Source organism: Nicotiana tabacum, chromosome 10 (assembly GCF_000715075.1).
Source record: "Nicotiana tabacum cultivar K326 chromosome 10, ASM71507v2, whole genome shotgun sequence".
NCBI lineage: Eukaryota > Viridiplantae > Streptophyta > Magnoliopsida > Solanales > Solanaceae > Nicotiana > Nicotiana tabacum.
The window spans coordinates 109,594,264-109,666,352 of NC_134089.1; the positions used below are offsets into that span (position 1 = coordinate 109,594,264).

At 39.7% G+C, this 72,089-nt stretch overlaps 1 long non-coding RNA gene across 1 annotated transcript; it reads left to right on the top strand.

The window, feature by feature from the left end:
- The first annotated feature begins 17,305 nt into the window (after window positions 1-17,305).
- LOC142164731 (uncharacterized) lies at window positions 17,306-50,130 on the top strand. The gene is made up of 3 exons (XR_012695687.1): window positions 17,306-17,874; window positions 48,007-48,074; window positions 49,625-50,130. It is a non-coding gene; the product is annotated as an uncharacterized LOC142164731 (long non-coding RNA).
- The last annotated feature ends 21,959 nt before the right edge of the window (window positions 50,131-72,089 follow it).

Sequence of the window (72,089 nt, forward strand, 5' to 3'; positions counted from 1 at the left end):
CAGTCTTTGATAATTACAACCAGTGGAGGCCTAATTCGGACTTCTCATCTGAGAAATATGTGATAAATCAGCCTTCCCTAATGCTTTAAATTTAATTCAGACCATAACCAGTATTTGTAAGTCATGCTAAACAACTTGTTTCTTTAAATGAGGAGGCCCGTTTCAGCCCTTTAAACTGTTATGTGTTCTCCCATACCTGCCTTATATGTTTTGATCGTCGCCCTAGAATTTTATCCTTTTAAAACTCTGAAAAGCCAAATCTCCCTTCCCTTTAGGACTAATAGTCCCAAATGCCTCCAGGACTGATAGGATTGGGGCGTGTACTAGCATGCAATAAGTAACGACACTATTCCACGCTTAATACCTTAACGGGGTGGGAAAGGGTAGATATGGATATGATGACCGGTATGCTAATACCACGTGTAACCCCTCTTCTGAGGAGTGATTATCGGATATTGCATTAATATGATCCATATTATTTGTAAACCTAGGACCCCCTTTCCTTTATTTGTTTATTTTATTCTCAAACTATTTCTTTAAAATTTCTGCTTTCTTTACTTTCGTCAAACTCTCAACTTGCTTGCAATATTATGTGAAAACCCCCTTCTACTTGAGACTTCTATTTGCCTACTTGTTATTCAAAGTCACAATTGTATCATGGCCGGGAACCACACTAGTGGATCTTGGGGGGTGCCTAACACCTTCCCCTCGATATAATTTCTAGCCCTTATCCGAACTCTGATTTTCCAACTCGAACTCTTCTTTAGTGTTCTAATGCACTTTAATCATTAGGTGGCGACTCTTAAAAAAACCCAATTCCCAAGAGGGAACGAGTTGTCCTCCCAAATGTCATGAATCCGATTTTGCTTTCTTAGAAAAAGGGGGCACGACACTAAACACCATCTACTTAGAAAGAACATTCATACAAGAATAAGAAATCACAAGTATAACTCAAAACTTTAAACGATCACCACATTATCAAATAAAAGAATCATACAACTTTCAAATCATTTTCCTAGAGTTTTTAGTTTGGGGCATTTCACACTATTCATTATTTGTTCACAATACCACCGCTATCTTGAGCGGAGTCCGATCTCAACCCGATCGGCTAGGTTGCCTCATTTGAGACATATACTTCAATCACAATCTCATTTTCCTTCTTTTCCAGAATTCATTCACAATACCTTTCTAATACCACCGCTATCTTGAGCGGAGTCCGATCTCGACCGATCGTCTAGGCCGCCTTATCAAGGCATTGTTCCCTTCTCATAAATCAATTCATTTCACATATATCATTTCATAGGCACTCGGGGGCTACGACTTATCAAATCATTCTTGGCGCTAGGCCGCATTTTACATCGTTCCCAATTTTCAATATTAGCTTTGCCAGTTAGGACAGTAGGTGCACACAAGAGCAATTTAAATTACAAACGTAGATAAGATTTCATGTAGATAGCACAATATATTCAGCTGCAATCTCAAGTTAAGGTCTAAACATTTCCAATACATAATTCATACCTTTGCCCCTTTCAAGCTGTCAAGATAGCACGTTGATTATGTTGGGACATATTTTTCACACACATAAGGTTACAACACCAACTCATGTAAAACAACAAGCAATGCAACAATTCAACTTTAATCTTGCCATGCCCACACAATCACCAATGAAGCTCAATTTCTAAAAGATGGGGTTTTAGCCATACATACCTCAACCGAGCTTTCCTTAATCCTATAATGTTCCGGAATGTTCGCATCTCAATCTATTTAAGCAATATAGCACAATTTAACTCATAATCAAGAAAAGATCATAATCTAAGCTCTCTTGAGCATTTTACCGAGCAATTAGTGTTCATTAAGGCCTTAGGGTTCTTTTTATGCAAGATTACACTAGCCCATTACTCATGCCTCCTCTTATATAATTCCTCATACTCTTCAAGAACACATGCATGCAATGCAAACCCTCTTATCCCCATGAATTACCTCACTAATGATCCTTTGTAGTTATGTGTAAAAATGAGAGCTGAGGTGATGAAGCCTTACCTCTTGGGATGAAGGTTTAGGTCCCTCACTTGATTATCTTCAATGATTCAACAAGGATTTTTGGATCAATATTGATGAAAGTCACTTCCCCTCTCTAAGACCCTCTCTCTCTCTCTCTCTCTCTCTAAAAGCATCACAAAAATAAGCTCAAATGAGCTATTACACCGTATATAACGATAGGGGGTCGGGTTTAAAATTTAGAAAATTGGAGCCCCGAGTCGGATCTGCGATCACAAAGCTGACATGCGGTCCGTATAATAGACCGCAAAAATGCTCCCCAAGACCTGAACACACTGCCTGGGTATGCGGCAGAAATGTGGTCCGCATACCCGTTCTGCGGTCGCATAATGCACCGCAGAACTTCCCCTCACAAAATCCCAAGGGATATATGCGACGACTATGCGGTCTGCATATCGGTTATGCGATCGCATACTTGACCGCATAGTTGACCTCAAATTTGACCAACACACTGACTTACTTTGCGGCGATTATGCAGTCCGCATACCTGATATGCGACCGCATTCTCGACCGCAGAATCGCCTTTTCTGGAAAATATTATTTCTTGACTTTTGGGTTTAGGGTGGAAATTCTTCACGGGGACTCACAATAAAACCCTTATCAAGAAATTCCTGTAGCTGATCCTTAAACTACTTCAACTTAGGAGGGGCCATACGATATGGAGGAATACAAATGAGCTGAGTGCCCGACAACAAATCAATGCCAAAATCAATATCTCTATCGGGCGAAATGCTTGGAAGATCAGCTGGAAACACATTAGAGAAATCTCGTACTAGTAGGACTGAATCAACTATAGGGGTATCAATACTGACATCTCTCACATAAGCTAGATACGCGTCACACCCCTTCTCAAACATACACTGAGCCTTAAGGAATAAAATAACTCTACTGGAAGTATGATCTAAGGTACCTCTCCACTCTACTCACGGTACACCTGACATTGCCAGTGTCACAGTTTTGGCATGACAATCAAGAATAGCATAATGAGGCGACAACTAATCCATGCCCAAGATAACATCAAAGTCTACTAGGGCTGCTTATCGGGAGAATTGGGCAGTTATGTACACTTAACGGTTTGGCTTATCGGTTATCGGCTTTTAAATATATTAATCCGCTAGCCACCCGATAAGATATCAGGCGGATTGGTATCGGTTTAGCTCTTATCGGGCAGTTTATCAGCCTAATTCAATCTATATTGCGTACATTAATTGTTTGTTGTTCTTCTGCATTTCTTCTGCATTGTTAGCGCCACCTTCTGCATTTCTTCTGCATTGTTAGCGCCACCTTCTGCATTTCTTCTACATTGTTAGCGCCACCTTCTGCATTTCTTCTTCGATGAAAACTAAGAAGCCATAATAAAAAAAAGGAAACAGTAAACACTCAAGAGCGGACAACAGTAACATTTTACAACTTCCTAGTATCCAATCACGTTGGCAAAATTTGTGTTAAAAATCAAATAAAGTGATATAGAGTACTGGAAATGGAAGAAAGGTTTTTGATTATTTAATATATATGGATAAACATAAATTATATATATATATATATATATATATATATATATATATATAAATATATATATATATATATATTTTCTTAACGGGTCAACAAATTATCCGTTAAGAAAATTAAATAATCCACCCTCAAACCGATAAGCCGTTAATAAAAAAATTCAATACCTTCCCCGTCCGTTAAACCGTTAATCCGATATCAATAAGCCATTAAGCTTCAGTTTCGGTTCGGTTTTGAACACCCCTAAAATCTATCATGCTGAGCAATAATAAAATCAGCTCTGGTCTCAAAACCACTAAGAGCAATCAAACACAACCAATAAATGCGGTTCACAACAAGAGAGTCTCCCACATAAGTAGAAACATAAATAGGGGAACTCAAAGAATCCCGAGATATGCCCAAATGCGGGGCAAAATAAGAAAACACATAAGAACAGTGGACCTGGATCGAATAGAACCAATGCATCTCTATGGCAAACTAGGACAATACTTGTGATGACAGAATCGGAGGCGACAGCCTCGGTACGGGCAAGAAGGGCATAATATCTGGCCTGGCCTCCCCCTCTAGGGCGACCTCTACCTCCCCAACCTCCACCTCTACCTGGCTGAGCAGGTGGGGTAGCAACTGGAGCTGTAACCATAGCCTGGGAACTCTGCGGGGCACGCTGTGGCTGAAACGTCTGTGGAGGTGCACCCCTCCTAAGTCTGGGGAAATCCCTCACCATATGGCGTGTGTCACCACACTCAAAACAAGCTCTAGGAGGATGTGGCAGTTGTGACTGGCTCGGGCCAGGTCTGCTAGACTGACCACTAAAAGCACCCCGCGCAGGAGGCGCACTAGATACTGGAGGTGCATAATAAGGCTCCTGAGGCCTAGGAGGAGATGGAATACCACTGGCTGCTGGAAGAGATGAATGAACGGGACGACTCATATAGCCCCTACTATGACAAACTGCAGCTGGAGCACGGGTACCAGAATAATGGCGCGACTCTCGAGACCTCTTGGCCTCCCTCTCCTCTCTATCCCTAGCATGCATACCCTCCACTCTCCTAGCAATGCTTACCACCTGCTGATAAGAAATATCATCCAACTTACGAGCCATGCTAGACCTGATGCTGGGAATAAGCCCCTCAATAAACCGGTGAACCCTCTCGCGAACAGTAGAAACCAAAGCTGGTGCATGTCTAGCCAAGCTAGTGTAACGGACAGCATATGTGAGCATGTGATTTTTGCCCTACATGAAAATAAATCCTAAAATAAGCCAAAAATAATTTTAATTGATTTTTAGAAGTTTTTCTTTATTTAGTTGTATTTCATGCATTTTTAATATTTTTAAATCATAGGAAAATCATAAAAATTGTCACGTTTAATTTCATGTTATCTTAGGTTTATTTGCATTTAGGAATTAATTATATTATATGCATCTTTTAAATAACTAAAAAAAATGCATTCTTAGGTTAGTTAATTAATTAGGTAAAATAGATAAATAATTTTACCATACAAATTAGATTAAACTAAATTAGAGTTTAAAATGATTAACATTGCAAAAATCAAAAAAAAAAGAAAAGAAAGAAAGGTTTGGATTTGGTCTTGTTTTAAATCTGCGCTAAAATCATTTTTATGGCCCAATTCCCTCAAAATCCACCCAAATCCCTTCAAGCGCAAAGCCCAATACCCATTTTCCTTCCCTTAAATCCCTAAAACCTAGACACAAAATGGGGCATCAGATTTTTCCATACAATTAGAGACCCCTAGACAAAAATGGCGCATCAAAAATTTCCTGCTCCATTTTTCGTCCTCACACTAAAAAGCAGACTATCTCCTTCAAGAATGGAGAATAATGAAATCAGACCCCCCTCCATTCGGTCATTTGGATTGAGAACAGAGGAGAGAGAAATTCTTCTCTAAATCAAGCTTCCATCCATTCTTCTTCTCTCATCTCCTCTCACATTGAAATCAGAAGTTTTCAAGAAATTCAAAAACCAAAAAAAGGGTAAAGTAAAAAAAGAGGGGAACAAGGAAGAATTAAGTCTAGCTCTATTTTTTTGTATGTGTTCTTATGCTGCATCATCTATACAATTTCTGAGTGTTCAAGTTTGATTTCCGAAAATCTAGGCTCCAAAGAATTGATTGCCGAACCTTTGTTGTTGATTGCTGAAATTTCTGCTGAGTTTCATCTTTGAAAGATTTCATCCTTCATTTGGTTCTTTAGAATTTTGTTCTCTGTTTTGCTCACAGGTATGTCGAGATTTTTTTTGTAATTCCCTTTAATTGAAAGATTGTTTGTATGAGCTGAAGCGGCATTTTTCTTCTGTTTACATTTCTTGGTTCATGGTTTGCTTGTTGAAATTATAATTCTGGAGAAGTTGTTGCTCATAGTACTATTTTGTGCTTTATTTACTTGCGAATAGTATTATAAATAACCAACTTTTTCATTATTGGTTGGGCTAATAGTGTAGATTTTAGACTTGAGTCATTAGAGAAGAGTAGTTCAATGGTGTTGGGATGTCATAAACAAAATTCTTCAGTTGGCAAGTCAAGCATCTCTTCATGAAATCGGAATTCACTGGGATCTTGATGTCTTTTTAGCCATTTTCGGAGATTGATTTTGTCGATTTCTTTAACAGCCAGCTATTAATTTGACATTCATATGCCATGTTTGTTTCTCTTTGCCAGACAAATAGTTTAAAAAAATGGGATTGTTTTTGTTGTGAATTTCATTTTAGTAGTAGGATGAATGAATCATGTATTGGTAATGGAAATTATTCAAAGCTTCTGTATGTAATATCACTATACTTTTGAGTTTGCTAAGAACTTTGAGCTTGTTGGATTTAATTCGGCCCAGCTCTGTGAGTAAGGCCTAATAGAGCCTCACTTTAGAATATTGACATAACCCAGTTGTTTTATTATTTTTACCACATAACTAGACTAATTTGTTTGGGAGGCATCACATGACTAGATTATCCCTACTTATTTAATTTGAACATGTTTGGAATTCCTTCAACCTGAAAGCTTTAACTTAATCATGCCCCATTGTTGGCTAGTGAATGTCCTAAGTCTTTAAATAATCATGCAAGTTAAAGTCTGGACCACTATAATCCTACCAACGAAATCCATACTTCTTCAACCTTAACCATTAATCTCAAACATAGGAATTGAATGATTCAAACATCGTAGTTTGCTTTAGGCGTGTAATTAAATCATCACGGTTATGGGTACGGTTCCCGTGATATAGTCATGATACCTAATTCCTAACTTCGGGTGTGCATTTCATGTAACCCGATTATAACAACTTCTAATAATAAAGCCCTTTGAAATAAATTGAGACGTACCATGCCAAACAAAATTTATAATCAATGGCCCTCATAAGATTAGATTCAAGAACTAACACTTATAGAAAGGTTTGAGGTATGCCATAAATAAATTAAATCACCCATGGCCCTCACAAATGTTGCTATTGAAAATTGAATCTTCGTAGTTGCTTTGGACGCGTTATTTAAATAATTCATCATAGCTACGGGTACGGTTCCCGTGACGTAGTTGTGATTTTTAATTACTAAAATTCGGGTGTGCATTTCATGTGACCCGACCATAACAACTTTGAACTTTAATAAAATACACATGTCGTGAATTGCGGGTGCATTTCATGTAGCGTGGTTCGCGACGTGTTCCAAAACAAACAAGTGTACGACAATCATCACTTGTTCAAGAAATAATTCCATACATCCTAAAAGCAGGTAAAATAATTAAAAGGCGGTTATAAAGCTAAAAATGCACAATAGTTTAAAACATGTAATAAAACGGATAATAGGCCAATTTTAACAGTTTAAACAATCGTGCTAGAACCACGGAACCCGGGAATGCCTAACACCTTCTCCTGGGTTAACATAATTCCTTATCTAGAATTTCTGGTTCGTATACTTATAAAGTAAAGTCAAAATTTTCTCGATTTAGGATTTTAAAATAAGCCGGTGACTTGGGACACCAAATAAACTATTCTAAGTGGTTACTCTGATAAAATAAATATATAATCCCATTTCGAATAATGTCACTTAAATTGGAAAAACTCCCTTATATCACCCCTCGGGTGGTAAAAAAGGAGGTGTGACAGCTCTGACGACTCTACTGGGGAAAATGTAACCCAGAATCTCGGGTTCAGGATTCAAGAATTCGAGCTTAGAATAACTGTTATACTTGGCTTTATTTATTATCTGATTTTTATATGTTTGAGCCTAATGTGTTAAATGCCGTTTTTTATTGCTTTGATATTGTTTGGACTGTATATAAATTGTTACGAATCCTTCTTCTCTCCGAGTCTTCTAAATCATCTGGGAAGTGTGCACTTCGTGTGACTTGTTGTCTTTTAGAGTCATATCCCAATTTTAGAACGAGGTTCGGACAAGTTGCAAAGCCGGTGTACGCTACCCCCCTCGGCTCGAGCTGTCCGCTCGGGTAAGCCAGGTCTCGAACAAATACATCCAGATTTTAAACCAAGAATAACATAGCCTAATGCCAGATTCCTAGTAGGAATGCTTGTTTGCATCACATGCATCTGACTTTGGGGACTCAACACAGGGGTTGGGTCTGTCTAGGACAGGTGTACCCAAATTAAAAAGACCATCCTGATGCATCTTACGTGCTACTTGCGCATCTGTTTGTTTCGGCTTGCATGTTGACTGACTTCTAGAATAGGGAAAGAAAATAAAAGAAAAAAAAGAAAAAATAAACTCAAAAAAAAAGTGAGAGGTAGGTATTTAGAAAATTCTGAAACTCTGCCGAAATTCTGAAAAAAGAAAGGTCATTTCAAAATGAGCCAAAATTTTCAAGTGTCATGTTTCCCTGTTCCGTCAAAACTGACCTAACTACGCGGGTTTGATTCACACCGGATGTGAGATACGTAGGCAAACCTCATCGATTCCGGCCCACAATTTTCAGAAAATCCAAAAAAATACTTTCCTTTACTTACTTCTTTAGAAAAGTCTTTCTCTAAGACCCCAATTTTCAAAAATCCAAAAATATTTTCTTTTAGAAATCTTTCCTTAGAAAATTCAAAAAGGGGGGGGGGGGGAGTTTTTTTAAAACTCAAAAAAAAGTAGTTTCCTTCTTTCTGGAGTATTTCAGACGGGTTTTCTTTGTTTTGAAGTATTTTTTTTCCTTCTTTAAAAGTATTTCTTTCGTAAATGTCAAAAAACAAAAATTGAAAATTGAAGTCCAAAAATATTTTGCTTTTCTTTAGAAGTACTTTTTGTAAATACTTAAAAAAACTCAGAAATTGAAAACATTTTCTTAAAAGTCTCTCTTTCGAAAAGAAATATTTCCTTTCTTCTTTTAAAGAATTTCTTTCAAAAATTCCAAAAAAAAGAGTTTGTTTATTTACTCTATTCTTGATCTTCCCGAACTACGCAAGATTTCATTCATGCGGCGTCATGATACGTAGGAAATCTCCATCGGATTCGATCATAGCTATAAAATAAACTGAGTGACAAAATAAACTAAACAAAGAGAGAAAGAAAAATTGAGTAAAAAAGAAAGAAAAAGTGGAGCGACATAAATTAAAAAGTGAAAAAGGGAGAAAAAGAGAGTGCCAAAATAAAAGAGCGGCAAAAAAATGATGAACATAAAATAAAATCAAGAGTGATTAAAAAGAAGCAGAAATAAAAGAGATATTGAGTGAAAAGAGAGTTAGTTAAGGCCGGTATGAAACATGCAACCGTTCAAACACATGGCAGAAACGCTTAACTATTTAGGTGCATTGCATCCAAACGTGCGATTTCCTATCTGTTAAGCGTCTCAAAACTAACAAGGTTGTTGGGTGTGCAAACTAGCCAGATTTTGGTGGTTGGTTTTGTTGGTAGTGTAGCCTCCCCTCCCTCACAAGATCTAAAGGCACAGATGGCCTCCGCAAGCAATCTACCAATCATCGGTCCTGAGGATAGTCCGACATTGGCTATTCTGCAGCTAGAATCAACAGCTGTGAAGAGAATAAGATGTTGTGTTTCCGCATATTAGAAATGTGGGACGCCTGGTCTAATGGTAGGGAACCACCAAGTGCAATCCCTAGGTTCCCTGAGTTGATCCCCAAGTCAAGTGAGGTTACCAACGCCCCTGTTCCCAACCCGCTCCTCCCATGCGGGCACCCTACAATCCCGTTCAATGATCTTGGCATGCCTTCTGTGGTTCGCCCACAGGCCCCAGTTTCTTGGGCACCTCCAATATTGTTCTCTACCGCACCAGTCTGCACCAGAACATAACCAACTTTACCACGGTCGTATGTTGAGCCTCCAATGTTCACCTTTCAGGGTCCACAGATTCAATCAGAAATAACTTATGTGACCCCATACTCTTTCACTCAACCTCCGTAATATGATCTCTCGGGAGAGTGAGAAAAGGTTGTTAAAAATCTCGAGCAAGAGGAAATGGATCGGAAGATCAAAAGCCTAGAACATAGCCTGAAAAACATGCAAGGTCTGAGTGACCAAAAGAGTGTCTCATACTCTGACCTCTATATGTTTCCCATGTCCACTTGCCAGTTGGATTCAAGATGCCAAAATTTGAAAAGTACAATGGGCACGGAGATCCGGTCGCTCATCTGAAACAATACTGTAACCAGTTGAGGGGTGTTGGTGGAAAAGAGGAGCTGCTAATGGCCTATTTTGGGGGAAGCCTTAACGGAATTGCTTCTAATTGGTATACAGATCAAGAAATTACCCATTGGCACATGTAGGACGATATGGCCGAGATTTTGTTCGCCATTTCCAGTATAATGTGGACATCGCTCCCGAAAGAAACTCTTTGTCCAATTTGAAAAGAAAATCACGGAAAGATTCCGTGAATATGTTGTCAAATGGCGTGCGCAAGCTGCCAGTGTAAAGCCTCCAATGGATGAAATTGAAATGGTAACAGTCTTTCTACAGGCCCAAGAGGCAGACTACTTCCAGAACATGATGTCCGCTATGGGTAAGCCGTTTGCTGAGGCTATCAAAATTGGTGAAATGGTTGAAAATGGTTTAAAAACAGGTCGATTGAGTCATGCTGCTTTTAAAGCCATATCACGGGCTGCTCATAATGGTTCGGAGGGTTTGATGAACAACAATGGGAGTAAAGACGGAGCCATGATGGCTTCACGCTCGAGGGAGGCCCGCATGTCACTCAGCCAATCATATGTGCCTCCTATATTCTCTCCACACTATTGTCCCTTTCAAGATGGTGCTTATGTTGTGGCACCACCTCCTTATGCGGTGATGAACGCGCAACCTTACACCGTACCGCAACATTATACACAGAATCGAGCTCCACCTCCTACAAATGCCTATCCTTACCAAGCTCCATATAATCGCCAACCAAATGTTTCCCAGTACAATCCTCGCCCAAGAGAGACTTTCAGGAAGAATTAGTTCACCCTTATTGGTCAATCGTATTCAAGCTTGTTTCAGAAGCTAATCAAGCTAGATCTATTGTAGCCAGTGGCCCCGAACCGGCCGAACCCTGAGTCCGTTCACACTGAGCTGATGCTATATGTGAATACCACTCTGGAGCAGTGGGACAGAGTACAGAGGACTGTTGGACCCTCAAAAGGGCAGTTGAAGATTTGATTGAAGTTGAAAGAATCATTTTTCGGGATGAAGAAGCTTCTGATGTGATGAACAATTTTTTGCCTACCACAATATCGGGCCAATAGTCGGAATTATTTATGAAGTTGAGGAATTTGATTCGGCACTGAAGGTCGTTGCAGCCATTGCCGAGACAGAAGAAAAGCCAAAAAATGGTCGCCAAGCATGAAAGTTCCCCATCAGACGGGAGTCTTAGTAGCCAGTCTTGCTATCCTTTTTGCGTCCGGATTATCTCAGCGTGTGATCCGGATGTTTTACCTTATTGCCTTACTTTTTGATGTAAACCCTTCTATCTTAAAAAATTGAAAAAAAAGAAAAAAAATCAAAAGTAAAAAATCAAATGAAATTAATATTTCATTGTCCAGGAATGTCTCTTTTCTTAATCTTGTCATTTTTCTTATTCTCTTTTTAGTTCTGTTAAATGCAGATTTCAATAACATGACATGCTTGCGGACTTCATGCCCAGATCCTAAAACGATGTCAGACTTCGAAATAATGAATCAAGAATCAGAATGCAATGAATATAAGTTTAAAGAAATAAAACAAAGAGTTGGAACAACTGAAGGAAAATTGGTTCCTGAATTGGAAAGGTCCATACATTGCAACAAGAGTACTGCCAAAAGAATGCGTTGTACTTGGGACACGTCAAAGGAAATGTCCCTGAAATAACTGTCAATGCAAATGCAGTCAAAAGGTACTATGTTGGATCCTACATATAATACTAATATTCTCCAGTTGGGATGACGAAGGCTTTCATTCTCGCAACCCAAACACTATCAAACCTTTGCAAACCCTTTGAGCCGACTCCCATTCTTTGATTACCCTCTTTGGAATGTGAAAGTGTTATTGAAAAATGAAATGAAAAAAGAAAAACAGAAAAAAATAATACAGAAAAAAGAAGGAAGAAAAGACAAAGAAAATGAAATGAAAAAAAAAATGAAAAAAGAGAGGAAAAAGGAAAGGAAAAATAAAGATAACAAAACAAAAGAAAATCAAAATTAATGTTCCCTGAACTACGTTCTACTTGATTCTAAAAGGATATGTAGGTAGTCTCTCTCTGGTGTTCAGTCACACCAAAAATAAAAATTCAAAGTCCCCCAAAAAAGTGAAACTGGGGCAGATATTATAATGGTTCGGCGATGATCTCGCCCAAAAGGTTCCAAAGTTGTAACTTAATCCAAATTCCTTTATACCCAAACCCTGTTCAAGTCCTTCCGATCAATTGGTGAGAATGTTCAAGGATAGAAGAATACAGTTACTTGGATCCAATACAACCAATATGAGAGAAATAAAATGAGAGAGTCTTATTGGTAAAACCCACATGGGCACCGTGAGGCGACAGTAAGCAGAGAAATTGAATGAGAGAGTCTTGTTAGTGAAAACTCGCAAAGAGCACTATAAGGCGATTGTGAGAAGAGAAATGAGAGAGGTTAGATCGTGAAAACCCGCAAAGGGCGCCCCTGATCGAAAAGAGGATTCTCACAGCCATCGGCATCAATAGAGTATTGGCTAGGTTTCTCAATTTTGAGGCAAAAGTTGTGATGAATTTCTGAGAGTCAGACGGTTTACACAGATCAGGCATCCAGTACAAAAGGCATGTCATGTTCATTGAAGTCCTCATGTACTCCAGATAAGTCCTTCTTTCCTTTCCCCAACAGGGACACTTTTTGTTCAAATTCATTGTCCATTCCGTTGTTTGTATTTCTTTGAATCCCTTTCGGTCTAATTCTATTCTGAAATTGATACAAAGAAGGAATAGCAAGACTAATTTACAGGGTTCTCATTTGACATGAGCTAATGTGCAATAAGGCACCCATCCTCGTCACAGGCGTCAATTCGACTTCGACAAGCCCTGGTGGTTAATGTTTTGAAATTGAAAACTCTTGGAAGTTGAAAAGGTTGAGTCCCACGTGACTAACCGTCTCAACAAAGATTTGAAAAAGCCAATATACCCCAAATGCTCTGAAATTGAAGTTGGAAGAAAGAAGCCAGAAAAGAAATGCCTACAAAGGCGAAATAAAGTTGGAAAAGGTTAAGTCCCACGCGACTAGCCGTTGCAGCAAGTTTGAGGAGCCAAAAGTTTCCCAATGCTTCGAAGCATAAAAAAGGAAGGAAAAAGAAAAAAAGAGAAAAAAAAAACAACAAGTCAGATGGGAAGGGCCTATAGAGGCAAAATCAAGTCGAAAAGATTAAGTTCCACATGACCGACCATCATGGCAAAATCTGGCAAAGCTAGAGGTTTCTTCAGGGTCAGAAATGAAATCGGTCCTCAGGGAACAAGCAGTTGCGATTGAAATCTTCATCAAAGAAGCCGGGTCAAGATCAAGTGGTTGAAATTATCAAGGCCACAAAACCAACCACCGTTTCAAACTGACAAATTGTTCTTTGTTTGAAAAACAGAAAACATGTGTAATTCAAAGCAACCTTACAAGAAGCAAGTGCAACCAAAAATAAAATGTGCAAGGGCTAGAAATAGCTTTGCAACAACAATCCAAAAAAGGAAGTCCCTTCCAAAATTATTTTCCACATTTACTCATTCTAAGAAAATTAAAAAAAATAAAAAGAAGAAGAAGAAGAAAAAATCAAAAAAAACATCATGGTAGCCTAGGGTCCCCAATCTCTAGCTATGTTTTCCCAACATAGGGTCTCTTTCCGTAGTCGCTGCCAGCATAACCTAGTAGTCTTTTCCAGTATACGGTTCCACTCCCTAGTTGATTCCCGGCATAACCCGTGGACCTTCCCGGCATAACCCGAGGACATTTTCTGGCATAACTCGATGACCTTCCCCGGCATAACCCGTGGACCTCCCCGGCATAACCTGATGACCTTTTTTCCTTTAAGGCATAACCTGATGACCTTTTCCGGTGTAATCCGTGGACCTCCCCGGTATAACCCGAGGACCCTTTTCTTTTCTAGCATAACTCAATAACTTTCCTGGCATAACCCGTGGACCTCCCAGGCATAACCCGATGACCTTTTCTTTCCCGGCATAACCTGTCGACCTCCCCGGCATAACCCAAGGACTTTTTTCTTTTCTGACATAACCCGATGACTTTCCCGGCATAACCCATAGAACTCCCCGGCATAACCCAAGGACCTTTTCTTTCTGGCATAACTCGAGGACCTTTTCCAGTATAACCCGATGACCTTTCCCGACATAACCCGTGGACCTCCGCAGCATAACCCGAGGACTTTTTTTCTTTTCCGGCATAACCCGATGATCTTTCCCGGCATAACCTATGGACCTCCCCGGCATAACCCGAGGACCCTTTTCTTTTCCAGCATAACCCGCTGACTTTCCCAGCATAACCTGTGGACCTCCCCGGCATAACCTGATGATCTTTTTCTTTTCCAGCATAACCCGATATCTTTCTCGGCATAACCCGTGGACCTCCCCACCATAACCCGTGGACCCCCCCGGCATAACCCGAGGACCTTTTCTGGCATAACCCGATGACTTTCCCGGCATATACCGTGGACCTCCCCAGCATAACCCGAGGACCTTTTCCAGCATAACCCGATGAATTTCCCGGAATAACCCGTGGACCTCCCTGGCATAACCCGATGACTTTCCCGGCATAACACGTGGACTTCCCCGACATAACCCGGGGACCTTTTTCTTTTCCGGCATAACCCGATGACTTTCCCGGCATAACCCGCGGACCTCCCCAGCATAACCTGAGGACCTTTTCTTTCCCGACATAACCCGATGACTTTCCCGGCATAACCCGTAGACCTCCCCGGCATAACCCAAGGACCTTTTATTTCTGGCATAACCCGTGGACCTCCCCGGCATAACCCGAGGACCTTTACCGGCATACCCGATGACCTTTCCCGATATAACCTGTGGATCTCCCCGGCATAACCCTGGGACCTTTTTTCTTTTCCGGCATAACCCGATGATCTTTCTCGGCATAACCTGTGGGCCTCCCCGGCATAACCCGAGGACCCTTTTTTTTCGGCATAACCCGCTGACTTTCCCTGCATAACCCGTGGACCTCCTCGGCATAACCCGTGGACCTTTTTATTTTCCGGCATAGCCCGATGCCTTTCCGGGCATAACCCATGGACCTCCCCAGCATAACCTGAGGACCTTTTCCGGCATAACCCGTGGACCTCCCCGGCATAACCCGAGGATATTTTTCTTTTCCGGCATAACACGATGACTTTTCCGGCATAACCCGTGGACCTCCCCGACATAACTCGAGGACCCTTTTCTTTTCCAGTATACCCGATGACTTTCCCGACATAACCCAGGGACCTTTTTCTTTTCCGGCATAACCCGATGACTTTTCCTGCATAACTCGTGGATCTCCCCGACATAACCCGAGGACCTTTTTATTTTCCGGCATAACCCGATGACTTTTCTGGCATAACCCGTGGACCTCCCCGGCATAACCCGATGACTTTTCCGGTATAACCCGTGGACCTCCCCGGCATAACCCGAGGATCTTTTTCTTTTCCGGCATAACCCGTGGACCTCCCCGACATAACTCGAGGACCTTTTTCTTTTTTGGCTTAACCCGATCACTTTCCTGGCATAACCCGTGGACCCTCCCCGGCATAACCCGAGGACCTTTTTCTTTTCCGGCATAACCCGATGAACTTTCCCGACATAACCCGTGGACCTCCCCGGCATAACCCGAGGACCTTTTTCTTTTTTGGCATAACTCGATGAACTTTCCCGGCATAACCCGAGGACCTTTCCGGCATAACCCGGTCATTTTCCAGCATAACCTGGTAATCTTCCCAATATAAGGTCTCCACTCCCTAGTTGATTTTATTTTAGACATAGGGTCTCCAATCCCTAGTTGCTTTGCCAACAAAGAGTCTCCACTCCCTAGTTGATTTTATCTTAGACAAAGGGTTTCCACTCCCTAGTCACTTTTCCAACGTAGGGTCTCCTCTCCCTGGTTGATTTTAGTATAGATATAGGGCTCCACTCCCTAATCTGTTTTTCCAAGGATACACAATACTGATTTTATTGCTTTCAATAATGAACTAGTTTAAATTTTCGTTACAATAACTCAAGAAATTTTTCCTAGTGAAAACTGGGACAGAAAAATTTCGTTAGTTTGTTTGATTTGGTGCCTGAACAGGTTTTTACTTTGAGGCACAAGGTTGAGATGACCAAAAGAAGAAGTCTCAACCCAAATAAAAGAAAAGAAGAAACAAGAAAAGAAGTTCAACTCTGAGTGTAGAAGCGGAGAAAAGATGCGGATTTCCCAAGCTATGGTTGAAGTCACAAGCTTTGCATGTCCCGACTTGATCCGAGAAGCTGAAGAAGATGGAACCAGTGTTTGTAGCTAACGAACATCAAGATTCAGATCAGAGTCTGCAGGAAGAACCAGTCAAGACTCAATATCAAGCTTCAGAAGATTTATAGATAGGAATCTTGTAACTCGTAGTTGATAGGCTTAGCTAGTTTAGCTTTTTATTTTGCATTTTGGTGTAATAAGGAGTTCAGCAAGCAGAAACAGTAGCAACACTGATCTGATTCCTTTATAGCCAAGGATTTGTAGGCAACCTCAAAAGCAAAGTTCGGTGTGACTTTTTCAAAAAATGCTTCCAAATGGAGTTTCAAACGGGTAAAAAATTGCTCGTAATTGCTCACTTTATCTTTGCCCGAAAGTTCTTCATGTTTCCGAGGAAAGAGGGGCAGCTGTGAGCACGTGATTTTTGCCCTACATGAAAATAACTCCTAAAATAAGCCAAAAATAATTTTAATTGATTTTTAGAAGTTTTTCTTTATTTAGTTGCATTTCATGCATTTATAATATTTTTAAATCATAGAAAAATCATAAAAATTTTTACGTTTAATTTCATGTTATCTTAGGTTTATTTGCATTTACGAATTAATTATATTGCCATATGCATCTTTTAAATAATTAAAAATCAAAAAAATGCATTCTTAGCTTAGTTAATTAATTAGGCAAAATAGATAAATAATTTGGCGATATAAATGAGATTAAACTAAATTAGAGTTTAAAATGGCTAACATTGCAAAAAAAAAAAAAAAGAGTTTTGGATTTGTTCTTGTTTTAAATCTGGGCTAAAATCATTTTTTATGGCCCAATTCCCTCAAAATCCACCCAAATCCCTTCAAGACCAAAGCTCAATACCCATTTCCCTTCCCTTAAATCCCTAAAACCTAGACACAAAATGGGGCATCAGATTTTTTTCATACAATTAGAGACCCCTAGACAAAAACGGCGCATCAAAAAGCTCCTGCTCCATTTTTCGTCCTCACACTAAAAAGCAGACGGTCTCCTTCAAAAACGGAGAATAACGAAATCATACCCCCCCCCTCTATTCGGTCATTTGGATTGAGAGCAGAGGAGAGCGAAATTCTTCTCTAAATCAAGCTTCCATCCATTCTTCTTCTCTCATCTCCTCTCACATTGAAATCAAAAGTTTTCAAGAGATTCAAAAACAAAAACAAAAAAGGTATAGTAAAAAAAGAGGGGAACAAGGAAGAATTTCTAAGTCTAGCTCCATTTTTTGTGTGTGTGTTCTTATGCTTCATCATCTCTACAATTTCTGGGGTGTTCAGGTTTGATTTCCGAAAATCTGGGCTCCCAAGAATTGATTGTCGAACCTCTGATGTTGATTGCTGAAACTTCTGCTGAGTTTCAACTTTGAAAGATTTCATCATTCATTTGGTTATTTGAAATTTTGTTCTCTGTTTTGCTCCCAGGTATGTCGAAATTTTTGTTTGTAATTCCCTTTAATTGAAAGATTGTTTGTATGAGCTGAAGCGGCATTTCTCTTCTGTTTACATTTCTTGGTTCATGGTTTGCTTGTGGAAATTATAATTCTGGAGAAGTTGTTGCTCATAGTACTATTTTGTGCTTTATTTACTTGCGAATATTATTATAAATAACCAACTTTTTCATTATTGGTCGGGCTAATAGTGTAGATTTTAGACTTGAGTCATTAGAGAAGAGTAGTTCAATGGTGTTAGGATGTAATAAACAAAATGCTTCAATTGGAAAGTCAAGCATCTCTTCATGAAATCGGAATTCACTGGGATCCTGATGTCTTTTTAGCCATTTTCGGAGATTGATTTTGTCGATTTCTTTAACAGCCAGCTATTAATTTGACATTCATATGCCATGTTTGCTGCTCTTTGCTAGACAAACAGTTTGAAAAAATGGGATTATTTTTGTTGTAAATTTCATTTTAGTAGTAGGATGAATGATTCATGTATTGGTAATGGAAATTATTCAAAGCTTTTGTATGTAATATGGCTAAGCTTTTGAGTTTGCTAAGATCTTTGAGCTTGTTGGATTTAATTCGGCCCAGCTCTGTGAGTAAGGCCTAATAGAGCCTCACTTTAGAATATTGACATAACCCAGTTGTTTTATTATTTTTACCACATAACTGAACTAATTTGTTTGGGAGGCATCACATGACTAGCTTATTCCTACTTATTTAATTTGAACATGTTTGGAATTCTTTCAACCTGAAGGCTTTAACTTAATCACGCCCCATTGTAGGCTAGTGAATGTCCCATGCAAGTTAAAGTCTGGACCACTGTAATCCTATCAACGAAATCCATACTCTTCAACCTTAACCATTAATCTCAAACATAGAAATTGAATGATTCAAACAACGTAGTTTACTTTAGGCGCGTAATTAAATCATCACAGCTATGGGTACGGTTCCCGTGACATAGTCATGATACCTAATTCCCAAATTCGGGGGTGCATTTTATGTAACCCGATTATAACACTCATCCATGGCCCTCACAAATGTTGCTATTAAAAATTGAATCTTCGTAGTTGCTTTGGGCGCGTTATTTAAATAATTCATCATAGCTACATGTACGGTTCCCGTGACGTAGTTGTGATTTTTAATTATTAAAATCCGGGTGTGCATTTCATGTGACCCGACCATAACAACTTTAAACATTATTAAAATACACATGTCGTGAATTGTGGGTGCATTTAATATAGTGTGTTTCGCGCCGTGTTCCAAAACAAATAAGTGTACGACAATCGTCACTTGTTCAAGAAATAATTAAGTACATCCTAAAAGCAGGTAAAATAATTAAAAGGCGGTTATAAAGCTAAAAATGCACAATAGTTTAAAACATGTAATAAATCGGATAATAGGCCAATTTTAATAGTTTAAGCGACCGTACTAGAACCGCGGAACCCTGGAATGCCTAACACCTTCTCCCAGATTAATAGAATTCCTTATCTAGAATTTCTAGTTCGCAGACTTATAAAGTAAAATCGAAATTTCCTCGATTTGAGATTTTAAAATAAACCGGTGACTTGGGACACCAAATAAACTATTTCAAGTGGCAACTCTAATAAAATAAATAAATAATCTCATTTCGAATAATGTCACTTAAATTGGAAAACTCCCTTATATCACCCCTCGGGTGGTAGAAAAGGAGGTGTGACAGCATACTCTGAGACAGTCATAGCACCCTAGCGCAAATGCTCAATCTCTGTGTGTCATGTGTCCCTTAGGCTCTATTTCTTTGTTTTCTTCTCTAATTGTGAGTAACTAGACCCACTAGCTAGGGTTGTGGCTCAACCCTAGTATGGGTAATTGATAGGTCTTGTGATTTGATGCTTGATTGTCTATGCGTGTTTCATATTTGGGCTAATTTAGGGTTTTAATTGTGAATTAGTGGTTGCAAACACTAGTTTATGCCTAGTAGATTTTGGCTCTTCTTGAGAAAGAGAGCCTAAGTCCATGAAATTAGTCCAACAAGGAATTGGGGCGTACTCAAGAGATTGATAGCCCCAATTAAAGGGTTAAACCTAGAGATAGTAATACCCGACTTGAACCTTGATTGCTTGCACAAATTTTCATACCCAATTGGTCTTGAGAAAGTCAATTCGGGCAAAATCACTCGAACTACCGAGAGGTGTAGAGTGAGTAGAATCGTACAATGGTTATATCATACTCCCCAAAAATCCGTCAATCTAGCTAGACTCAAGAATCCGTCAATTGATTACCTAGATGAAAGTCACTACCCTAGTGCCTTTTAATCATTTGAACAACTCGCAATAGTTTAACCTTATCTTTATTTAGTTTAATTGAGCATTGTAGTTTTATAATATTAGAATTATAAATCAAACCAAAAATGTGTAGAAGTGCAATTAAGAGCAAATACACAACTCTCATCTAGATAGACACTCAACTCCAATATATAGCTCCCTGTGGAAATCGATCCCGACCTTAATCGGGTAAAAACTGCTTCGACCTCTCTCGCTACTCAATAGTAGTGCAGGGTTGGCCTCGGTCATTAACTCCGATGAACCTGCCACCAAGCTCAGAAATACCAGAATCTGCACACATGGTGCGTGGATTAATGTGAGTACACCAACTCAGTAAGTAATAAAAGTAAATAAAGACTGAGTAGTAGGAAACGATAAAACCACATCATGATAAACTCAGTAAGCACAACAAGCTTTCAAATCAGAATACGAGTCAATCGTCTCATTTAAAATCCAGCTTTTGGTAAAAATCATTTGAAGAGGCTTTCCAACAGTTTCAATAGAGGTTCAATACAGTTTATAGTAAAAGTGATAAAAATAATAATCAGCCCCTCGGGCAAAACATAGTTCGTATACAGCCCCTCGGGCAAACATAAATCGTATACATCTCATACCATAAAAATCTCAGTGGAAATAACGAAGCCAAATCAGTGATTAAATTCCGAACATCTCGTAAAAACTCCAGTTTCAATGAAAGTTGTTTAAAAGTATTTTTTCAACATTTTCAATAGAGGCTCATTATAAAGAGGAGTGAAAACAGTAATTTCATAAAAATAAGCCCCTCAGGAAAAGTATCGCAAATCATCACTCATATATATATATATAGCCCCTCGGGCAAGCCTCTCAGTCACTCGAGACTCAACTCTCATCAATCAGCGCTCACACTCAGCACTCACGCTCAATAGGTACCTTATAATAACCGCTGTAACGTGCAGCCCAATCCATAAATATATATAGTCGACTGCGCTCACTGGGGGTGTGTAGACTCCGGAAGGGCTCTTACAACCCAAGTGCTATATCGATGCGGCGTGCAGCTCGATCCAACATATCGTTGCGGCATGCAGCCTGATCCATATACATTGCTGCGGAGTGCAGCCCGATCCATAAATATATAATCCTCACAACCAGGCCCTCGACCTCTCTCATTCATCAATCTCACAATCAAGCCCTTGGCCTCTCTCATTCATCAACCTCATAGTCAGGCCCTCGGCCTCTCTCATCCATCAACCTCACAAGCAACTCGAACTATCAGTAAAATAGGGTGTTCATCCTAAAATATCATTTATAGCATCAAACCTGGGTAAATAAGGTTGAGTTATGAAATCAGTAAAACACAGCTTGAGTGAGTACAAATATTAAGTCAAAACAGTGAGGAATAGTAGTAAAAAGCCCCTAAGGGTCCAAATAGTTGGCACGCGGTCCAAATATGGCATTCAACTCAAAACATAATAGTACTTTCCAAAACACAATAGTATCAAATAGTTTTCAATCAAATACGCGACTTAATAGTTGTACCGGACGAACCAAGTCACAATTTCCATCGTTGCACACCCCCATGCTCGTCATCTAGCGTGTGTGTCACCTCAAAGTAGTGAAACGATGTGAAATACTAGGTTTCATACCCTTAGGACTAGATTTACAATCATTACTTACCTCAAACCGGTCTAACCTCTAGCCCGGAATTCCCTTGCCTCTTGACTCAGCCTACAAAAGTGCCAAGTTTAACCAAAATCAGTATATTATCATCAATATACGCTAAAGGAACAAAGCACAAGCGAAAATAATCAAATTAACTCAAAAATCCCGAAATTAGCTCAAACCCGACCTCGGTCCCACATCTCCCAATCTGATAAAAATTACAAAACTGGAAAACCCATTCACTTACGAGTCTACCCATATTAAATTCACCAAAATCCGACATCAAATGGCCATCCAAATCCCTAAAATCAACTCTCAAAATTTTCTTTTATTTTTTCCAATTTTTACCCCAAATTCCCAAATTAAATGATAATAATCAAGACATAATCATGGAATTTAACCAAATTTGAGTGAAGAACACTTACCCCAATTAATCCTTTGAAAATCCCTTCAAAAATCGCCTTAATACGAGCTCCAAAGCTCCAAAAATGCAAAAATGGCCCAAACCCTCGAAATAGAGTACTTTATAATCTACCCAGGCATTTACCCTATGCTATCATGGACAAACTAATGCTATAGAGAAGCACAAAATTTTCCATCCCTTCTTTTACCCTATGCGATCACGGCCATTCCTCCGCGATCGCGTAGAACAAATTTTTCCAATAGCCTTCTCCAACTCTTCCGGACAGCCTCTAGTATAATGGTCATAATTTTTTGTACAAAATTCCAAATTAAAATTGGTTTAACTTTCTAAAAACTAGTCATCAAGGGCTACAACTTGCATTAGATCATCTTCAAATTCCTTATAGATTGTGAGATATAAGCTTCCAAAGTTGGGTCAGTGCAACAAAGATTTTACTATATGCGATCGCAGGAAGACTTACACAATCGCATAGCACAACTCCATTTTTCCAAATTTTCTCTATGCTAACGCGGCCAGATCTATGCTAACACACTGTACAACCATGTAGCCAAAAAGCAGCAACTAGAAATGGCTTAGAAATGGTCCGAAACCTCCCCGAAACTCTCCCGAGCCCCTCGGGACCCCGCCGAACATACCAACAAGTCTCAAAACAAATCACGGACTAAGTAGAGGCCTCAAATCACATCAAACAACGCTAAAAACACAAATCATACCTCAATTCAAAATCAATGAACTTTGAAACTTTAACTTCCACAACTGATGCTGAAACCTATCAAATCGCGTTCAATTCACCTCAACTTTTGCACACAAGTCACATTTGACATTACGGACTTGCTCCAACTTTCGGAATCAAAATTCGACCCCGATATCAAAAAGTCCACTCCCAGTCAAACTTTTCAAAATTCTCACTTTCGCCATTTCAAGCCAAATTCTACTACGGACCTCCAAACCACAATCCGAATGCGCTCCTAAGTCCAAAATCACCCAACGGATCTAACTAAATCATAAAAATCCAAATCCGACATCGAATACTAAAAAGTCAAAACTTGGTCAAACCTTTCAAATTTAAAGCTTCAAACTGAGAATTGTTCTTCCAAATCTATTCTGATTATCCTGAAAACCAAAACTGACGATTTACATAAGTCATAATACATCACACGGGGCTAGTCATGCCCGAGAACTGGCGAGCGAAGTGCAAATGCTCAAAACGACCGGTCGGGTCGTTACATGGATGTCTTTGCACAGTGTATAAACTATTGTAAACTAGTAGACCTAGGGTTTAAGGGTCACCGGTAGACATGGACAAATAAAAGAAGGAATGGACATACTATACTAGAAAGGTTGGACACACTCCTAGCAAACTATGATTGGATTCAAATATTTCATGAAACAATAGTGCAACACCTTCCCCGTAGACATAATATATTTCGATTTGAAAAAATATGGACAACAAACCCTACACTCATAAATGTAATTCATTAGTCATGGCAAAATAGTTCTTCAAAAGTTGAAGCTATGACAAATTTTCAGGATAATGTAACTTATTGGAATATGCACACTTTTGGAAATATTTTCGCGAAAAAAAAGAGAAGAAAATATTAGCTAGAATTAATGTTATTCAACGATCCATGCACTATACTACTAGCAATTTCCTACAAAGCTTAGAAATCCAACTACATCATGAATTTAGTGCTTTACTAAGGCAGGAGGAAGATTTTTGGAAATTAAAGTCAAGAGTACAATAGCTAAACGATGGTTATTCTAATACTAAATTTTTCACATGTCTACCTTACAGAGAATTAGACGTAACTGTATAAATGCTTTAAAAAATAGTGTAGGTAATTGGACTTATGATCCAACAGAAATCCACGAACAAATCTATCAATACTACACTACCCTATTCAAAATACGACATTCATTAACTAATAAAATAAACAATAAATCGACCATAGTTAATTCTTCGAACTATGCTAATCAACAACAACTGGCACAACCATTAAAGTTGGTTGAAATAAAGCAAGCCCTATTCTACTTTCAACCTTTTAAGGCACCGGTGCCAGATGGACATCATCCGTACTTCTTTCAAAAGTATTGGAGAGAAGTGAGACACTCAATTATAAATTGTTGTTACAATGCATTCAAAGAAAGTAAAATTCCATAAGATATTAATAAAACTTATTTGTTCCTAATTCCTAAGGTAAAAAATGCCGTAGTAATTACTCAATATTGTCCTATAAGCCTTTGCAACACAATCTACAAACTAATTACGAAAATCATTGTAAATAGACTAAAACCTTTCCAACAAAAATAATTGGTCCAACACAATCAAGTTTCCAACAGGGAAAAAGAGCTTAAGACAATGCAATAATTGTGCAGGAAATTCTTAACCATTTAAAAAAATAAAAAAAAAGGACGAACATGTCACATGTTGCTAAAATTAGATATGGAAACGGCTTTTGATAAGCTTGAATGGTCCTTCATAAAAAACACACTCCACTATTTCAATATACCACACAGTCTCATTTCACTCATCATGTCCTGCATTACAACATCTTCCATTTCTATATTAATCAATGGATCACGTACTAACTTTTTTAAACCATCTAGGGGTATACGTCAAGGAGATCCCTTATCTCCTTATATATTTATTATGAGCTTAGAACGCCTCTCATAGAATATATTCCAATCAGTAGATTACCTATTATAGAAACCTATACAAATTTCACAAAATGGACCTCAATTATCACATCTTTTCTTTGCAGACGACATCATCCTTCTGTCTAAAGTAAATGATACTAGCTGCAACACCATCATTGACACTCTTAATACCTTTACTAAACTATCCAACCAAACTATTAATTTCCAAAAATCAATTATTTTTTTCTCAAATAACTGTGCTACTGAAGCTAAACAAAATATACTATCTTGCTTTAGTATGCATGAAGGAAAACAATTTGGAAAATACTTAGGTTTCCCCATGTTTCAACATAGACCTAATAAGTCAGATTTTCAATTTTTATTAGATAACTTCAAGGCTAGACTTGCAGGCTGGAAGACTAACTTCCTATCACTACCAGATAGAATTACTCTCATTAAATCAACACTTCTAGTTTAGCAAACCACATAATGTATACACTACAATTCCTAAAAATATTATCGACAAAATGGAGAAATACATGTGCAATTTCCTATGGGGAACTACTCAACAACAAAGAAAGATTCACTTAGTAAATTGAAAAAAAATTTACCATGCCCAAAATTTAGGAGGTCTAGGTAAACAGAGGCTTGATTTAAAAAATAAGACATTACTGGCAGGATTAGCATGTCGCCTATTTCATTCACCTAAATAACTATGGGCAAACACTCTTATTTTAACGACCCGGCCGGTCATTTTAAGAATTAACGCCCCGATCCCTTATTAACTGCATTCTCCGTATTTGTTTCCGCTATTTTGAGTTGCCCGGAGGATTTATTTGGAGTTTCGGAGAGCTTTGGTATACTTAGTCCCTAAACGAGAGTTTAAGTTTTAGAATTTGGACCGTCATCGAAGCAGCGTGAAGACGGCCTCAGAACGAAATTTTGTTGGTTCCTTTGGCTCCGTTAGGTGAATTTGAGCTTAGGAACGTGTTCGGATTGCATTTTGGAGGTCCGTAGCTTAATTAGGCTTGAAATGCCGAAAGTTAAATTTTTGAAGTTTCCGGTTTGATAGTTAGATTTTGATATCAGGGTCGGAATGGAATTCCAGAAGTTGGTGTAGCTCCGTAGTGTTGAAGGTGACATGTGTGCAAAATTTCAGGTCATTCGTATGAGGTTTCATAGACTTTTTGATCGAAAGCATAATTTGAGAGTTTTTGAAGTTCTTATGCTTGAATCCGATGTTAATTGGTTGATTCGATGTTGTTTGAGGTTTTTTGAAGATTTGTATAAGTTTTGATAGTGGTATATGACTTGTTCTTGCTTTTGGTTGAGGTCCCGGGGGCCTCAGGGTGATTTTGGATGGGGGAAGTTTGGAGTTGGGAATTTGCAGCTGAAGCTGCTGAGTTTGCTGTCATAACCGCACCTTCAGCTTGGGGACCGCGGGTGAGAGCCTGCAGAAGCGAAAGGGAAGCCGCAGATGCGGCCAAGGGGAAGAAAGGCTGGAACCGCAGATGCAGAAGTTTTGTTGCATCTGCGAGCCCACAGATGCGGAGCCTGGGGCGCTGGTGCGGATAAGGAGGATTAATGGGAAACCACAGAAGCGGTTGATTATGCGCAGGAGCAGTCCTGCAGGTGCGGAAATTTGGACCGCAGATGCGGTATCGCTGGGCATAACATATAAATAGATGCCTTCGCGAATTTGAGTTATTTTTCATATCTTTTCAAACGGAAAGAAGTTTTGGGGAGCATTTTCAAGGGATATTTTTAGAGGGATTCATTGAGATAAAGTCCTTGGTCCTTAAGCTCATTATTATAGTAATTTTTATCATTGTAAGCATGAAATTTGAAGGAAAATCAGTGGTAAATCGAGGGTTAGGGCTTGGTTAATTGGAGAGTTTTGATTGGTGATATGAGGGGCCATTTGAGGTTCGATTTTGGTACTTTTGGTATGAATTAACTCGTGAGAGTATGAGGATTCCGAATTTATAAATTTTACCCGCTTCTGAGATGTGGGCCCGGGGGTATTTTGGTCATTTTTCCTAATTTGCGTATTAGCTTAGAATTAATTAGTTGAATTAGTTACTTGAAGTTATATTTACATTATGCAATTACTTTAAATAGATTTGGGCCATTTGGAGTTGGATACTCATAGCAAGAACGTGGTTTTGAGGTAAATGGCTTACCTAACCTTATGTGGGGGAACTCCCCTTAGGACTTGGTATTGTTGATATTTAAAATGCCTTGTACGTGAGGTGACGAGTGTGTACTTGTGCTAGTTATTAAAAATTGTTTTCATTAAGTAACTATAACTGTGCTATTTTTCTTGTTTATACTACTTACAATTTAAGCATATTGTTAGCTTAGGAAAGCATGTCTAATTGACTTAATTGCTCTACTTGCTCAAACTGCCTTATTTGAATTATTTGCAGCATGCTAGGTTAGAAATACCTGTTTTACCTTGGTATGAAATTTGAATTGAATTGAGTATTCTTCATGTTGCTACTATATGTTTATATTTGGGACTACGGAACAGTATCCCGGGAGATCCCCTTGCATGTTTACTTTGGGACTACGGATTTGTATTCGGGGAGATCCCCCTGCACTTTTATATTGGAACTACGGGACTACACGGTAGATTCTCCCAGTATTGGGAATTTACATTTGGGACTACGGATCGGTATTCCGGGAGATCCCCGCGCACTATGAGTTGGACTACGGGATGACACCCGGGAGATTCACTGCATATTTATATTTGGGACTACAGGACGGTATCCTAGGAGATCCCCGGTTGTTACATCTATGTTGAGCTGTATTCCTTCTGTGATTATTTTTGTCTCTGTTTTAGTTGTTGTTGTTCTTACTATCCTGTGTTACTTCTTACTGGTTGCACTTAATTATTTTGTCTTATTCTATATTGTTATACCTTGTTTTTTCATCTAAACTCAGTAGGGCCCTAACTTTCCTCGTCACTACCCGATCGAGGTTGGGCTTGGAACTTACTAAGTACCGTTGTGATGTACTCATACCCTTTCTGCGTTGGATTTTCATGTTCAAATCCATGTACTTCGACTCAGCCTTACTACCCTTAAGGCGAGGCGATTCTCCAGAGACTTTGAGGTATATCTGTTGCGTCCGCAGACCGAGGAGTCCCTTTCCATTCTCTCTTATACTATTAGCCCTTCTGTATTTACTTTGTTTAGACATTCCGGAGTTAGAAACTTGTAGTTATTCAACAACTTGTGATTTCATGAGATTTCGGATTTTGGGAAGTTTTTCAGTTTGAGAGTTATATTATATATGCCAAGCGGCATCTTTAAACCTTCACTATGTTTATTCTGTAAGTTTTTATTTGTTTTATCTGTTGTTTTCCCTGTTTTCTACAATTATTAGGCTTACCTAGTCGTAGAGACTAGGTGTCGCCACGATAGTTCGCGGAGGGCGAATTGGGGTCGTAACAAGTTGGTATCAAAGCTCTAGGTTCATAAGAGTAATGAATCACAAGCCGGTTTATTAAAGTCTCGCGGATCGGTACGGAGAGGTCTGTACTTATCTACGAGAGGCTATGTTACTGTTAGGAAAATTCCACTTCATTTGATTTTCTTGTCGTGCGAGATTTTTGATATAACAATTCTAAACTTTTGTCTTCTATTCTCTCACATATGGCGAGGACACGTGCTACCTAAGATGATCAGCACCCGTGCCCCCTACTAGAGCCGTTAGACGCCGGGCTGGGGTAGGGGTCGAGGACGCGTACGCGGTGCAGCTAGAGCACCCGCTTGAGCTGCCGCCGAGGAGCCACCAGCAGTTTCAGCTAGAGACCAGCCACCTGATACGCCTACTGCTACTACTACTCCAGCACTTCAGGAGACTCTTGCACAGTTCATGAGCATGTACACCACTTTGGCTCAGGCAGGGTTGTTTCCCCTTGCTGCAGCTACGTCTCAGACCGGGGGAGGAGAACAGACTCTCGCCACCCACACTCTTGAGCAGCAAGTGCATGTTGATCAGGTTCCAAAGTTTATTCCTGTACAGCCCATAGCTCCAGATCAGCCCGAGGACAGGGCAGCGGCTTTCAAGGATGAGCAGCGGAGGCTTGAGAGGTTCAAGAAGTATAAGCCTCCTATATTCAGTGGTCTAGCATCTGATGATGCTCTAGGATTTCTAGATGTGCTACCGTATTCTCTGCACCATGGGTATATCAGGATCGAGCGGGGTTTCCTTCACTACCTTCTAGCTTCGAGGAGCCGCCTATGAGTGGTGGCGTACTTATGAGTTAGACAGTCCGGATGGGGAACTTCCCCGACTTGGACTCAGTTTTAAGATATGTTCCTGAGAGAGTAGGAACGAAGTCACGAGCGCAATTCTCAGTACAAAACTATCTGATGACCTAAAAATGGGAAAAGAATCTATTTATATTAGGCTGAAAATCTTGGACAAAAATACCCCTGCGGGGCTAGTGCGGACCGACAAAATCGAGTGCGGCTGCTCTAAAGCTCTGGGCTTGAATAATTAGCTCTCTGAACTTGGGCAATGCAGACCGCACGAAATTTAGTGCGGCCGCGGTGGCTTCCATTGCGGTCTGCACAAAAAGAACCGCGGACCGCATTGATCTTCAACCTCCAAAACACCACCTCTCTGAACCTTGGCTCCGCGGACCGCATAAAATTGAGTGTGGCCGCGGTGAACTCAATGTGGACCGCACAAAACCCTTTGCGGCCGCATTCCCTGTTGGCCTGAAAAGCAACCTCTCTGAACTTCACTTGTGCGGACCGCACAAAATGGTGTGCGGTCGCACTGGTCCTGTTTGACTGAGCTTTGTCTTGTCTTGGTACTTGTGCAAGTTTCACTCCTTTTTGAGCTGGTTTTTAACACCTTGTCACTTTGTTGATCAAACCTGCAATCAAGCACAACTTGTGAGCCTTTGAGATTTATTTGTACACATTTCTAATCAAAATTTAAGCAAGAAGGAGTGTAAAATGCATCATATTCCCTAGTTATCAACTCCCCCAAACTTAAGCTTTTGCTTGTCCTCAGGCAAACAAAATAAGACCCGCCCCTTAAGAGAAAATCTAAGAAAATTCAGTTGTCCTAAAGTGACCTCATCTAGCATCAATTGGGACTAACAATTGCCCTCAATACAAATGAATCATTATCAACCTTTACTCTTTTAAATACCATGGATTAAGTGCGACACAAGAGCATTAAGAGTTGACTCAACACATCAAAGAACTCTTTCTATTACTTTGGTCATTGTGGAACCCAAACTCACACATCCTCAACTCTCCCTAAGCGAACCTCACCTTTAGGATAGTGGCAATCAGAACGAGGTTAATGGAAATACACTCATCTCTCCAAAGGAAAAGTCACAAGTTCGGATTTAAGTACCATATTCTTACCCCTTATGTGAGTCACCACTAATGTAAGCTTCATTCAACTCAAGATCATATCGGACTTTTGTGGAGACATAGTGAAGGCTTTTGGTTCAGGGTAGGAAATGTTTGGTCTAAGTAGGTTCCATCTTCCCTTAAGCACTTCTTTTGCTTCATTTTGGCATGCATTCACTTGACTTTTTAAGTCATTTCACTTCTTTCTAAGGGGTTAGAGAGACACACTATCACTCTTTCTTGTTCATTTTAAATCTTCCCTCCTTTCTCAACTTTTCACACCTCTCATTCTTTACTTTTCTTGAATCCCTTTATTCATTTACACATTGAATATTCTTTTTGTCTTTTTGCTTTTCTTTCTTTTTCATTGACTTTCCTTTTCTTCATTTTGTACCTTTTTACCACTTTATTGCAATCCTCGTCTCTCCCCCCAAACGTATACTTTTTCCATATGCTAAGGAAAGATCGGGTGCCAAGAGAGGGTATCTTTTAGAACGGGTAAAGGCTTGTATTATGGTTTTTGAAGGAAAAAGTTCTAAGGCTCAAAAGGGTTGACAAGGCATTTTATCATTGGTAGGCTTTGGAAGTGTTCAGGCTAGCATTTGGATCAAGGAGAGCCTATAATCATGTCTCTAGTCAAATTACACTTACGATTTCGCCTCGACAAACATTCAGGGCAAGTTCTTGACCAATGGCTTGGGACTTGGATTTGCTAAGCAATTTCTCACCACAAAATCTATGGGATCGCTAAAGACACAGAGTCGGGGGACCACAACAACCTTAGATAGGATTTGAGCATACAATGGTCCCAAAAAATCACTTGATGATTATCGGCCAACACAAGAGTCTCAAGGTCACAACTTTCACCATCCTATACACAACGATTTGTTTTTGACCATAAGGTCAAAGGCAAATGTGCTAGGACCAAGTGAGGCTTTGCTTGAGGCACCCTTACCACTAACTACTAGAAAGAAAAAAGAAAGGAAAAACAGACTCAAACCCTTAAGAAGGTAGTCATGCCATCCATCATCAGGAAGAGCCATCCAGTTCACACATATTCCACCTTTGAAAAGAACCATGGCATTAAGAAAAACATAAGCTTATTGCAAAAATCCAAAACAAGAAGCTACGAACACAAATAAGAAGCTAAGAAAGAAAAATGTTGGAAAGTAAAATGAATATTTACAAGAGGGGGGTTTAATCTAATATACAATAAGGGAGATGAATATATACAATATAACATAACTTTTATATACAAACCCAAAGTAAAAAGTACGAAAAATATAATGAATTGCTAAAATTATATACATACCAAAGATGAAGAAAGAAAGAAAGAAACAATAAAATTTGTCATATATATACAGTCATCCAACAAATCAATCAAAGTAAGGCCTACCCCCTCAAATGAAATAAGCACCAAAAATAAAGGAAAGAGGATACGGAAACTCCCTATGGGCCATCCGTCTGCATGGGGTCCTCTATCTGGGTCCCTGGGTCCTCAATATGATTGGGAACTTGAGACTGGCTCCCTGTGACCTGTGGCTCTGCTGCGGGGACCTGGGCTTGGACAGGCTCCTAAGTTGCATCTTATGGCTGACTGGAGGAAGACTCCAGTGGGTCTGCCAACTAGATTACTACATCATCTGTCTGGAGGATCACCCTCTTCCTCTTCGGAGGCCTCTTTGACAGCACTGACTGGGGATGGACTGCAGGCACCGGGTCATGTAGCAATAAATCCAAAGGCAGATGATCTTCCTTCAACCTGTCAACCTCAACCCGCAACTCCTTCACGGACTCCTTGGAAGCCCGAGTCTTTCTCATTTTCTTGGCCTCCCTAGAAAACTCCTTGAGAGCCTTTCCGTGTGAATCAACAGCGTCCGTGAGCACTTTCTGAGTATCAAGGATCTTCTTTTGGTTGTCTAGAATATCGTTGAGAACGTCCTCAATAGACTGTGGGACCTATGCAGGTGGAGGTTCCGACTGAGCTGCCATAGTAGAAGATAACACAGACAGCTTAGAAGTAGCTATCTATATCCAATTATTGATGTTAGTGAGGGCTTGGCTCAGACAGTGGGTAGTCAAAGGATAGGCTGTGGTGGAAGGAATCTCCGGATCAGTAGAGGTGGATGGACCTGGGGCCATATCTGTTGCAGCGGGAGGAGGCTGTGGAGTAGTCACTACCACTACTGGCTCATCAGACTGGCCAGCTGAAGTAGTGGATTTTCCTTTGGATCCCGTGCCCTTAGGGTTGTCATCACCCTGTAGGCTATACCACGAAAAGGGTGCCTTTGACATCACCTTCACGTTAAATTTCCTCTTCTCCACTTTGAGGTCCTCAAAATACATCATCAGGAAGTTGGGGAATGGGTAGGACCTGTCATCCTCATCCACCACCTGTGAAATAACCCGAGACATCACATTCCCGACATTGATCGGGTACCCTGCCATGATTGATGCAACAAAGATCGCCCGATGAAGTGGGAGGGATTTGTCAAGGGTGGTAGGATCTAGTCTGCTACACAAGAATGTCTCCCACCCCTTTGCCTCGAAATTCAGTGTCCGCCTCAATATTTTCACCCCCACAGTCAGCCAATCAGGAGTGGTACCTAGGATTGCCAAGTACTCCACCAATCACGGACGGGCTTCTTCACCCAACTTCATTTTCTCTAGGTACAGGGACTCATCCTTCTCCGTAAAGGCCAAATAGTCATTGATGGTCTTGCCATCAAACTTCACTTTCAAGTTCCGAACTTTGGTGACCGTGGTGCCCTTTTTGATGTGGGCCACGTTGGTCTAGAATTCTTTTACCAAATGCTCATTTGCATCATCCACTTGCCCGATAAAGTAGTCCCATCCAGCTCTTTCATTGAATGGCCTCAACACATTTGGATTGTGAGGCAAAAGATCCCGAGTAATGATTTTTCTCTACGGAATCAACCACTTTTCTGGTCACCACTCTCTGAACTTGTGGTAGGCAATTTCACTGATGAACCGGTACTCCCATGCCTGCGGGTTCCTAGTCCGCTCAACCCCGCCAACTTGGGGTTCACCCCCTTGTGCTTCTTCCCCCTCCTCTGGTACTACATCCTCTCCGAATAATGAAGCTGTGAGAGAGGTGGAGTACTTATCTCCACTACCTTCAGCTGAGCCCTTAGACGACTCAGAAGATACATGAACTGAAGCTTGAGCAGTGGGGGATTCTGGGGGTGTATCTCTCAATCTGTTCCTCTCCGGCCAGTCAGCAATGTACTCTGGCACGGAGTCTGATGATACCTCCCGGGAGGGCTCGTACTCACTCCTCGTCTGATCAATAGCCCTATCAGCAGCTCTGATGAGTTTCCTTGTGTTCTTTATGTTTTGACGGGCCTGTGGAGTCAACTTTATCATCTTTTGTTTCCCACCCCGGGAGGACTCTCCTCTACCTAGTTGTTTAGCACCCTTGCCTCTTAATTTCACAATTGTTTGCAAACAACATTCATTAGACTTGTTAGTATTCAGAAAAACATTGTAATTCACAGTTGCAGATAAAATGTTGTAGACAGTTCACTTGTTGTAGAGTGCGGACTGCACAAAATGCAGTGCGGCCGTAAAGAGGCCATTGTGGACTGCAAAAAATGGCACCGCGGTCCGCACGGAGGTGGGGTTCAGACTATCCACTCTCTGAATAAGTGTCGCATACCACACAAAATGCCATTGCGGTCTGCATTGAGGCACCACAGACCGCACAAAATGCAATGCGACCGCGGTCCTCCATTGTTCAGCTTACAGGACTTTATCAATGCGGTCCGCAGAAAATACCATTGCGGACTGCACAGGGACACCGTGGACCGCACTAAATTCCACTGCGGTCCGCACTGAGTACTAATTAGCATAACCAACCTAGGGTTCATGATATGTTTAAATTAAGTCCAATTTTTCACCTAATGAAGAGTCTCTAAGTGTTTGCACAATGTTTTAACTACCTAATCTAACTTTAAACAAGAATTAACTAACCTAAGCTACATTACTGGAAGAGATACAGAAAGGCTACGAAGAAGAACAAGAAAAAGTAAAAGAAAATAAAAAAATTAAGCAATTAAGAAAAGGTTAGATTTACCAGATGAGAGAAGTACTGAAGATAAACGAATCTTAGCAGTTAATTACGAGCAAGAAGGGAGATGAACAGTGAATTTTCTTAGTTTTGAGAGTAAAGAGTTCGAAAAGTTCAAAAGTAGGGCCTCAGGTCCTATTTATAGAAAAAGGTTCTGGGGCCCATCTCAACTACCCACTGCGAACCACACAAAATGGCACTGCAGTCCGCATTGCTCAAAATCATAGGACTCAGACAAGGCAACCACTACGGTCCGCAAAAAATGCACTACGGCCACAATGGACCACCGCTGACCGCAAAAAATGCAATGCGGCCGCGGTGGTAAACTTCAGAGAACCTCCACTTTTGTTCATTCATCAGTGCGGTCCGCATTGATTTCTTTCCCCCGCACTGAGGTCTTTGCGGCCACACAAAATGGTAGTGCGGTCCACATTGGCAATCTTCATAGAGTAGTCATTTTCCAATTTTTTTCCTGCACTGCATCAGCACAATCCTAGAGCATCTCACAACCAGTTACTCCAAAAATAAATCCTATACTACAATGAAAATCAAAGGAAAACAAAAAGAAAAATACATGGGTTGCCTCCCAAGAAGCCCCTGATTTAACATCGCGGCACGACTTAGGTTACCATCAAATCATTTGAGATGAAGAAGTGCCACCACGTGGCTGTCATCAATTTTTCCCAAGTAGTGCTTGACCCTATGCCCATTTACTCTAAAAACTTCCCCATTTTTGTTCTTCAAATCAAGTGCACCAAACGGGGTCACAAACACCATTTCAAAAGGTCCACTCCATTTTGACTTAAGCTTTCCCTGAAACAGACGTAACCAAGAGTTGAACAAGAGAACTAAATCACCCACTTTGAACTCCTTGATACGAGCATATTTATCATGAAGGTACTTCATCTTGTCCTTGTACAAGGACGAACTGGAGTAGGCATGGAATCAGAATTCATCAAGTTCATTAAGCTGCTCCACATCCCATTCAAGATATAACTTCCTCAAAGCATACATGGCCTTGTGCTCTAACTCAACTGGTAGATGGCAAGCTTTCCCAAACACCAACCGATATAGAGACAAACCAATCAAAGTATTGAAAGCAGTCCTATAAGCCCATAGAGCGTCATCCAACTTCTTTGACCAATCGGTCCTATTTTCATTGACCATCTTTGACAAGATACTTTTGATTTCCCTATTGGAGACTTCAACTTGACCACTTGCTTGAGGATGATAGGGAGCAGAAACTTTGTGGTTGACACCATACTTTGCAAGCAAAGTGTCAAAAGCTCTATTGCAAAAATGAGATCCCCCATCACTTATGATTGCACGAGGAGTACCAAACCTTGTAAAAATGCTCTTCTTGAGAAATGCAACAACACTTTGGGCCTCATTGTTGGGCAAAGCCATGACTTCAACCCACTTTGAAACATAGTCCACCACCACAAGAATGTATGTGTTTCTACACGAGCTAACAAATGGGACCATAAAATCAATGGCCCATACATCAAAAATATCAACCTCAAGAATGGTATTGAGAGGCATCTCATCTTTCTTCGAAATTCCACCTGCTCTTTGATATTAGTCACACCTCTTCACTAGTTCACTTGCATCTTTGTACAAAGTTGGCCAATAAAACCCACAACTAAGAACTTTGGAAGCCGTCCTCGCCCTGCCATGATGGCCACCATAGGGAGAGGAATGAAAGGCCTCCAAGACACTCAATTGCTCTTCCTCCGGGACACCTTCGGATAACACCATCCGTGCAAATCTTGAACAAGTACGGCTCATCCCAATAGAAATCCAAACTATCCTGTTTGAGCTTCTTCCTTTGGTTAGAAGAGAGCTCACACGAGATTATACCAGTCACAAGAAAATTAGCAATGTCCGCAAACCATGGCATATCATTCATTGCCACCAAAAGGAGTTGTTCATCGGGAAATAAATCATTGATCTCTAGGCCATCACGAGGTTTTCCCTCCTCCTCCAAGCGGGACAAGTGGTCTACCACTTATTTTTCACTACCTTTCCGTTCCACAATCTCCAAATCAAACTCTTGAAGTAATAAGACCCATCACATCAGTCTAGCTTTGGAATATTTCTTCGTCATCAAGTACGGAGTGTGGCATGATTGGTATGGACTATGACCTTGGCACCCATAAGATACGGCCAAAAATTTTCCATTGCAAGCAAAATAGCCAAAAGTTCTTTCTTGGTCACCATGTAGTTCACTTGAGCATCATTCATTGTCTTGCTTGCATAGTACACTAGATGAAACATTTTGTTCACTCTTTGACCCAAAACCGCCCCAAACGCAACATCGCTTGCATCACACATGAGCTCAAAGGGAAAGCTCCAATTAAGTGCGGTAATGATAGGAGTGGTGGTCAACTTATGCTTGAGAAGTTCAAAGGCTTGCATACAGTTTTCATCAAACACGAACTTGGCATCTTTTTCCAATAACTTGCATAAGGGATTTACTACCTTTGAAAAGTCTTTGATAAATCTCTGGTAAAACCCCGCATTCCCAAGAAAACTTATAACTCCCTTGACAGAGGTAGGGGGAGGGAGCCTTGAAATCACATCAATTTTTTCTTTATGTACCTCAATAACATGCTTTGAAATTTTATGCCCAACAACTATGCCCTCTCCCACCATAAAGTGGAATTTCTCCCAATTGAGAACAAGATTGTTTTCTTCACAACGGGCCAAGACTATCAAGATTTTTCAAGCAATCATCAAATGAATCAACCACAACACTAAAGTCGTCCATGAACACCTCCAAAATGTCTTCCACCATATCGGTGGAAATGACTATCATACACTGCTGAAATGTAGCAGGTGCATTACACAACCTAAAAGGCATCCGAGAAAAGGCAAAGGTTCCATATGGACAAGTGAATGTGGTCTTCTCCTGATCTTCCAAAGCAATAAAGATTTGGTTGTACCTATAATATCCATCCAAGAAATAGTAGAAGGCACGCCCAGCAAGTTTCTAACATCTGATCAAGAAAAGGCAATGGAAAGTGATCCTTGCAGGTCACTTTATTCAACTTGCGGTAGTCCATGCATACCCTCCAACCGGTGACGGTTTTGGTAGAAATCATCTCATTTTGTGAATTTGCAACCAAGGTCATGCCACCCTTTTTCGGTACACATTGCACCAGCTAAGTCCGAGAGCTATCAGTGATGGGGTACACAACCCTGGCATCCAACCACTCGATCACCTCCTTTTTCACAACTTCTTGCATTGCCTCGTTCAACCTCCTTTGATGTTCCAAGGAGGGCTTTTCATCATCTTCCAGAATAATCTTGTGTATATAGAATGTGGGGCTTATCCCCTGAATATCAATTAAAGTCCATCAATTGCCTTTTTCCGCTTTTGAAGCACTGCCAATGTGGCATCAACCTACGTATTAGTAAGACAAGAGGAAATAATAACTGCCAAAGTAGAACTAGGGCCTAAGATTTCATACCTGAGGTGTGGAGGCAGTGGTTTCAACTCCAACACCGGAGGCTCCTCAACTGAAGGTTTTGTTGGTGGAGTCTTCCTATTTTCAAGGTCCAAATATAGTTTCCTCGGCTCATAAGAGTTAGAGCACATCCCATGTAAAGCATTCATGCACTCCACTCTGCCCTCATCATCATTGACATCAAGATTCAACAATACGGCCTCCAACGGGTCCTCTACATTGATCATTGCACTGGTATCATCAACTATCACTGCCGTGACAAGTTCCACAAAAGAGCACACCTCGGAGCTGTTGGGCTGCTTCATAGACTTGCACACATAAAAGACCACTTTTTCATCACCCACCCGGAAGGTGAGTTCCCCTACTTCCACATCAACTAAGGCCTTCCCCGTAGCAAGGAAAGGTCTCCCCAATATGATAGGAACTTCATAATCCACCTCACAATCCAAGATCACAAAGTCAGCTGGAAAGATAAATTTGTCGACCCGGATAAGCACATCATCAATAATACCCAATGGTCTCTTCATTGTTCTATCCGCCATTTGCAATCTCATGGAAGTCGGTGTAGGTTGCCCAATACCCAAAGTTTTGAAAACTGAGTAGGGCATTAAATTGATACTAGCCCCCAAATCACATAGAGCCTTAGCAAAATCAGCACTCCCAATTGTGCAAGGAATAGTGAAAGCACTGGGATCTTCAAGATTCGGGGCCATTGAATGCACTATTGCACTAACTTTGTAAGTCATCTTTATAGTTTCACAATCCATAGACTGCTTCTTTGTTACCAAGTCCTTCATGAATTTAGCATAGCCCGGCATTTTTTCAAGAGACTCCACCAAAGGCACATTAATGGATAAGCTCTTCATCATGTCAATGAACTTTTTAAACTGATTCTCATTTTTCTGTTTTGCAAGCCATTGAGGATAAGGTGGAGGTGGCCTTGGCAAATGAGCCTTGGCTTTAGGCACAACTAACTCTGACATGTCTATTACGTGTTCCCTAGATGGGTTCACATCATTTTGAGTTTCCACCTCGGCATCTTGAATATCAATCCTCACTTCTTCATTCACGTTCTCATCAATCACATTTTCAACCACCAAAGGAACTTCATCTTCTTACAACTCAACATCATCACTCAAATTTTGTTTTTGCTTGGAGGCATTCATATCACCACCTCGTCCACTCCTTGTAGTTACCTCCATAACATGATTGTTTCCACCCTTCGGGTTCACTACCGTATCACTTGGTAGAGCATATTTAGGGCGAGTATTCAAGGACTGTGAGATTTGGCCCAACTGAACCTCCGAATTCCGAATTGAAGTATTGTGAGAAGACAACTGAGCATCGGAATCCGTACTCTTTTTCATCATTTGTTTGAACATCATTTCAATTCTACCCATATCATTGCTAGAAGTACTAGGACCTTGGGATGGAAATGGGGGTGGATTGTTCGGTTGTTGGTACATTGGGGGCCTTTGAAAGCCTTGCCCCCGGTTTCCTTGGTTGCCATTGTTCCATTCACCTTGATTATTGTTACCACCCCAATTGTTGTTATTACCATTCCAATTTCCTTGATTGTTTTGATTGTTGTATTGATTATCCCAGTTGTTGTTTTGATTGTTGTTCCCCCAATTACCATTGCCTTGTTGTTGTTGATTGCCCCAATTGCCTTGGGGTCTCCATTGTTGTTGGTTGGAAGAATTGCCCTGTTGGCCTTGATAATTATTCACGTATTGCACCTCTTCATTTTGCCCATCAAAAACATCATCTTGAAATCCACCACAATCATTGTGAAATTGCTCCGAACTCCCTTGGTTCTGTTGACCTCTTTGTCTTTTTTTGTTGGCAAGCATGTTGACACCCTCCATGGTATTCACTTGGCGAGGATTTTGAACTTGTTGCAACTGTGCCTTTGCTAATTGGTTCATAGTAGTTGTCAACTAAGCTATAGTCTACCCATGATCATGTAACTCCTTGTGCAAATGAGTAACCGTGGGGTCACCCTGGGGCACAATGGTTCTACTTTGCCAAGCAGAAGAAGTGTCAGCCATCTCATCAAGAATGTCACAAGCCTCATCATAACACAGCTTCATAAAGTTGCCCCTAGAAAGTTGGTTCACTATGCATTGGTTTGTTGTATTAATGCCCCGGTAGAAGGTCTGTTGGATCATCGTCTTGGTCATATCATTGTTGGGGCATTCCTTCACCATTGTTCTATAACGCTCCCAAATCTCATGCAAAGGTTCCGTGGGCTATTGCTTAAATGCCAAGATCTCATCTCTCAATGCAGCCATATGCCCCGGCAAGAAAACTTTTGCAATGAACTTATCCGACAACTTATCCCAAGTAGTGATGGAATGGTTGGGAAGTCACTCAAGCTAATCCAAAGCCTTCCCTCTAAGTGAGAATGGGAAGAGTCTCAACCGAAGAGCATCCTCGAACACATTAGTTTGCTTGCTCCCCCAACAGGTATCCACGAACCCCTTGAGATGTTTGTAAGCATTTTGATTTGCAGTGCCCGTGAAATACACACGCTGCTCCAGCAATGTCAGCATCACATTGGTTATTTAAAAATTGCCCGTCTAGATCCGGGGTGGGACAATTGCTCTTGCATAGCATTGGTTCGGAATCACTCTCGGAGCCACTCATGGAGGTGGCGGAGGAGGGTCTGGAATATTGTCATTGGCATTAGCATTGGCCTGGCGACCTCTACGTTGTCCTTGAGGTACAAGAGGCACCTCATCATCTACAAGATCATCTACCTCCTCCCCCGCAATCACATTTCCAAGAGGGTCATTAGCATTTGCTGCTATTTTGTACCTGAAGTTGTGACACAAACAAATTAGTAACACAGAAGGAAAGAAGAACAATACACAAAACTATTTAGATAGATAGCCAAAACCGTTAGCTCCCCGGCAAAGGTGCCAAAAAGTGATCGAGGCCAACACTGCACTACTATTGAGTAGCGAGAGAGGTCAAAACTACTTTTACCCGATTAAGGTCGGGATCAATTTCCACAGGGAGCTAGATATTGGAGTTGAGTGTCTATCTAGATGATAGTTGCGTATTTGCTCTTAATTGCACTTCTACACATTTTTGGTTTGATTTATAATTCTAATGTTATAAAACTACAATGCTCAATTAAACTAAATAAAGCTAAAGTTAAACTATTGTGAGTTGTTCAAGTGATTACAAAGCACTAGGGTAGTGACTTTCACCTAGGTGGTCAATTAACGGATTCTTGAATCTAAAGCTAGATTGTCACATTTGGGGAGTGTGATATAACCATTTCACGATTCTACTCACTCTACACCTCTCGGTAGTTCGAGTAATTTTGCCTGAATTGACTTTCTCTGCAAACAATCAAGGTTCAAGTCAGGTATTACTATCTCTAGGTTTAACCCTTTAATTGGGGCTATCAATCTCTTGAGTACGCTCTAATTCCTTGTTGGACTAATTTCATGGACTTAGGCTCCCTTTCTCAAGAAGAGCCAAAATCTACTAGGCATAAACTAGTGTTTTCAACCACTAATTCACAATTAAAACCCTAAATTAGCCCAAATATCAAACACCCATAGGAAATCAAGCATGAAAACACAAGACCCATCAATTACCCACACTAGGGTTGAGCCACAACCCTAGCTAATGGGTCTAGCGACTCATAATTAGAGAAGAAAACAAAGAAATAGATGAAGAAAAACTCATAATAATTAATTGCTAAATTAAACTTGAATATTCAATGTTGAAATTAAGCTAAAATTACTCAAAATAAGTAAAAGGAACGAAGTCACGAGCGCAGCTCTCAGTAAAAAACTATTTGATGACCTAAAAATGGGAAAAGAATCTATTTATACTAGGCTGAAAATCTTAGACAAAAATACCCCTGCGGGGCTAGTGCGGACCGCAAAAAATTGAGTGCGGCCACACAAAGGCTCTGGGCTTGAATAATTAGCTCTCTGAACTTGGGCAATGCGGACCGCACAAAATCGAGTGCAGCCGCGGTGGCTTCTATTGCAGTCCGCACAAAAAGGACCGCAGACCGCATTAAGCTACACCACCTCTCTGAACCTTGGCTCCGCAGACCGCATGAAATCGAGTGCGGCCGCGGTGAACTCCATGTGGACTGCACCAAACCCTTTGCGGTCGTATTACCTGCTGGCCTGAAAAGCAACCTCTCTGAACTTCACTTGTGCGGACCGCACAGAATGGTGTGCGGCCGCACTGGCCCTGTTTGACTGAGCTTTGTCTTGTCTTGGTACTTGTGCAAGTTTTACTCCTTTTTGAGCTGGTTTTTGACACCTTGTTGATCAAACCTGCGATCAAGCACAACTTGTGAGCCTTTGGGACTATTTTGTACACATTTCTAACCAAAACTTATGCAAGAAGGAGTGTAAAATGCATCATATTCCCTAGTTATCAACTCCCCCAAGGTAGATTCTTGGCGATCGCAGCCCTGATTTTCTCCCTTCTTATTCTCCCTTAGTGTATTTTGTGATTTTTTCGACCATGTTGGTCTTGAGGTTATCAAACAGTTGTAGTAGATGCTCATGACTTGTGACACCCTGATGTCGGGCTTGTGTTATGTTTCTGCACTGGTTATTTAGACCAATATTATGAGATTTCTTGTTAATTAAGGACTTAAAATGACTTTTATAGAATAATGGTTTAGTATGAAAATTGTGTCGGCTGGCCTAGTTTCACAACATGCGCCATCACGACCGAGTCAATTTTAGGATCGTGACAAGTTGGTATCAAAGACTAGGTTACATAGGTCTCACGAGTCATGAGCAGGTTTAGTAGAGTCTCGTGGATCAGTACAAAGACATCTGTACTTATCTTCGAGAGGCTATAAAATCTTTAAATCCCACATTCTTGAATTCTCATCATGCGACATTGATTCAGCTTGAAATATAACCCTTAAAATTCCTTCCACATGTTTGTATGCACGCATGAGCGCTCCGTATCAACTATGCATCGACGACTTGTGATTCTCTGATCAAGGGTCAAGATGTGACTTCTGTGCGTTGATGTTGGGCCAGTCTGGAGGACTTGAGGCTGGGTTTTTCCTGTAGCTTGAGCACCGAGCACGTGCATCTGGATTTATATGTTCGATAGTGTCCCTATTAAGGGAAGTGATGACTGGATAGCTATGTGATGAGTACGATGTGACTGCGAGATGTGTTCATATGAATTGAATGAGACAAAAAGGGTCTGCTTGGGGGTAGCAAGAACTATCTGGTGCTTGATTTCCATCGTGATTTGATGTATAGCCCCGAGTTATGGGTGTGTTGAAGGATCTTTTCATGTTGCCTAGTTGGGAAGTGAATTAGATTTCACGTTATGATATGAGTTCAGACTTAGGAAGATTAAGTGACTGCGTGATGTTTATGACGAAGGGTATAAAGAGATGTTAGTTTAAGGTGAAACAGGTGGGTTATCTCCTGCATAGTGTTCTGAAGTTTGTGTGATCCTTATATTGTTTGTTGGAAGACCTCTTTTACTAGTGAAATATACATGTTGCAATTTGAATTTGGGTCACTTAAGAGAGTGGGCTTGACTGTTACGAGGGTGCATGCGAGATTTGTAGAAGATTTGAAGTACTAGATGGTCTGTGTTGCACGAGCTTATGAAGGATTGAGTTTAATCTCGCTATGGTATTATGGCAGTAATAGAGTATATGCATTATGAGTTATTGTGTGTTTTGATCTATGGCTTTGAGCCAAGTGGGGGAGTCTGCTATTGATCAGTTGATTGCACGGTTATGTGCTATGTTGGTTCCAATTTGGGGTATAGGGGTGAATCAGTTATGGCTTACAGAGATTGAGATCGAGGATGACCCGAATAAAGGAAATTTTGGATAGGGGTTGTGTTATGCTTTATGGGCGTATAAGAATTTATAGAATGAATTGAGTTGTATTGGTGAAGGATGTAATGTACATGGAGCAGGAATTTATTTGGTTGCATTAAGGTGGGGTTACTTTCTGCGGTGTTGGAGTGCTAATGGAGGCACAGGTCGTCCGGTCCAATTGATCAGTCTAATTGAGGTTTGAGCAGAGTGGATGGCTCTCAAGAATTGTTCTAATGGGTTCAAGATTTTACATGTAATAATTGGAGATTTTCAGGTTGTGTATTTGGCTAGAAACTAAGGTTTACATTGGAGGATGACAAGACTTGTGGCATTTCTGCATTATTATTGATTCTACATACCAGTATCAGGAAGGCGAAGGTAATGGCTTTAGATTCACAGAGGCTCTCTTCATAGAAGGTATCTCGGTTGTGGTACTTTTGGGGGTGCTTCAGAAGAATACAACAATTTATGAGCTTTAGAAATGTGTGGTCTTATGCTAAAGTCCGTGGGGTAAGTTTTAATTAAGGATAGTGGTGTACTAGCAAGGAAACATATCAATTTGAATGTAATTCTGAAGGAACTCAGAGAATTAGGACAACTTAGTAGTAGGCTGGATCGACATGGTAATGGATATGATTGGTTCTTGGGTGCTTATGAAGCGGTGGGTTTCTACAGATGTTTTGTGGAAATGCTCTTAGGTTTTGACGGCTTGTGTAGCTTGGTTGAGTTAGAAGGAGTCAGTCCTGATGGTTCGATTTTGTGCAAAGGGGATTCGTAGAGTTCTTGATGATTTCTACCACTATTAGAGATGTATATTTTCTACTGCCATGAGGAACATGGGATGTATAGTGATTTTCTCCTAGATAGGATCAAATGAAAAAGTTCTTGGCTGGTTGAGTACGTAGTTGCTTGTAGCTCGGAGTGGATTATGTAGTTCTCATATTTATCATAGGATGGTATAGTATATGCGGTATGTTGTATGGGGTTGAGATTTGCATGTGTAAGGTTACAGTTCAGTTTTGAAAGGAAGGTCATAAATTCTTAGGCAGCATGGACAGATTCAAATGACTAGATAAATGAGATCACTGATTGGTGTGAGTTGATGAAGGTATACATTTGAGAAAGGACGATGTGTTTGAGTTATGGATACTCCATTGGTATTGCAGCACTATCTTGTCTGATTGAATGTTGATATTCAAGGTTTTCTCAATGGCACAGAAGAATTTTAGAAGTACCCCTCATAGGATGATCGAGTATTAGGGATGTGTTAGATATTCGGGCGGTGGAGTTGGGATCAGATATGGTGATTCATGTGCTTTATGGATTTGGACAATGGAGTTTTCATAAACAGGTTATTTCGTGGTTGTGGACTGTGAAGATGTGGGCAAGCTAGTCAGATCATAGTATGTGCTATGATTCAGTCATTGTGAACTTTCGGAGAGTTATTTATCTATTGTGGTGACCAGAGTTGATTTGGGGTTCATTGGTAGGCCAATATGGATGTGTGTTCTACATCGAGTCGGATATGTCGACTCCGAACTGCTATTGTTGAGAGAGGTGCCATTTGGTTTTTGTTAAGCTTATTTGTGTTTCGAGATTATTTGTGAGTTACTTGTGTACGCTACGTGGGATTTTGATTAATTGATTATATGCACAAATGATATGGTTCTATTTGGGCTTTATAGCGGTATTTGAGTGAGATGGGTAACTGGGTGTTGCATTATTGATTGTGCATTGGGTATGTTCTTTCGTACTGGTATGACATTGCATCATTTACCTCTCCGTGGTTATGGTGATTCACTCTTGGTACTAGACATCAATTTTGCGGTGGTTGTTGATTTTGAGCATAGTGACTTGAGGTGTTTCATGTGGACCAGTGTTTGGACAGGGTCGCGCATTGCAAAAAAGTTAGGAAGAGGTATGAACCTTCAGGTTAGATTCGTGTGTTCTGGTTCTATGATGTGTGATGGGCTCTCAACATTGTGTGGTGGTGGTACTGGTAAGCATGCGGTACAACTCTATCATTTGAGTCACTTTATTCCCGTGATTTGAGTACATTTGGATTGTTGCTTATTGGTGTGTGGGTCACACGGGTTGTGGATTTAGATTGTATCGATGTGTCATGTCGTTGGAGTTGTCGTATTGGATGAGATGAGGTCATTGGGATCTAGAATGAATACTATCGGATTCAATTTCAGCATGTTGGAAGGATAATATGGTGATTCGGCTTAGAAATTTACTATGGTCCTTACCAAAGGAGAGGGAGCTTCATGAATGGTTGATCTGAGGGATGGTTATGATTTTTTGTGTGTTTCTTTCATCATTGGCAGTATACGAAAGGGTCGTAATGAGAGTTTATTGATAAGAGGTTTATTATCGGTATTCGGTTGTTGTGTGCAGCTACCGTGAGTTGAAGTTATCGCTACGAGTGATTGAGTTATGTGGTATATCATGTAATTGCATCTAGGGTTACAGATATGGTTTGTTATAGCTTGTTCGGACTTATCCAGCGTATAGATGAGAGATTCTGATATTATAGATAAGTTCGGAAATGGAAATTTGGTTCTAAGATTCATGAGCTTGGTTGGATTGTGAAATTTCAGTTATGATGTGTTATCGGACCTATATGGGATAGGGTGACGTGGAATCACCCTCGAGTATGTTCATGGTAAGGTTACACATCGATTTCATGGTTTTCGGATTAACACTGGGCATGTTCGAGGACGAACGTATGTTTAAGTGGGGGGGATGTAACGACCCAACCGGTCGTTTTGAGCATTTGCACTTCGTTTGCCAGTTCTCGGGCATGACTAGCCTCGTGTGATGTATTATGACTTATATAAATTGTCGGTTTTGGTTTTCATGACAATCAGAATAGATTTGGAATAACAATTCTAAGTTTGAAGCTTTAAATTTGAAAGGTTTGACAAAGTTTTGACTTTTTAGTATTCGATCTCGGATTTGGATTTTTATGATTTTGTTAGCTCTGTTGGGTGATTTTGGACTTAGGAGCGCGTCTGGATTGTGATTTGGAGGTCTATAGTAGAATTTGGCTTGAAATGGCAAAAGTGGGAATTTGGAAAGTTTGACCGGGAGTGGACTTTTTGATATCAGGGTCAGATTCTGATTTCAGAAGTTGGAGCAGGTCCGTAATGTCAAATGTGACTTGTTTGCAAAATTTGAGGTCAATCGGACGTAATTTGATAGGTTTCGGCATCGGTTGTGGAAGTTAAAGTTTCAAAGTTCATTGAGTTTGAATTGAGGTATGATTCGTGTTTTTAGCGTTGTTTGATGTGATTTGAGGCCTCCACTAAGTCTGTGATATGTATCGAGACTTGTTGGTATGTTCGGGCGGGGTCCCGAGGGGCTCGGGAGAGTTTCGGGTTGATTTCGGACCATTTCTAGGCCATTTCTAGTTGCTGCTTTTTGGCTTCACAAGTGTACAGTGCGTTACCATAGATCTGGCCGCGTTAGCATAGAGAAAATTTGGAAAAATGGAGTTGTGCTATGCGATTGCGTAAGTCTTCCCGCGATCGCATAGAGTAAAATCTTTGTTGCACTGACCCGACTTTGGAAGCTTATATCTTCCAATCTATAAGGAATTTGAAGATGATCTAATAGCAAGTTGTATCCCTTGATGTCTAGTTTTCAGAAAGTTAAACCAATTGTAATTTGGAGTTTCGTACAAAAAGTTATGACCATTATACTAGAGGCTGTCCGGAAGAGTTGGAGAAGGCTGTTGGAAATATTTATTCTACGCGATCGCGGAGGAATGACCGCGATCGCATAGGGTAAAAGAAGGGATGGAAAATTTTGTGCTTCACTATAGCATTAGTTTGTCCACGATAGCATAGGGTAAATATCTGGGTAGATTATAAAGTACTTTATTTCGAGGGTTTCGGCCAATTTTGCATTTTTGGAGCTGTGGAGCTCAGATTGAGGCGAGTTTTGAAGGAATTTTCAAAGGATTGATTGGGGTAAGTGTTCTTCACTCAAATTTGGTTAAATCCTATGATTATGTCTTAATTATTATAATTTAATTTAGGAATTTGGGGTGAAAATTGGGAAAAATGGAAGAAAATTTGGAGAGTTGATTTCTGGGATTTGGATAGCCATTTGATGTCGGATTTTGGTGAATTTGATATGGGTAGACTCATGAGCGAATGGTTTTCCAGTTTTGTAATTTTTATCGGATTCCGAAACGTGGGTCCGGGGTCGGGTTTGAGCTCATTTCGGGATTTTTGAGTTAATTTGATTATTTTCGCTTGGGATTTATTCCTTTAGCGTATATTGATGATAATATACTGATTTTGGTTAGATTTGGCGCATTTGGAGGCCGAGTCAAGAGGCAAGGGCATCACAGGCTAGAGGTTGGACCGGTTTGAGGTAATTAATGATTGTAAATCTTGTCCTGAGTGTATGAAACCCCATATTTTACATCGTTTCACTACTTTGAGGTGACGCACATGCTAGATGACGAGCGTGGTGGCGTGCAACGTTGGGATTGTGACTTGGTCCATTCCGTATGACTATTAAGTCGTGTATTTCATTGAAAACTATTGGATACTATTGTGTTTTGGAAAGTATTATTATGTTTTGAGATGAATGTCATATTTGGGCCTCGTGCCAACTGTTTGGACCCTTAGGGGCTTTTACTACTATTCTTCACTGTTTTGACTTAATATTTGTACTCAGTCATGTTGTGTTTTACTGATTTCATAACTCATGTTGTGTTTTACTGATTTCATAACTCAACCTTATTTACCCAGTTTTGATGCTATAAATGATATTTTGGGTTGAACGCCCTATTTTACTGATAGTTCGAGTGGCTTGTGAGGTTGATTGCTGGGAGAGGCCGAGGGCCTGATTATAAGGTTGATGACTGAGAGAGGCCGAGGGCCTGATTGTGAGATTGATGACTGAGAGAGGTCGATGGCCTGGTTGTGAGGATTATATATTTATGGATCGGGCTGCACGCCGCAATGATATATATATATATATATATATATATATATATATATATATATATATATATATATATATGCATGTATGTATGTATATATGTTGTTATATGTATGTATGTATGTATATATGTATGCATGTATGTATGTATATGGATCGGGCTGCACACCATAGCGATATATGGATCGGGATGCACGCCGCAGCGATATATGGATCAGGCTGCACGCCGCAGCAATATGTTAGATCCGGCTGCATGCCGCAGCGATATAGCGCTTGGGCTGTAAGAGCCCCTCCGGAGTCTGCACACCCCCAGTGAGCGCAGTCGACTATATATGGATCGGGCTACACGCCGCAACGATATATAGATCGGGTTGCACGCCGCAGTGGTTATGATAATTTACCTATTGAGCGTGAGTGCTAAGTGTGAGTGTTGATTGCTGAGAGTTGAGTCATGAGTGACTGAGTGGCTTGATGCTTTCCCGAGGGGCTTGTTTTCATGAAATTACTGTTTTCACTCCTCTTTATACTGAGCCTCTATTGAAAATGTTGAAAAAATACTTTTAAACAACTTTCATTGAAACTGGAGTTTTTATGAGATGTTCGGAATTTAATCACTGATTTGGCTTCGTTATTTCCACTGAGATTTTTATGGTATGAGATGTATATGATTTATGTTAGCCCGAGGGGCTGTATACGAACTATGTTTTGCCCGAGGGGCCGGTTATGATTTTCATTACTTTTACTATAAACTGTATTGAACCTCTATTGAAACTGTTGGAAAGCATCTTCAAATGATTTTTACCAAAAGCTGGATTTTAAATGAGACGATTGACTCGTATTCTGATATGAAAGCTTGTTGTGCTTATTGAGTTTATCATGAGGTGGATTTATCTTTTCCTACTGCTCAACCTTTATTTATTTTTATTACTTACTGAGTTGGCATACTCACATTACTCCCTACACCTTGTGTGCAGATTCAGGTATTTCTGAGATCGTTAGTAGGTTCATCGGAGTTAGTAAGGTAGCTGCTTGGCGATCGCAGTCCTGATTTTCTCTCTTCTTATTCTCCCTTAGTGTATTCTATGATTTTTCCGACCATGTTGGTCTTGAGGTTGTCAGACAGTTGTAGTAGATGATCATGACATGTGACACCTTGATGTCGGGCTTGTGTTATGCTTTCGCACTGGTTATTTAGACCCATATTATGAGATTTCTTGTTCATTAATGGCTTAAAATGACTTTTATAGAATAATAGTTTAATTTGGGAATTGTGTCGGCTGGCCTAGTTTCACAATAGGAACCATCACGACTGGGTCGATTTTAGGGTCGTGATAATCCACCCTTGTGTTATTGATGGGGTTTCCACCAAAATTTTCATTATCTCGAATAACCTCATTAAAGTTCCCCCCCCCCCCCCAACTAACCAAGGACCCTTATATGAATCGTGGATATATTTTAAGTTTTGCCACAGTATATTACGTAATGAAGTTGAGTTATTTGTATAAATTGAAGAAAACAACCACTTAATAGGGTTAGGCCATACATGTACCATGCAGTGCACCTCCTGTGTAGTCATTGTAAGATCCTCCACAGTTACCATATCTGCATTTCACAGTAATACTATACCACCTGACATTCCTTGTGCCTCAACTTGTGCCAGATGTGAGAAGTTAAAATTATTTTTAAAACCGTGTGATCATGTATGCGTGCCTTCAGTAGTGCAACTAAGACAGGTCTATAATTATCCAAAAGTGATCTGAATTGTCTTCTAAATTCTGCATTGTTCGAACCTCTACAATTCCAGACGATTAAATTCATGATAGGTTATGGTTTTGTAGGTCCATCTAGATCAGCAATATCACTCGTTGCTCCCGATGGAGCCTGAGTGTTCTGTTGTCTTAGAGGGTTCTGCCTCAGGGATGGGATTATTACCATGGAATACTTCCCCTCCTGCTGATTTTGATTTTGCCTGAAGTTTACATTGCATATTGTGAGTTCTGGAGGGCATTTCAGTATGAAATTTTTTGCGTACTGCTCTTTGAGGTTGTTGGGATAGAAGTCCTTTAGCCAGATGAACTTTGTTCATGTTTCCCTCATTTCCTTCATAATTTGTGCTAACTCTAACCTTGTTTGCTCTCGTAGTTTGTTGGACGACGTAGGTGGAGTTATTGGAGGACTCAGGAATGGTGACATTGGCTCCTGGATACTCGTTGGAGACAGACTCATTTGTGGTGGTGAGAAGGAATTCATGTGTTGGAACCACGGGGCATAGATCATCCCCGTGTGGTGTTGTGGGTAGAATGGGAGAGTCCCCATCATTTGATGGAAATTGTATAGTGGAGGAGTTGTTGGTTTTGCCCATAGTGACTGTGTTGATGATGAAGGCCTAGTTTGGTCCAATATTAGTGGTATGTGAATGTTGGACCACTGTGTCTGAGCCACTGCCTCCATCCCTAGTCTCATCCCTTCTGTGATAATCTCCACTAGATGAGTTGGGTTATGGACTAGTAAAATTATTTCCTGATTGTTTAGTTCTATTGTAAATATTATAGAATATCCCTGTAGCCCTATCTATAACCATGACTGGAGTGGATATTCTAGTGGTGGCATTTGGGAGGTGTATATCAGCGGTGTTGTAGGTTGTGGATGAGGTGTTCCGCTCATTATCAAGCATGGAAAGTGAAAATGTTGGTGGTTGATCTGGTTGTTTTCTCTGAAGGTGGTGTACCAAAGTCTTTGCATGTTGGATAGTTGTTTTTGGGTGTGTTATATTGTGGTTTGGCAGGGTGGGTTTGATGTTAGTGTTAGTGGCTGTGTGTGGATTTACAGTAGGAATAGTAGTGGTTTCATTGGGTATAGTAGGCATAAGGTTATGTATAGGTAAGGGAGGGTCACATGGAGGGTAATGATGATTTACCATCGTAGTTGGAGAAAAGTGTAGTGTGTTTGAGAAAGGGAGGTCTGGGATTGGGCAGGGATGGGCGGCATTCAAGGAGACGGCTTGTAGATGGGCCGAAATGGATTTGGTAAATATTTTGTCAGATTTTTCTTCTGATGTACCGTGTATAGGTATATAAGGAATTTTTGCTGAGCCAGCTGTATTGGCTATGTTAGGAGAGTGTGTGATAGGATTAGTGTCCATTAGCTCATCAGTAGGTGAGTCATTGTCTTTTATAAAACTATTGTTATAATTTGAGTTACTGTTCAGCATATTAGGATTGTCAATGATTGGATTAGTAGAATTAATATGGCTTAATTTGATATTGTTATTAGTATAAGTATTAATTGTTGCTATTTGTTTTTGGACCATTATTGCATCTTTTAACACCCTTAGGCTCATGTGTCCATCGTGTGTTTGAGAGATAGACCTAGGCCCATTATTTTCAGTTTCAAGAGTTGAGTCCACATTTTCTAATTTGCCAAAAGTGTTAGCAATCAATAACGGAGTAGGGTTTGTGACCTTACCTGGCGTTACCTGTTTGGTTGTCGTGTCTGCCGCCTTCCCTTTCCTCGTCTGATCATCCATACGAAGATTGTGTAGTTCATCTGGTTGTCTACGTTGGTTATTATTGTTGTATCTTGCAATTGTTTTTTTTTTTGGAAAATTAATAGTTTTCCATTCTGTTTCATTTATGGGAGATATGGATGTCGTGGAGGAAGTATGTGGTGTAGTTGTAGTAATAGTTGGTATGGAATTTAGTGGTGGCATTTGTGAAAACTGATAACTCCAACTTGTGTGCCCAAATCTTCCATACTTTCTACAGAGTAGGTTTAACCCTTCATAGAGTAGAACCTGTTTGTGAGTGCCTATATGGACATAGATTTTTAGAGGTTTCTCCAATGGTACCTCAATGCATATCCGGGCATACCTCTCTCTTATAGTAAAAGTTGTACAAGTATCAATCTTTAGAAGTTGCCCTATCTTATTTCCTACCTTTTGTAGTATTTCAAAATCATAAAACTTTGTTGGAAGTTCAGGTAGACGTACCCATAGAGCGACATACATTAATTAAGCTGCTGAAGCAATAAACTTAGGCTCCCAGTGACAAACAGAGAGGAAATGGTTAGTATGAACCAAGGCCCTTCATGTAAAGCCTTACACATATTTTTCTCATGATGAAATTTGATAACGAAAGAATTGCATCCCAAGTCTATAAGATGAATTTCTTCAGATAGCTTCCACAGCTTTGTTAATTTAAGTTTTAGCAGTTGGTGTCCAACCATTTTGCCAAAAACCTTTACTATGATAGAATTTTTTCAAGAAGTGTATAATCGAGATTTATCTTCAGCCGTTAGTGGCATAAAAATATCTAAATCATCCTCATTTGGTGTTTCATCGGTTAAGTCCACTGTTGCGTTGATGGGTTGGATGTTAGAAATGAAAGTTGGTAGATGAGAATTTAAGGTTAGTGTCTGCAAAAAGAATTTGGTTTGTGCTTGGATTTCTGGTTTGTCAATTTACATATTATGGTGATTTGGTGGGTCCATGATTGTTGGTAGTTAATTAAACAGGATGGGTGAAGAAAGAGATCGTAAAAGCAAAGATTTGGGATGTAGGAGTGTTTAACCAAAAATCTGAGTCTTTGATCAAAGCTAGAAAGAAATTCGGGTTACTGATAATCAGGAGACGAAAATAAAAAAAAATTGAGAATGATGGTAAAGCAATAAATAGTTTTGTATTTCAGTAAGATCTCAATCGTATTTCGTGTCCTTACAGATGTTGAGTCTTTCCCCTTTTATAGTTGATTCTAGGAGAAGATATAATGCCTTTGTATTAATGAGGCAATTATGAGCAATAAATGATATTTAAAAGAAATATTACACAATCATTTCTATTTAATTCAGATTCTCTAACGTATTTGACATTTAATGCTGTATTTAAACTCTTTTATGTTATCAGATTCGTATCTTTAACTTCTTCTGATCTTTGATCCTTAAACGACTCGAATAGGTACGAAACTCGTACCTATTTTAGTAACGGTCCACACCTATGTTGCTTTCTTTTCCCCCTATCTGTTATCGCCCGTGCCTCTTGGCTATTTATTGCATTTTGACCTTTTGACCAGTCCACGTGTCATGACACGTCATCTTCAATATTCAGACTCAGTTTTTTCCCAATACAGATAGTCCCCCCACTTTTCATTTATTTATCCATTAAATATTTGGGAAGTGGACCTTCATAAAAAGGGAATTTTTTTCTATAATCAATGCTATGACAGTACTGGCGCCCCAGTTGTCTTTTCTATTTAATGCTCTGCACACGTGTCACTTTCCGATTGGTTTTGTAATTCTGCAGCCTTTTTCCAAGGTTTATTCATCCCTTATATTCACGAAGCGATAGTTGCCTTTATTATAGGCTTTCCATCATTACACTTCTTTGCTTGACGGTTGCTATTATATACATATATATCCTTTTTCCCTTTGTCCTTTTCTTCATAAACCCTTAACAGATCCTTTACTCTTTATTTCTACTCCTTTCTCCTTGAGTTCATCCTTTTCTCTGCAATGGCATCTCCGAATCCTAACCCTAAAAGAATCCCAATTCTTGATAGCTTCCCTAATGCCCCTGTAAGACATAGAAGAGGAAGAGGTGGCAGGCTTCGTAGCCTAGGATCCGTTCACAGTGGTGCCTCTGGTTCTGTCATGCCTTCTTCTAGCTCCGGTACTATTTCCAGAGGTTCTATCACTAAGAAATCTTCCTCTAAAGGTAAAGAACTTCCTGAGCTTCTTCAAGAGCCTTTAGTTGAGGAAATAGTACCCAACGACCTATCTTTTGAGAATGATAGGAAATCTCTTCGTGAGCAAGTTGTCAATTTAGAGAAAGCTGAAACTTTCCCTTCTTTAATCACTGAACCTTTGGTTTCTAATGTTCGAAAAGATTGCAACTGGAGAAGTGATTTTCATATAGTAATCCCCAATCCAAATCAAAGAATATTTTCTTTTAGGATTGGATTTTCTTTTGTTTATACTTACCCCTTCACTTTGGGATTTATTCCTGCTATTGACCCAGTCATACTTGATTTCTGTCATTTTTTCAAAATTTGTTTGGGACAAATTGGTCCCCTTGTATGGAGAACAGTGGCTTGTTTGAGGTATTTATCTATTAAAGCCGGTGTTGATTTTTCCTTTCCCCACCTTATTCATCTTTACCACCCCAAGTTATTTCGCAATGGAGTTTTTACTCTAACTGCAAGAAGTAAAAGGGTCTTAGTAAGCCCTGAAGATGACAAGGACCACGGGTGGTACACTCGTTATGTTGCGGTACGCACAGTTGATTTGGTGGGTGAAACAAATATCTCTTTCCCTGAGAAGTGGAACTTTGCACGTAAGTTTTTTTTTACTTACCGTTCTTACCTCTTAAGAATTTCAACTTCTTTTCTAATTTCATCCTTTTTTGCTTTTCTATAGCAACCATGGGAGATGTGGAACCCGTTCCTAATTTCCGTGGTTGGGTAGATTTAATCATGATAGTCGTGCCTATGGAGGCAAGAACGTGGAAATTCATTTCCAATTTACATGGTTGGAGAGTGAAAACTCACGGTATGCGTCTCTTTATCATTTTTCGTATGACAAGTCCTTTATTTTTTCTAACTTCATTTTTTTTTTAAATCCTTCTTTTTGTCAGGATTTGCTATTCGAGGAATGACAACCGAAGTGGCTACTGCCCTTCGAGCCTCTTCTAGTACTTCTCTTTCTGTGGAGAGAACTCAAGCTAGGCTGTCAAAGAGAACAGTTGTAGAAGAAGATTTTGAGGACGATGAAGACAAAGACACCTCTTTGATAGCTAGACCAAGATCCAGGAGACGCATAGTTTCCGAGAATGAAGTTGAAGTTACCCCTGTCTGTGCCTCTCTTACTGAACCTGTTCACATTCCCTCTGAAGATGAAACCACTCCGAGGGACACCAACGAATCTATTCATCGTCTCTTCGTTGGTGGTTTTGAAAGTAGAGAACTAGGTCCAGTTTTAAATGAAGTTCCTCTTTCTTCTTCTGTTCCCATTCCTTCTTCTCTTGTTTCTTTACCTACTTCTGCTCCCTTACCTGCTTGGAGTCCTATGACTCCTGTTATTTTCACTTCTTCTACCATTCTTCCTTCTATATCTCCCCCTTCCTCTGTTCAATATGCAGAGGAGGGTTCTAGTAGCAGAAGCTTGGCTATGAGGAGCGTTACGCTTGAAGTTCCTGGTAACAACAGCCTTTTAAGGAAGTCTGGTGGAGCAGATGACTGGCTTAGGCCTTTGATTGGAGATATTGAGAAGAAGAAGATGGACAGCCATAGCTGCTTAACTTTGATGAATGATATTGTTCATTCTACTTTGAAGGTATTCCTCCTTCACTTACTAACAAGTTTTTTTAAAAAAAAAAAGAATTCTTATTTCTATGAATTGTCACTGCAGGCTAACCTCATTGGTACAGAATTGATGGGAAGAATTTCCCTTCTAGAAAAGAAAGCCCGTGAGTATGAAAAGTCTATCCACGAGGCTGAGGAAATAGCCAGGGGAGCACAGCTAGAAGCAGCCAATTGGAAAGAGCAGTTTGAGAATGCTCAGGGAACTATAGAAGAATTGCTAGAGAGTATAAATCTCCTGGAGCAACAAAAGCGAGGTCTGACTTCTGAGCTAGCAGTTGCCAAGGCTTCTTCAAGCCAATTTGAGAAAGATAAGGAGCACCTTGAGTGCTCATTTTTAGAACAACTATCAAATTGTAGTGAAGAGATCAGAGAACTTAAGGTACTCTTGGCCAAGAAAGAAGAGTATGCAGGGGAGTTAGTGCAAAGCTTGACTCAAGCTCAAGCTGATTTAAAAATCTCTTCTGATAAGGTACATACCTTAGAGAGTTCTCATGCCTCCCTTGAAGCATCCTTTGAATCCTCTTTAGCTGAAAAACAAGTGTTAAAGAATGATCTTGCTATGTGGGAAAGGGAGTATGAACTTCTTGAGGAGAATTTTAACATAGAGGTGAGTTGGGCTTTTCTAAACTCTCGTCGTGATGCTTTAATAGAGGTCAGTCAAGAAAACTTTGATTTAAACTCAGAGTTGGCCAAAGTTTTAGAGACCATTGAGAGAACCCAACAACCACTTGACCTTCCCTCTCCGTCAATTGAAGCTCCCGTGGCTGAAGAACCTTTAAATGAAGAAGTCGTTGCTATGGCAGTTGAAGTTGAAAATGTTGAAATTCCAGCTTCAGAGGGTGAAACTTCTATGACTCAGTCTGTGGAAGTTGAAGCTTCCGTGACTCTTGCTTCCCTCGTTGATCCTAACATTTCAAGCTCAGGTGAAACCGTTCCTATTGCTGCTTCTTCAGAAGTTGCCACTGTGCCTGTGGCTGAAAGTGAAATTAATATTGCAACTTCTGATGTGCTAACCCCTTCAATTGGATGATGGTTTTATCCCTTAGTTTTTAAGGGATTTTTTTGTGAAAATCCCCAGTTATCATAATGGGGCACTTGTATAAACTTTTATTGACTAAGTTTCTACTTAGTCTTTTTAATTGTATTAAGAAGTTTTGTTAGTACTTCAATGTGTTCTATTCTTGCCTTTTCCTTATTTATTTAGGATTTATAGAATAGTTTAGCATTTTTATCCTTTGAAAATGTTTTGTGATTATTCTCATGACTTATTAACATGGAGTTTATAAAAGAGGGCCCTTTTATTTTATCGACACTTAATGAAGAAGACGTCTCAACTTCATAATGGTGTTATAATACGATGAAAGAAATAGGAATACACATGTTTTGTATGAAACAACTTTGACAAGTTTTTATTCATGAACTTTAACAAGTTTTTTGACTATTACATGTATTAAAATACATCTATAACTTTCTCGTAACTGTTTTTCTTGTAACAGATTTTTTCATAACATAAAATAAACAAGGTTTTTCTTCATAACCTGTTTCAGTACATAGTCATGACCCTATCTTTATATATTAGGAAGGGTTTGAGAGGTGACTTCGTTTATGAGTTTGAGAGATGACTCTGTTGTTCTCATGGGAAAAACATTATGATGCATGTCTTGTGTTTGTTGAACATGATGATGAAGAATGTCTTGTTCTCATAAATGCTGAAGACTTTGTAACTTATTCTCAACACTTGTCTCTTTGTGGCCGACTTTTATTCGATATTCGTATCTGTTTTTCTACACATATCTGTGTATAATATGTAGTCCCCCAAGTGTGAGAGCGGTGAAGTAGGAAGCCTCGAGCACTTGTTTATTTCTTTCAATCTGGTCCGTTTCCTGAAACAGAAAAATATACGGGACTCGGAGGTGCGATTATAGATGAAGACTGCCTAACTCGTGTGTATTTCGATCAGATTAATTGTAACCCTGGGCTGGGAATTTTAGAATACTCCATTTTGCCTTGTAGGCCATGACTCATCATTTGGCACGAATTAGGGTTTTTGCCTAGCATCTAAAATCATTAGTAAAACATTAATAATTCAAAAGAAAAATTTTTAACATGGCGATACCTGACCGTGGGTACTTTCTCAGAATTAATACCTCTTTAAATGGACGACATTCCAATGTGAGGGTAAAACTTTGTCGTCCATTGTCTCCAACTCGTATGCTCCTTTTCCCGCAATGTCACGAACTTTTTATGGTCCTTCCCACGTTGGACTTAGCTTTCCTGAATTAGCAGCCTTTGCAGATTGGAACACCTTTTTAAGCACGAAGTCCCCAATTTTGAAAAATCTGAGGCGTGCTTTCCTATTGTAATATCGTTCAATTACTTGCTTTTGTGCTGTCATTCTTATCAATGCAGCTTCTCTTTTTCCTTCAAGCAAATCAAGGTTGACCCGCATCTCTTCATTATTAGATTCCTCCGTTGCCCGAACGTACCGTGTGCTTGGTTCACCTATTTCAACTGGAATTAAGGCTTCCGCACCATAAACCATTGAAAAAGGTGTTTCTCCAGTGCTTGTTTTTGTCGTTGTACGATAAGCCCATAATACTCCAGGTAATACCTCAGGCCAATTACCTTTTGAATCATGTAACCTCTTCTTCAAGTTGTTGATAATGACTTTGTTAGTGGATTCCGCTTGTCCATTACCCACTGGATGGTATGGCATAGACGTTATCCTTTTAATCTACCAACTTTGAAGAAATTATGTGATTTGTGCTCCTATGAATTGTGGTCCATTGTCACACATGATCTCCTTTGGTACTCCAAAACGGCATATTATATTTAGCCATATGAAGTCTTTAACTTCCTTCTCTCGTACCTGTTTAAATGCTCCTGCTTCTACCCATTTAGTGAAATAATCTGTGAGTACAAGTAGAAACTTTACCTGACCTTTTGCTTGTGGAAGTAGACCTACGATATCCATTCCCCATTTCATAAAGGGCCACGGGGCTATAACAGGGTGTAGTAACTCAGCTGGTTTGTGCATATTATTGTCGTATCTTTGACATTTATCACATTTGGACACGAAACTGTTTGCCTCTTCTTCCATCTTAGGCCAATAATATCCTGCTCGAATCAATGTTCTTACCAGCGATCTTCCCCCTGCGTGATTTCCACAATGTCCTTCGTGCACTTCTCTCATCACATATTCTGTTTGAGAGGGCCCGAGACACCGTGCTAGTGGTCCACCGAACATCTTTCGATAAAGATTTCCTTGATAAAAACAATATCGAGCGGCTTTTTTGCGAAGCGCATGAGCCTTCCCTTTGTCAATAGGCACGGTTCCGTGCTGTAAAAAAGCAATAATTTCGTTTCTCCAATCCCATGTTAGATGATTAAAATTTACCTCATTCTTATCAGGTTCGAGAACGGAATGAAATAAATGTATGACTGAAGCATTTGCATTGTTTGCTACGTCAGCTGCAGATGCAAGATTAGCTAAAGCATCTGCCTCCACATTCTCATCTCTTGGGATCTGCATTACCTTCCAAGTTTGGAATTGCTTAATTAGTTCCCGTACCTTTTTGAGATATTCTTGCATTCGAGTTTCCCTGGCTGTATAAGTCCCCAGCATTTGATTGACCACGAGTTGAGAATCACTCTTGATTATAATTTGTGTTATGCCGAGTTCTCTTGCCAATTCCAAACCTTGGTCCTCACGGACTAAAATAGCACTTACCGCAACTTCAGATACAGCCAGATAGATGAGAAGCTTTTCTCCCACCTTTGGTTTTACCAATAACGGTGGTTTTGACAAATACGCTTTCAAATTTCTAAGGGCTTGTTGACAATCTTCATTCCATTCAAAATGATCTTGCTTTTTGAGTGCAGAGAAAAACTTAAAACACTTTTCTGAGGATTTGGAAATAAATCTCCCCAAAGATGCAATTCTTCCCGTTAATCTTTGAACTTCCTTTTTATTAGTAAGGATATCAGGGATTTCTTCTATTACTTTGATCTGAGAAGGATTTACCTCAATACCACGGTTGGAAACAAGAAAACCCATAAACTTACCTGATGCAACTCCAAATGCACATTTTTCTGTGTTGAGTTTCATATTAAATTTTCGCAAAATTTCAAATGTAACAGATAGATGAGAAATATGATCATGAGACTGCTGTATTTTGACGAGCATATCGTCTATATATACCTCCATTGTCTTCCCTAAATGTTCTTGGAACATTGTGGTGACCAACCTTTGATAGGTTGCCCCAGCATTTTTGAGACCAAAGGGCATTACTTTATAACAGTAAGTCCCCCTGTCTGTGATGAAAGAAGTTTTTTCTTCATCACTAGGGTCCATTTTAATTTGGTTGTACCCTGAATATGCATCTAAAAAACATAAAAGTTCATGTCCTGCAGTTGCATCAATTAATTGATCTATATGTGGTAAAGGAAAAGAATCATTTGGACAAGCTTTATTAAGATCTGTATAATCTACACAGACTCCCCACTTACCATTTTTCTTAGGTACAACAACTGTGTTGGCTAACCAATTAGGGTACTTTACCTCGCGGATTGACCCAATTTTTAATAGCTTTTGGACCTCATCTTGAATCACCTGGTTTTTGAAATCCCCTTGTTTTCTTTTCTTTTGATTTATTGGTGTAAAGGATGGGTCTTTTTTTAATTTGTGAGTCAACACATCCGGTGGTATCCCTGTCATGTTAGCATGGGACCAAGCAAAACAGTCCACGTTAGATTTTAGAAATTCAATTAACATGTTTGAGTTTAAATTAGCTCCAACATAAACTTTCCGTTCAGGCCAATGCTCAAATAATATCACAACCTCGAGTTCTTCGATGGTTGTTTTGATATTTTCATTCTCCTCAGGTTCTTGAATTGTATCAGGTCTCGAGTCTAAATCTGTTTTCTCTTGCTCAGTTGAGGTTTAATTGCTGGCACCTTCAACTGTTTCCTGTAATTGCTATTTTTCTTTGTTTACGGTGCTCGTATCTGTTACAGCGTTGATACTCCTGGCTGTTTGCTGATCCCCTCGAATTTGACAAATCCCCCACGGTGATGGAAATTTAATAACTTGATGTAGAGTTGATGGAACAGCATCCATATCATGGATCCAAGGCCTCCCCATGATCATATTGTAGGCCATTTCCATATCAACTACCTGAAATTTAGTTTCTTTAACAACACCTGCAACAAAAGTTGTTAGAATTACCTCTCATTTGGTTACCACACTTGAATTGTCGAAGCCTGACAAGGTATGCGCCTTGGGTATCATTTTGTCTTCAGCTTGCATTTCACCTAATACCCTTAGTAGTATAATATTTACGGAACTCCCTGGATCAATCAAAACTCGTTTTACATTAGTATCATGTACAAGTAAAGATATTACCAGTGCGTCATTATGTGGAGTTATCACTCCTTTGGTATCTGCATCATCGAATGACATACTTTCCTTTTCTAAAACCTGCCGTACCTGTTTCCCGTGTGTAATTGTTACTTTAGAAACTTTGTTGGAGGCTGCGTAGGTTATGCCGTGAATATCTTCTCCCCCACTTATCACATTTAATGTTCTCTTAGGTAAAGGAGGCTTTGGTGGCTCTTGCCTATTTTTCATATAGGCCTGTTTACCTTTTTCACTAAATAACTCAGTGAGGTACCCTTGCTTTAAGAGATGGTCCACTTCACTCTGCAAGAATCTACATTCTGAAGTTTTGTGCCCGTGATCATTGTGGAATTCGCACCAATGATCTGGATTGCGTCTATTTGGATTTGACCGCATCTCTTTTGGCCACCGTACCTTATCTCCCATACTTCTCAAAATAGCCACGAGCTCAGAGGTAGTGACATTAAAGTTATATCTGCCGAACCGTGCCTTTAAACTTCTGTCATCATCTCGTGACTCTTGTCTGTTCCGATCATTTCTGAATTTCGATGAAGAACCAGAGTCCCTATTCCTCGATTTTTGATCATATTGCTGGCTATCTTGTTTTGACCGTGGGTCTTTTCCTACAGGTCCCATATATGGATCGTACCTGTTTTTACCTGAACTTTTTTCGGTTTCTGATTTTTTGGAACCACCCCTTTCCTCATGATGAAACTTAGGTACGGTATCTTCTTCAATTCGCAGCTTCGTACTATACCTGTTGTAAACATCATTCCACGTGGTTGCAGGGAATTTTCGAAGGCTTTCTTTGAGTCTTCTCGTGGCTTCAGAACTTTTGTCATTTAAATTACTTGCAAAAGCTATTGCAGCCCAGTTGTCAGGCACACGAGGTAGAGTCATTCTTTCACGCTGGAATCTATCAACAAAGTCTCTGAGCAACTCTGAATCTCCTTGTTTGATTTTGAAAATATCTTCCATTCTTTTCTCAACCTTTTATGCTCCCGAATGTGCTTTAATAAAAGAATCTGCAAGCTCAGCAAAAGAATTTATAGAATTTTTAGATAAAAGAGAATACCAGGTTAATGCACCCTTGGTGAGTGTTTTTCCAAATTTCTTGACCAGTACTGATTTAATTTCTTGTTTGGTCAAGTCGTTGCCTTTTACGCCTGTTGTAAATGCAGTCACATGATCACGTGGGTCTGTAGTACCATCATATTTCGGGATGTCGGGCATTTTGAAATTTTTTGGAATTGGAAGGGGAGCAGCACTTGGCTTCCAAGGTTGTTGTGAGTATTTGTCCATGTCAACTAATTTTATTACAGGCGGAACTCCAGGGATTTGCTCAATACGTTCATTTTGTTCCTTAATCTGTTTCTGCAAGGTTAGTACTAAATTTTGCAAATAGGAATTATTTGAATTACATGGTTCCCCTTACTGTGGTTCACTGGTGGTTCCTCCATTTCCAGAATTAACAAGACCAGAACGGGGATTTTCCAATGTATTATTATTAGGAGTTGGTGTGGGTGGTGCAGCAGGCAGTCGACTAACTAGAGCTTGAAGAGCTTTGCCGACCTGTGTATCAATTAGCTTTTGTAAAACTTCATTTGTACTACCTTCAAAGTGTTCAGATTGTTCTTGTTGATCCGCACGAGATTCAGGAGTGCCTTCACGAGATTGACATGGTGAATTTTGAGGGGAGGGAACCACTTCAATGTTATGTAAATCTCCTTGATTTTGATGGATTTGATTTTCAGGGTTTCCCAAAATAGTTTCATTGTTATTGTTGGTGTTGTTGTTTGACATGGTGATAACAATGGACAAGATGTAACTTAAAAGAAAAGATTATCAGATTCCCGGTAACGGAACCAATTTGTTTAACCAAAAATTTGAGTCTTTGATCAAAGCTAGAAAGAAATTCGGGTTACTGATAATCAGGAGACGAAAATAAAAAAAAATTGAGAATGATGGTAAAGCAGTAAATAGTTTTGTATTTCAGTAAGATCTCAATCGTATTTTGTGTCCTTACAAATGTTAAGTCTTTCCCTTTTTATAGTTGATTCTAGGAGAAGATATAATGTTTTTGTCTTAATGAGACAATTATGAGCAATAAATGATATTTAAAAGAAACATTACACAATCATTTCTATTTAATTCAGATTCTCTAACATATTTGACATTTAATGTTGTATTTAAACTCTTTTATGTTATCAGATTCGTATCTTCAACTTCTTCTGATCTTTGATCTTTAAACGACTCGAATAGGTACGAGACTCGTACCTATTTTAGTAATGGTCCACACCTATATTGCTTTATTTTCCCCCTATCTGTTATCGCCCGTGCCTCTGGGCTATTTATTGCTTTTTGACCTTTTGACCAGTCCACGTGTCATGACACGTCATCTTCAATATTCAGACTCAGTTTTTTCCCAATACAAGGAGGAGTTAGGGTAGAGAGCATTCTTTCAACTGTTATCACATAGAGTCGTTCACTTTCTTAAGGATTGGAGTTGTGTAAAGTTGTAATTACTGTTTTATCAATTTTTTTTTAGATGGAAATCGTTAAAAGTTAGTTTTCTATTTAAGTTAGAAGTAACTGCTATGATGTTTCGCAGTAATCTTTCATCAATGTTCCAAACACACACATAGCTACACAAACACGAAGATTACAAATACGCTCTTGGGAAATTTTTTCAAAGCTACTTTCTCTTTAGAATTCATCTCGATGATAAAATCCTCAAGATTTCAGGTTATGTAGTGTAGTAGTTCTTGTTATTTTTTCTAATATCATATGATTTGTTGGTCATTTGGAGAATTTCTTTGGTGTCCAGTTTCTTCCTTTTGTAAAAATGATCAAAATTTATAATTTTCAGGAGTTTAAACTTTTTTTAAAAAAAATATTTTTTATTCTATATCTCATCCAATTTTAATAATATTTTTGTAATTCTAGAAATTATATTTTCTGACATAGGGTACACGTGCAACGTGCGTACCTTGAGACTAGTACTATATTAAAAGCTCGAATGCCCTTAGCAAAATATTGTTCGCCTTTTTTGTCCCTTATAAATAAATTTTATATTAGACAAAATTGTCATTTTAAGTTTTCTCCCTAATATTTAGAAGTTTTAAATAAACTTTATTAATATACTAATTCTTTCCTTATTTGAAGTGTGAGCACGTGATTTTTGTTTTACGCGACAATCACTCCAAAAGAAACAAAAATAATAGCAATTGGTCTTGCTGTACAATTTTTGGATTTTTACGTGGCATGTTATTAATTATTTATGATTTTTGTCCATTTTATTTTTATTAAAACAAAATACAAAAAATGTGTGTCATGCGTAGTTTGAACCGTAATCCGGTTATTAAATGGAAAATCATAAAATATGCATTTTGTCCTGATTGTTGCCTTGTTTAATTTTACCTACTTTTAACATTTTAATATGCGTGAATAATTGCATTAAATGTTTAATTAATGGAGTTTAATTTTGTTTAATTAGGTTTTGTTTTAAAAATGAAAAATAAAAAGAGTGCAAAATTGGCCTGAAATCAGGTTTGGGTTTGTTCCCATTTAAAATCCGAGGCCCAAATCGAGCCCAAAGCATGTGCTTGCCCCGGTCCAGACCAGCTGACCTCAAAAGCGTCCAAACGACGTCGTTTTGATCTGGTCTGACCTGGGCCGTTGATCTCAGAATGATCAACGACCAAGATCGCATTCCCCATACCCACGAACAAACCCGACCCATTCCACCCGGACCGACCCAACCCCCTTTAGGTTGAAACGACACCGTTCCTTACCAGCCAAAAGATCCTGACCCTTCATGGACATGGATTTGTTAACCGCTTAGTTCTAATCATCCCCCAGGTTCTCGAATCTTCATTTGAAGATTCGAGCAAAACTCGATCCACACCGATCTACCCCAGATTCATACCAGACACTCCCCTGACCTCCCACGTGACCAAACCATGCTTGGTTTGGTCCGAATCTAACCATGGAAACCCAAATCCCAAATCTACCATCTAGGAACCCCAGAAACCCCAGGCCTGGTCTGTGTCCGTTTGAGCCAAAGTGATTAGGGTCTAATGGACCTTAATCGAAGTGTTCTCAGTTGAGGACACTTCGATTAAAGTCCGTTCAACCCTAAGAAGGGTCTATTCAAACACGAGCTGGTTTTCTGATTTTTTCTTTCAAAGATTTTAAGGTAAGTTTGTTTTTCTTTTCTTTATTTCAGTTCGTGTGTTTGTTAAAGGTCTTTTCGTATAGCCAAACGTCTTGTTTAATTTGTGTTTTGAATTTTACCAACTGTTTGTTGCCCACCTTGCCCGGACCTCTGTATTTGGTCAAATGTTTCCTCATTCACCGATAATGTGTGTGTATGTAAACTGCATAATCGACTGAATTGAAATTGTTTGAGTAAACAATCCCCAAGTTAATCTCTGTTTTGACAGTGCAATCTGAACCCTTGGTACAATACTGTTTGATTCCAATCATTGGCTTTGATTGTATATGTTGTAATTAGTATAGTCAATTCGATACGTGTCGTCAAATAGTTCAGCTGTTTGAATGATAACAATTCGATCTGTTTCACTGCTGAAGTCCTACTTAAATCAAATTAGGAATTGAGTATAACTACTAATAGTTGTTGTATTTGAATCAGAAATTTAAGGGTCTGGTCTGTAACTGCAGTCTGAATTGGAGGGCATGTGCACTTGTGCACAACATGTGCATAAAGGCCTTTGTTAAGATTAAAATAGTTTGACAGCATATGCTGTCAGATTATATTCTGCTGCCCATATCCTGCTTTAGTTTAGAAATAATAAACCTCACTTAAAAGGTAAATCTGCCAGGGGAATATCATGGGAGTTTGTTTATATTTAAATAGTAAGTGGAAACTGAAAGAGGACAGACCACATGGGAGGGGTTTCTGGTTGCTGAACAGGCTGTGAATAGCTTGAATTTAGGATATAAAAGGGAGAAGAACTTCCATTGGGGAGGGGACGGAATTTTGAAAGGGGCTGAAAACAGAGAACTGAAAAAGACATACAGATTTTGGACTGGAAAAGTTAGATTGGGATTCTCTGGATTTTTCAGAAAAGATACATAGAGAGATAAGAGAAGTAAGGCATACACAAGGGAGGGAAAACGTATAGATAACAATCAGAAACTGTTTCTTCTTTCTGTTTGTTTGGATTTCACTTGATTTCAACCTGTTCAATCAATTCTGATTTCTTCCAAGTCTCAACTAAGTACATTGGTTGGTTTGCATTGTTTGTTTCTCCTGGACTTGGTTTGTTCTGGAGTTTTGTTTCTACTGCACTGCTTGCTGCTGTCATTTGGCTATTTTTCATTGGCTATAGTTGCATTCTTGCACTCGAGCCTGTTCTGCTGTGTTACTTTGCTTTGCTGCTGCTATTCTGTTCCTGCTGCTGCTAATTTTTCCTATCTTCCTCCTCTTCTCCTTTGCATTCTCAGCATTCCAGGTACACAGTTCGAGCCTCACATTGGTGTAGCTGATTGTAACAATGAAATGCATGAATTGAAAGATCTGGAAGAATTATAATCATCCGCTGTTTTACTTACAGCCTTTTCATAAATGTTGTTAAGTTGTGTAAATTTCAGTTTGTAGTTCAATAGAGAAGTACATTAGTAAGTTTGTATTTGATTGAAGTTTATGTTGATCTAAATATGCGATTCGTTTAATGGTATAGTATATAGGATGTAATCATAATTCATGGAATATGCAACAATTAGTATGATTTGTCAAATCAAACTCGTTTTTCAGCATGTTTTGAATATATAGGGTGGACGGTTCCTTTTAATCTCGCCAAAATACAGTACAGCTTTTTAGACTCTCGAGTTGCAATTTCATTAGGCATGTTTAAGATGAGTTTTTGAATACCATAGGTAGCGTCCTTTAATAAGGAATTCTATTAATCCTGTTAATCTAGATTTAGATTAAGAAGTGCTCGGAGTAAGCGTAGCATTTCATCAATCTCGTATGTATTTCCTTTATCAAAATTAAAAGCATGTTCCATGAGATACCGCGTTCTTCCCCTTGTAACCAGATAATTAATAAGAAGTCAGGATTAGCTAGGCATGCTATTTGATCAGCATACATTTTTCTTTCTTTTATTTTTAGAGAAGAACATAATAGAAATGTAGTCACTTTAGGATATCCCTCCTAAAATAATGAGATGAGCCTCGCCGAATAAAATGCAAATTGCGGGGCCCTCAATAATTAATCATAATAAATGCTTAGAACTTGGGATGGACCGTTCAGTAAATTTCACTGCCTTCCCCAAAGATAATAACGCGTTAGACTCTTTAGGCGCGACCTAATTAAAATTACATCCTTAAATTCGGGTGCACATTGATGTGACCCAAATCCAAATCTCAACGAAGTCGAAATGTGTTAATAACTACGGGTGCATTGATTGTGACGTGGTTTGAGATGCATTTTCACGATGTTGCAATTCTCTAAAAATAAATAATAATAATAATAATAATAATAATAATAATAATAATAATAATAATAATAATAATAATAATAAAAGCGGTTTAAACTCAATAAAAGCACGTAAGTCATAACATGTATTTAAATCAGATATTTAGTCATTATAACAATTTAAGCGAACGTGCTAGAACCACAGGATTCGAGGGTGCCTAACACCTTCCCTCGGGTCAACATAATTCCTTACTTAGAATTTCTGGTTCGCAGACTTCGTTTGGAAAAGTCGAAAATTTCCTCGATTTGGGATTCAAGATAAACCGGTGACTTGGGACACCAAAAGCCAAACCTTTCCCAAGTGGCGACTCTGAATTAAATAAATAATCCCATTTCGAATATTGTCACTTAAATTGGAAAAACTCCCTCGCGCATTTAACCCTTCGGGGCGGGGCGCGCAAAAAGAAGGTGTGACAAGACAGATTCGAAAGAAAAGTTACCCAGAACCACTGGTTCAGGGTTAGAATTCGAGCTTAGACAAATTGTTATATTCGGTTTTATCTGATTTTTACATGTTGAGCCTAATGTGCTAAAATGCTGCTTTTACCGCTTTGATATTACTTGAACTGTACATATAAATTGTGTCGAATCCTTCTCTCTTCACCTCCGGGGAGAAGCTCGCTGGTCGAGGCTCCCTATTCTGTTAGTGTCAATACCTGAAATAAGAAAGAGGACGGATAAGTTACGAAGCTGGACGACCTTTTGGTTCCCGGTAAGTTGCCCCTCCTCGACTCGAGTTGTCCGCTCGGGTACATAGTCTAGAATATCTACCCAGGTTATAAACCTAGTATAACGAAATCTCATGTCGGATCCCTAATAGGAACGCTTATCTGCATCATGTTGCATTTGACATAGGGGACTCAACACAGGGGTTGGGTCCGTCTAGGACAGGCAACCTGAAATGAAAAGACCATCCTGTTGCATCCCGTTTGTTTTGCGCATCTATTTGCTTCAGATTTGCATGTTGACCGGTTTCCGAAAAATTTTCAAAAAAGAATAGCAGGGTAGGGAGATAATTACTTATTCTTTTGAAAAAAAAACAATGTCCAAGTAATGTCAAAACCTCACCGGAATTTTCTTTAAAAAATATATATAAAAAAACGAAAAACAAAGCTTGTCTTTCAGTTTGACTATTCCTTTTAATCACTTTCAAAATCCAAAATATATATAAATAAAAAAAATCAACAATTTTTTTGTTTCATTTGTAGTACCTCTTTAAAAGATTTTCGGAATTTCAAAAAAAAAATGAAAAAAAAAGGAAGTTTAAAATGTATAAGTATTTCCTTGGTCTCTTTTCAAAAAATAAATAATAAAATAAAATAAAATAAAAACATATAACAAAATTCCAGAAAAAATAGTTATTCTTCTTTTCTTTAAAGGATTTTATTTTTGGTTTCCCCTATTTTGATCCGACCGAACTACGCCGGTTTGATTCTCGCACGGGGTGAGATACGTAGGCAACTCTCATCGGGTCCAACCTCCCGTTTTTGCAAAAACAAATCTCTTAAAAAAAACAAAATCTAGATAATTTTCAAGATCCCTTTTGAGTTGCGTTTATGGTAGAACGATTTAGGCAAGGAGGGGCAAGGCAAAGTAAGGAAATATCTGAAAGATCTCCCGGATTTACTAGACATTCAGCCTCGGGGCGATATTATCAGATCATTGGTCACTTACTGGGATTCGACGCACAATGTGTTTCATTTCTCAGACTTCGAGCTCACCCCGACTTTGGAAGAAATAGCGGGATACATTGGGGGTGATGAAGCTCCGTTAAGGTTCAAATACTTGATTGCACCTAGGGCCGTCACGGTACACCGGTTTCTGGATTTCCTGAAAATACCCCGAACATTTCACCATCCAGATCTTGCCAAAGGTTTCTGCAGTCTCCACCTCATGTATGCTGGATACGGTCACGAGGGTGGGTTCAATAAGCTGGATTTCAAACTGTGTAGTAAAGGCAACCGACAAAAGTGGGACGAACACAGGCTGTTAGCTTTTATGACAGCCTTCTTGGGTCTTATAGTGTTCCCGAGGAAGGACGGAAACATCGATCTAAAAATAACTGGGGTCGTTAGTACTTTGCTTACCCAAGATAAAAGTACTCTGGCGCCTATGATTATGGCTGACATTTTCCGGGCTCACTGCTTGTCGAGCCGGGGGCGACTTTTTCGAAGGATGTAACCTACTGTTGCAAATATGTATGACCGATCATTTATGCCACCGCTCCCCGCTCTTGGGTTACGGTTCGCCCGAAAAAACATGTATTGGAGAGTTCTACACAAGAATCAAAGGGTTCGATTTACCTGAGGGAGTCGCATCATGGACCTCATTTCTTTCTCCGAACTCTCACTGCTAGCCAAATCCAGTGGACGCTCGGATGGTCGCCTATTGAGGAAATCATATACATGCCGGCAACCAGGCCCCACTTTCTGTTGATGGGACTTAAAAGCATCCAACCCTATGCACCATATCAGGTTTTGAGGCAACTTGGGAGATATCAAGTGGTGCCGAAAGATGAAGATCTGAGTACCCAAGTGATTGAAATCAGCCCGGACGATCGTTTCCCCGAAGAAGAAGTTCGCCAAATGTAGAGTGAGTGCCAACATCTGACGGGAAGCACTTGTGTGATGGATACAGCAAAAGGGGAAGTTGCCCCAGGCTATCACACTTGGTTCAGAGGCAACTTGTTTTGCGAAAGACCAGCTAAGAGACCGCATCTTAAAGATTTTATAGAATTGTCCCAAGGGCAATGGAACTGGTTAGCAAAAGAAAAGGGGTATCGGGCAGAGATCGGTGATTTGAAGCTACAAATTGACAGTCTGAAATTCAATAACAACATACAAATCGCGGCAGATCAAAGCGAAAAGAATAAATTGATCCAAGAGAATGAAGAACTTAAGGCCCAAATCCAAAAATTGAGACTGTCTCTTGATGAATAGCCCAGAAGTCGATCAGACCAGCAGTTGATTAAGGGTTTAAAAAGAGAAGTCATGGAATGGCAAGATGGTTTAGAAGAATCTGAAAAGGTCATGGCAAAGCTCAAGGCACAGTGGGGAACAAGAGTAAAGAAGCATCGCCGATACTTGAACCAATTGAAACGCGACCACGAGAAAACTGTTGTCAAAATGAAGAGAGAGATGGCTATACTTGAGATCAAAACAGTTAATCAGGCCAAGGATTTCCAAATTGAGAGCAGATACTGGTACGACTTGTTAGCCCAGATGAAGTTAGAAGTACGGCGACTGAAGAATCAGCATATACAGGATTCTCAGGTATTCAAGATGTGTAGCGATCAGATAAAACGCCTACTCATAGAGAAGAAGCAAACCAGAGATAGGATCAAGGCCATTGCCCATGCCATCACCAGACGATGTCTACGATGTGAGAACATGACCAGCGTTACCGTCCTCTCGGCAGTGATGGGTTATGTCAAGCAGACTATGCATGAGCTGGAGCAACTTGAGAGGGATCTCACACCTAGGACCGCGGCGAGGCCGAACGATGCCCCGCGGACACCAATTTTCAAAACCATAATGTACTCATACGTCAAGTCTGTATCTTAGCATCTTTTGCCTGTTTTTCTCATCAGTTTATTTTAGTCTATTTTGAGTCTAGGTTTATTTTCAAAGTGTGCTCTTTCTTTTGCAAAATGTAGTTTGTAATAGACTGTTTCAACAATAAAGGGTGTGCTTCTTTTACGCTCATTTGTGTTTTTGAACTATGTAATGATCTGATTCACGTGGCATCATGATACGTAGGCAATCCTCACGGGTCCGGTCGCGGTTTAACTAAAGAGAAAAAAAAATTTAAAAAAGAGGGGAGAATAATAAAAAGCCTAAAAGAATGCCGGAATGACACATGCTTTTGTCGCAAACATGTAGGAATCCATTTAACTGTATAGGTGCATCATGCCCCAACGTGAGATTGCCTATCTGTTATTTGATTCGAATTAACCGTTCATTTGCCGTTGAGTTCCTTCCAGGTTTTTGGAAAAGGCGGTTGGTTTGGTGAAAGTCTGGCCTCGCACTCATACTTCACGAGGTCGAAAGGGAGTGTTCAATTACCTATTGTTAAGACAGGAGGCAGTGCTCACATTTACTTCACAAGGTCAAAAGGAAGTGTAGAAATGTCTTCAGAGATTCCGTTGCCAACAATCCCTGTTTCCGAGGAAAGTTCTATCTCGGTCG